This window comes from Lontra canadensis, unplaced genomic scaffold (assembly GCF_010015895.1).
Source record: "Lontra canadensis isolate GAN:19392208 unplaced genomic scaffold, GSC_riverotter_1.0 scaffold9, whole genome shotgun sequence".
Classification (NCBI taxonomy): domain Eukaryota; kingdom Metazoa; phylum Chordata; class Mammalia; order Carnivora; family Mustelidae; genus Lontra; species Lontra canadensis.
Window position 1 is genome coordinate 30680532 of NW_022631003.1, and position 72089 is coordinate 30752620.

Genomic DNA, 72089 nt, shown 5'->3' on the forward strand with positions numbered 1-72089 from the left:
TTTCTTTTTTCTTTCTTTCTTTCTTTCTTTCTTTCTTTCTTTCTTTCTCTCTCTCTCTCTCTCCTTCCTTCCTTCCTTCCTTCAGAGAGAGAGAGAGAAAGAGAGTGAGAGTGAGCAGGGATGGAGGGGCAGAGGGAGAGGGAGGGAGAATCTCAAGCTGACTCGCCACTGACCATGGACCAAGATGTGGGGCTCAATCTCAAGACCCTGAGATCATGACCTGAGACAAAATCAAGAGTCTTGTGCTTAACTGACTGAACCTCTTGGCACCATCAGTGACTTTCATTTCTAGAAATAGTGTATCAAGAAGTATATTCAAATTCACTTTTTCTCGATTAGGTCAGATCAAAAGCTCTTTTTTTTTTTTTAGATTTTATTTATTTGACAGAGAAAGGGCGAGAGCAAGAGAGAACAATTAGGGAGAACTGTAGAGGGAAAGGGAGAAACAGGCTCTGCACCAAGCAGGGAGCTCAATGTCAGGACCCTGAGAGCATGACCTGAGCCAAAGGCAGAGGCTCAACCAACTGGACCACCCAGGTGCCCCAGATTCAAAGTTCTTAATTAGGTAATCTCACATGTTTAAATATTGTCCATGGTAGTAATAATAATAATAATACCCTACAACCTATTAAGTGTTGAGTCCTTTAATCCAACTATCTCATGAGGCATGTATTATTTTCCACTATTTATACATGTGTGAACAAAGACAGGATTAATAACTGACAGCTTCCCTAATTTTTGTCCCTGTTTCCAACTTAGGATCAACCCCTAACCATTATGAAGGATGCCCCCCTTCTAGTTAGCCCATCTACATCTCCCTCATGCCAATAGCCTTCAATCAAGATATACCTGAAGCCTTCCTCTTTTTTCACTGTTAAGCTTTCCCACTCCTCTGCCTTTCTTGAGTCTCTGTTAAGACACAAGTCATGGTGGCTGACTTGTTGCTATAGCAGGTTTGGAATAACTAGTCTTTACGTGTTCTCATTTGGTTAGTCTTCATTTGTATCTCCCTGGGAGAAACTCCCTGGGAAAGGACTTTGAAGTTGAGACTCAAGTGTAGGTTTACTGGGGAAGAGTCTCTAGATCTTCCCTGTGAAGGGGATGATGGGGACAAGACGGGGCAGAGAGAGAAGCTGCACTGTGACATAGTTGCACTAGAGCTTTAATTACTCTCCTGGGGAGCTGAGTCAGGTTGGCCCTTCAGAAATGAATGTATCCTGGCCTGGATCACTTGTTGGATGCAGAGTACCCTTGGGAAAGGAGAGGAACCTTAGGCAGAGGAGATCTCTTTGACCACAGACAAGTTCAAGGGGAGATCCTAGCTGTGAACTCTCAGCAGCCAACACTCTGGGGAGCTGTGGAACAAGTGCTGGGATGGACTTCGGGACAGAGGGAGGGTGGAGATTAGAAGACCCTACCAGACACACAGTTGGCAGCAGATCATGACTCTAACGTAAGCTTTGGATCCAAGTTTAAATCTCCCTTCACTACAGTATAGCTGTCTTCACTCAAAGAAACATGACCAATGGAGACTTTGTGACCATTTATTTTCTGTCCTCCTCATCCAAAACCAAGACCACTTGTAAAATGACTCTGACATTTTTTAGTAAGTGATTGTGTACATAGCGGTTGACTCAATTGAATATGGCATTTAAAAGATCTGAAATAAAACCCAACCAACCAAAGCAGTTAACTGAATTACCGCATAAAGGCATTTAGATCATCTTAATATTATGGTACTTTACTAAATGTTTCCCTCTCTCAATAGAGTAGAACATTGTGACATCCAGCTTTCCAGCTTGAGATGTTGGCAAATTGAAAATAAACTGATGAGAAAATAATACATTTCCCACTTTAAGGCTATACATGCCCTAGTGAAAATTATTCCATCTTAGTTTAGATATTAATAAAGCCTATATAAGTAGTTAGTAAAATATTAATTTTATCCTTAAAATAATCTAGTTCCCTACCTTATTTTCATCACTAGTGTTATATGATTATTGCAGGACTTTTAACTTTAATTGAGTTAATTAAACTCAATACTTCCTTTTTGGTTTTGTAAACAAAGCAGCTGATCCTGTATCTAGTAACTGGAAGTTTCCTGAAGATTATCAAAAACATATACCAAGTTCTGTCTACCAGTTGGTCTGAATAGTCCCTTTTATATTTGTAAATAAATCTGAGACTTCAAAAAGAAAATCTGTCTGTTAGCATGTTCTCTCACAGTCACACGACCTTTTGAATATATTACTCATCGTTCCCAGAGCTTTTGGCTTTTTCCCTTTTCTGTTTGTCCTGGAAATTCCCTCATCCATACTCACTTCCTTCTCCCTTCCTGCAAAAGGAATCATCTCTTGATTAACCTTGTATGGGATCTCAGTCAAATTATAATTCCAGGTAGTTTTGCCTGTAGCATAGCATAGCATAGCATAGCATAGTGGTTCTTAAACCTGTAGTCCTAAGTCTTGTTAAGGGAATCTATTAAAACAGAAGATATTAGAGATTCATCCAAGTTCTAAAGATTCAGAATTTCTAGAGGTGAACCTCAGGCAAATGTATAACCGAATTTCTCTTTGTGGAATTCTGTTAGGTATCATAGCCCGAGAGCCACTCACAAGAAAATGTTGCATTTCTAGCAACTGATACAGTTTTCTGGCTTTAGAATGTCGTGATGAAAGTGGTATTTGGGATATATTCTTTTCTAACATTGTGTGTATCATAGCCTCTGGAGGAGGAAACGATAGGCTAGCTTTTCCCAGCAGTAATCCATTTGTATCATAAGGCCTAGCAGAATGGAAACTTTATAAATGTAAGGAACGGGGGCTGTTTGAGAAAAATTGCTATAGAAGAATTAGAAGGACCTGGTGATTTCTAGAATGCTAAAGCCAAAAGATAGTAAAGGAGTTGAGGGTACTATTGAGAAAATGGCTATGATGGAAATTATTATTTTTTATGATGGAATTATTGAGCAAATATTAAGTGTAGCACAAGATGAGGTGATAGGGAGACCACAAAGATAAGAGCACATAATTTAATTTGCTTCAATAGGTATTTATTGAGTATCTGCTATGTGCACAGCATTATCCTAAAGCGTGCCAAGGCATGATTCCCAAATCTAGATTTGTATTATGTTTGGCTGGGGAGATTTTCTTTAAAAGATTTATTTATATTTATTTTAGAGAGAAAGAGAGCACACATGTGAGGCGGGGAGGGGCAGCGGGAGAAAGAGAATCTCGGGCAGACTCCCTGCTGAGTGCAGAGCCTAAAGCAGGGTTGGATTCCACAACCCTGAGATCATGACCTGAGCTGAAATCAAGAATCGGAGGCTTGCCTGACTGAGCCCCATCCCCCCACAGTTGTCCTCAGCTAGGGAGATTTTTGAGAATAAAGTTCCTGAACTTCACATTAGCTCTACTGAATCTAAGTATCTGGAGGTGAGATTGAAAACCTTTAGTGTATAAGGTTCCCCAAGTGATTCCAATGCACACCATCCATGGACCAGTTATTTGGCAATCAGAGACCACAAAAATGAGTGAGGCAGAGTCTTTTGAAAAGAATGCATAAGCTGTTATGTTGAGCAAAATGCCCTAGCAAGTTTCCTGACTCTGCCTTGTATTCATGGCTTCTAAGTTTTACCCAGATGTTTCTCTGAAATCCCCTTTTCCTCATCTCTGCCATGAAAATATTCTCCACCCTTCAAGATCCATTCAAATGTGAGAAGAGCTGGGACTACATTCCCTGTCACCACCCTTCCAATCCCAAATCCATTACATAACCCAATATTGTAGAATCTACCCTTATAGTAACCACTGAACCCCTCATCTCCTTTCTAGCCTCATCTCCCCTCATTAGCTCACCTGAACCACTGACTGGCCTTGTAGCTCATCCCTCACATTCCATCTGCCCTCCTCYAATGTATGTATGTATKTATTTATTTATTTGACAGACAGAGATCACAAGTAGGMAGAGAGGCAGGCAGAGAGAGAGGAGGAAGCAGGCTCTCCGCTGAGCAGAGAGCCCGATGCGGGGCTTGATCCCCGGGCCCTGAGATCATGACCTGAGCCGAAAGCAGTAAAACTGATAATGATGGAAAGAAGTTCGTTCTGTGCTTTTCTTTTTGAGGAAAATGGGGGAAGAAACAAGGAAGCTAATACTGGGTAGTCTCAGCGTTCTCAGCGTTGGAGGAAAAGATCCTAGTGCTTTGAAGTAAATGTGTAAACAATGTGTGGAATGATTCAAGATGTAATTGTGAGTCATAAGGGTAAAGATAAACTGTTTTCATTTTTTTCTTTCTGTGGACAAGCCGTTTCCATATAACTACTATGTCTTTTGCGAAAAACCCAATAGTACTTTTTTGAAAAATATGTTAACCAACATAATGCAAGAACAGCCAGAATTTTATTAAGGAGAAAGTCAGTAGGGTAACAGTAACTTCTAAATCTCTAGGAAGGTAACAAGTCTTCCACTTCCAAGTTCAAGAAAGGCGCAATGATCTCCCGGAGTTCCCACATTCTGCGGCGTCCAAGCATTGTGGGGAGCAAGCTTTCAAAGATAAACGTAGCATCAAAAAATAGGATGTAACATGAAAGTCCAGTGAAGGTGAGGACATAAAACATGATGAAAATCCTCAGTGCACGTTTCCTACAAGGAAAGAGAACATCTGCATTACGAACGTTCTGAAGAAAACCACACTGATGAGACTCCTGGTTCCACCCCCCAGGTAGCTCTATAACTTCAAGGAAGTAATTAAACTTCTCTTGACCTCTGTTAACATCCTCAAAAGAAGGAGCTTCGAATAGTTGAGCCTGTAAGTCCCTCCTAGGGCTGGCATTAGAATTTTAAGGTTCTAAAGCCATGAAACAATGAAACCTTGGAAATTATGAGACCTTTGAAATGCTCATCTCACATTCTAGCAGATTATTGACATCTTGACCTCACTTGCAAGGTATAGTGACACTGATTTGGAGGGAAATAAAGGACCAGGCCCTTAGATATTCCTGGAGATATAAAATGCAATGTGACAAATGGAGTCTAGCTCTATCACTAGTTTTGTTCCTGCACCAGACTTACCCTTTTAAGATAAAACAAACCTTCTCAAGTCTTTCAGGACTCCTCCTTCTAGGCTGTACCTATGATGTATTTTATTTATTTGATTTTAAATCCTTGCATTATTATTTTCTAACTATAAACACAATACAGGATTAGGGTAGAAGATCTGGAAGATCCAGAAAAACACAAAGAAGGAAGGAAGTGTCGCAGACAATCCAGCCACCTGGAGATAATGGTCATCGATAATATATTTCAGAAGAGAAAATTTAGAACACAGTTAAAGCTAGCTATGGATCTCTTTTGTGATCCAAATCAGTGGATTCTGTAAACCTGAGCCAAGTTGCTTGGCATTATTGCCACTGGCTGTCTCTTGCTAGTGACACAAATAGTTGCTTCTATTTCACACATTTTTTACAATTAGAGATTTATTTATTTATTTATTTATTTCAGAGAGAGGGAGAGAGAGAACATGAGCAGGAGGTGCAGAGGGAGAGGGAATCTCAAGCAGACTCTGTGCTGAGTGTGGACCACCATGCAGGGCTCAATCCTATGACCCCAAGATCATAACCTGAGCTGAAACCAGGAATCAGTTGCCTAACTGCCTATGCTACCCACGCGTCCCATCACACATTTTATTAGAGAGCCAATGCATTGATAAATACTCTAGTCAGAAGAAGCTTTGAGGGTTGCCCTGCCCTCGAGAAGGGCTAAATCTAGATTTGTTTTTTCTTATGAAAGGAAAAACAATTCACTACTAAAACATAGCTAGTAAATAAACACTGTTCTTCCTAAATTTCAAAGCCAGTCATCTTTGGAAATACCGAACTGGAACATTTTCAAAGAAACACATTTTAACATTATTTTTAAAGAGAAAAATAGTTTTTTAATTTATGGATAATTTGGAAAACAGAGAAATGAAAAAGTTATAATCTCACCACCCTAATATCATCAGCTAAGTTTTGTTTCTTTTTTCTTCTTTTCATTCATTCATTCTTTCTATTTTGTATGAATTTTTTGTCTTATTTTGTTTGTTTTTCTTTTGGTATAGAGTGTGTTCTTCTAGTTTTTTCTTTCCTTAAGTGAACACTCTGGGTATGGTTAGGTTCAGATTTATATTTATCTATCTATCTATCATCTATCTATCTATCTTTCAGATTTGTTTTTTGACACGACTGAATCATTTGAGTTTGATTTATAAGTCAATATAACTTAAAGTATGTTTAGATTTTCTATTATAAAAAAAGAACATGTGTAATATTTATTTTTTAAAGTGCAGACTTTTTTTTTTGGAAAACGTCATAGCTACTAATTCAAAATACTTTCTTTCACATCACCTGTGTAGAACCAAATATTTGTGTCATTAAATATTTTAGTAAAAAAATTTTATTCATTTTGAATTTACCTTCTTTCTTTTTATTTTTTTAAAAAGATTTTATTTATTTATTTGATAGAGAGAGAGATCACAAGTAGGTAGAGCATCAGGCAGAGAGAGAGGGGGAAGCAGGCTCCCCGCTGAGCAGAAAGCCAGATGCAGGGCTCAATCCCAGGACCCTGAGATCACGACCTGAGCTGAAGGCAGAGGCTCAACCCACTGAGCCACCCATGTGCCCCTTGAATTTATCTTCTTTCAAGAATAAAAATATTCTTTTAACTTTTTAAATGCTGTTTATCTATTTACATGTTTATTTTTCAAGGTCTGCCATGCATAAAACCTTTAATCTTTTCCAAAAGGTTCAGATGATTTGTGGAAAGTCTACAAGGGAACTGAAGAATTGGAGATTATACCAGGAAGAGGTATCTTCTGAGCCTAAAAACAACAACAACAACACCTGCAAGATAAACCTCCTCAAAAAGATAATGTATAAGTGTGCTTCAGTGGAACCAGTACATTCCCAAGAAATGTAGTTAGACAAGAAGTTGGTCAAAGTCTTCAGTGGTCTTAACTAGAGAGTATAATAATGTGATGAAAGATGGTCCACTCAACTGGATTGTAATCTGTCCATTTATATTTGATAATCATTTGATTATCAAGTGATAATCAAAAGGCATTTACTTGTTTGATTTTTGAGATATAATTTGCATACCATAGAATTTGCCCTTTAAAGTGTATAATTCAGTGGCTTTTAGTTTATTCACAGGGTTGTACTGCCATCACCATTATCTAATTCCAGGAAATTGTCATCACCCCCAAAAGAAAGCCTGTACCCATGAACAGTCACTCCCTATTTACCACTACCCTAAGTCTACTCATTTACTTACTGTCCACATGGATTTTCCTATTTTGGACATTTCACAGGAATGGAATCATATAATGTGTGGGCTTTTGTGTCTGACTTCTGTCATTTGGCATACTGTTTTCAAGGGTATCCAAGTTGCGGCATGCATTAGTACTTTGTTCTTTTTCGTGGATGAACAATACTCCATTGTTTGGATACACCACATTTTGTTTACCTATTCATTAGCTGATGGATATTTGTATTGTTTTTATTTTTATGAATAATGCTGCTATGACTATTCATGTACAAGTTTTGTGTGGACGTATACTTTCAGTTCTTCTGGGTGCATACTTAGGAGTGGGTCAGTTGGTAGCTGCCCTATATTTAACTATTCCAGGAACTGTCAAATTGTTTTCCAAAATGGCTGCACCATTTTACAACCCCTCTAGCAATGTCTGAGGGTTCTCATTTCTCCACATCCTCTCCAATGCTTGTTATTATCTGTCCTTTCAATTGTAGTTGGCTTAGAGATGTAGAGGGGTACCTCGTGATTTTGATTTGCATTTCCTTAATGACCAGTGGAGTGACTATCTTTTCATGTGGTTGTTGGCCATCTGTGTATCTTCTTTGAAGAAATGTCTATTCAAATCCTTTGCTCATGTTAGAAGTTGGGCTGTTTCCCTTTCTGTTGTTGAGTTCTAAGACTTCTTTATCTATTCTGGATATTAAATCCTTAATTTTCAGAGTTCTGAAAAAGTTGATTCAATTTTTTTCAAGCTCTCTCATTGATTTTTATGGGGGAGGAAATTTCCTGGGGGGTTTTACTCCCCTATTTTCATTGGCATCACTCCTCACTTACTTATTAATTTACTATCAGTTCATCATGGTGAAGATGTTTTATATTTCATGTCCCCAAATGACAAAGATGCCTGTCTTTTGGTAGCGCATGGATTATTAGGAGGAGACAGATTTGAAATAATTTAATGGAAATTATATGTTGTAGGTTCTAGATCAGAATTATGTGTAAGGCAGAGTGCACCCACGAGACGTTGCTAAACATTCTACTTGGATTGATTCTACTTCTGATTCTAAAGAATCAGAAAAGTTTTCTTAGAGGAGGGTACTACTCCAGGTATATATGATGGTCTGGCATCTTCAGAAAAGGATCTGAAGAGTCAGAATTTGCTAGGATGTATGTCTTTAATACCATACAAGGGAGAGGCATCCTGCCTGATGAACAAAGGTGTTCAAATCCACTTAGCAGGTACGTTCCTTTGATGGAGGGCTGCATCTTAGCTTGCAGACGCCATCTTTTAAGATTTATGTATACATAGTTACCTAAAGCAGTAATAAAAAAATCTGTATCTATTTATCTAATGCAATAGATCTATAGCTAAAAATAATATGAAAAACACTATGACTCCAAAAAAACAGACTTTTAAAGAACAAGAAGAGATAATGTACAAAGGAAGATAAATTTTTAGTCGTTCCTTGAAGAAATCCATCATAGTATGGTTCATACATTTTGGGGGCCTTTGTCCAGCCCCAGGGGCTCCATTCTCTGACTTACCACACTGTAAGGCTGGCAGGACTGTTCTGCACTGAAGGGGGTGGTGGAACCTGAGAAGGCAGGGGCTCACTTTCTTCCATGACCATTTCTTCAGGACTCTGAGAGTCTGTTTTCCCTTCTTGCATTTGGTACATTCCCAGTTTTGTACTCATCAGAGTCATGTCTTTGTAAAAGTTCTGAAAAAAAAATAGCAATCAACTATCATTTAAAAAATGATTTTAGAGGTCTGCTAGTCTTATTGTAGAGGATGCAGAGTGCTTTTCCTCCAGAACACCTCAGGAGCCCACATTGCCAATCACATATGAGTCACATGAGGAGGTCATGGGCAAGTGCAAACTCACCTAATAGAAAGAGACTTACACATTCACAAAATAAGGTAGCAGCATGGTAGACACACATGCTAATCTTTAACTACTGACTTATTCATGTAGGAAGATAACTATCCTTATACTGAATTCATCTGTTCAATTTGTTCATCTATGCAAAACATATTGACTCCCACCAGGCACTATTCTAGGATACTGTGGTTAACAAAATAGATAAGGAATGTGCATTCTATTACATGTGCCTTTTTAAACCAAATGGCTAAGGAATTACATGCACATTTATAGGGGCTGGGGGAGAAGCAACACACACAGACACACACACACACACCTATATATACACACACACAGACACACATATACACATACATTACATATGATAGACTAGGATACATGCTAAAGAGAAAATATTAAGGCACAAAAACAGACACATAGATCAATGGAACAGAATAGAGAGCCCAGAAATAGACCCTCAAGTCTATGGTCAACTAATCTTTGACAAAGCAGGAAAGAATGTCCAATGGAAAAAAGACAGCCTCCTCAATAAATGGTGTTGGGAAAATTGGACAGCCACATGCAGAAAAATGAAATTGGACCATTTCCTTACACCACACACGAAAATAGACTCAAAATGGATGAAGGACCTCAATGTGAGAAAGGAATCCATCAAAATCCTTGAAGAGAACACAGGCAGCAACCTCTTCGACCTCAGCCGCAGCAACATCTTCCTAGGAACATCGCCAAAGGCAAGGGAAGCAAGGGCAAAAATGAACTATTGGGATTTCATCAAGATCAAATGCTTTTGCACAGCAAAGGAAACAGTTAACAAAACCAAAAGACAACTGACAGAATGGGAGAAGATATTTGCAAACGACATATCAGATAAAGGGCTAGTGTCCAAAATCTATAAAGAACTTAGCAAACTCAAAACCCAAAGAACAAATAATCCAATCAAGAAATGGGCAGAAGACATGAACAGACATTTCTGCAAAGAAGACATCCAGATGGCCAATAGACACATGAAAAAGTGCTCCACATCACTCGGCATCAGGGAAATACAAATCAAAACCACAATGAGATATCACCTCACACCAGTCAGAATGGCTAAAATTAACAAGTCAGGAAAGGACAGATGCTGGTGAGGATGCAGAGAAAGGGGAACCCTCCTACACTGTTGGTGGGAATTCAAGCTGGTGCAACCACTCTGGAAAACAGCGTGGAGGTTCCTCAAAAAGTTGAAAATAGAACTACCCTATGACCCAGCAATTGCACTACTGGGTATTTACCCTAAAGATACAAACATAGTGATCCGAAGGGTCACGTGCACCTGAATGTTTATAGCAGCAATGTCCACAATAGCCAAACTATGGAAAGAACCTAGATGTCCATCAACAGATAAATGGATAAAGAAGATGTGGTATATATAAAAAATGGAATACTATGCAGCCATCAAAAGAAATGAAATCTTGCCATTTGCGAAGACATGGATGGAACTAGAGGGTATCATGCTTAGCGAAATAAGTCAATCAGAGAAAGACAACTATCATATGATCTCCCTGATATGAGGAAGTGGAGATGCAAGATAGAGGGGTTAAGGGGGTAGGAGAAGAATAAATGAAACAAGATGGGATTGGGAGGGAGACAAACCATAAGTGACTCTTAATCTCACAAAACAAACTGAGGGTTGCTGGGGGGAGGGGGGTTGGGAGAGGGGGGTGGGGTTATGGACATTGGGGAGGGTATGTGCTATGGCGAGTGCTGTGAAGTGTGTAAACCTGGCGATTCACAGACCTGTACCCCTGGGGCTAATAATACATTATATGTTTATAAAAAATAAAAATAAAAAAAATTAAAATTAAAAAAAAAAGGAAAAAAAAGAGAAAATAGTAAGATGATGAGTTAGAATAGCTGAGGTTTGTTGGTGGGACACTTACTCCAGATAGGGGGGTGATTAGGCACCTCTGAACAAGTGACAGTTTGACTCATTCATTTCTTCTTTCATCCATTCACATTTACATCAAGATATTGTGGGAGGAGTTCAGATATGGGGCCATTTTTCTGGCTAGGGGAGATTATGGGAGGTCTGGAAGAGGTGACGACTTTTGGGCTGAGCCTTGAAGAACACATAACATGTCGACATAGAGGCTGAGCTCTAAGTGGAGGAGATGTAGAAGCAGCACAAAGCTGTGAGACCTGGGGAGTCCGCAGACTGCAAGCTGCTCCACCCAAAGCAGAGGGCCAGGAAGTGGAGAAAAAAGTGATAAGGAAAGAGAAAGAGAACAGTAGGTGGCACACTCTTAACTTCTAGAGAAAGAATGATCCCTATATTTGGATTTTATCATTATTTGAACTTGAGTAACTGTGAAATCTTACCTTCATTCTTGCAATGAGTTTTTCCTTTAATTCATGAGCTTCATTACAAGCATCTTCCTGAAAAGATACCCACAACTTTGGGTAAAACAGAAATTATATTTTTCTGGTTTATACCATAAAACGTCACTCATGTTGACACCACTTAGTTGTAAAGTGACTTCTTTGAAACTAACTTTTACTTAGTAAAATCCTTCCTCTCAGCAAATTCATAATATAATCATGGTAAATTGCAGGAGGAATCACCAAAAGATTAGTATAATTATTTTTAACATTTTAGGAGTATAAATTTATACAATAGCAGCTTATGATAAATCATCTTTTTCTCTATTCCTTATTCTTTCCTTGTGCCTTAATAAACTTCCAAGACACTAGGTGCTCCTGGGTCACCTGGTTACTCCTGGCTCAGTTGGTTAAGCGTATGACTCTTGATTTTGGCTCAGGTCATGATCTCAGAGGTATAAAATTGAGCCCCATATTGGGCTCCATGCTGGATGCTGAGCCTGCTTTAAGATTCTCTTTCTCCCTCCCCTTCTCCCTATTCCTTTCCCCACACCTGTGTACATGTGTGTGCTCTCTCGCTCTCTCTAAAAAGAAAACTAACAAACTTCTAGGACACTAGTTGGAGAAACATTATGTGTCAAAGAAAAAATATTTGTATTTCTTTTAAATATTTTAAAATTTATAATATATGAATATATGTTCTCATTATATTAGTTTGAGTATTTGGACTTTATAGTTTAACAAAAGTGCTACCCACAAAAGTGTCTGGTCCCTCTGGTTGGTTTCTTTCAGCAAGTTTAAGAGATAGGCTGAAAGCAAACTTTCTAAGACATGGATGCCAATTATACATATGTCAGGAGTAAATAACTCTTTTAAGGTTTTTAACTAATCATTTTATAATAGACTTGCAGGATACTTTGAAAGGCAGAGCAATAGCAGGAAGAACAGTGTTCTGGGATTCAAGAACATGGGTGCTAGTGGTGCCATTTCTAGAAATTTTTCTTAAACAAGTACTTGCAAAAGCAAGCAAGGATATGAATTTGGTGAGGCAAAATTTGTGATAAATTTATTTATCACAAATTTATTATAAAGCCCCAAATGCCCAATGAAATAAATTTAATAAGTCCAAAAATCAAATCCTACATTATATAAACAGTGAAAAGGTAAAATGACATCTAGTGGCATAGAAGGTTGCTGAAGAAAAATGCTAAGGGAAAACAGCAAGTTGCAAAAAATATATATAATATAATCCCATTTAAATTGTAAAGACAACATGTAAGCACAATGTATAGGAAAATTTAGAATATAAATGTACTAAAATATTCACTGTGTTCATCCTTGAGGGAGTGAAGTTATTTTTCTTTTTTTTTTTAAATAGGAAATAGTTCTATGTTTTAATTATTAAAATAAGCATGCATTACTTTTGTTAGAAGAAAAGATACACATACTTTAATTTTAAAATGGGAGAGCAAGAATGAGACTGGTCTTTTCACCTGGAAATATGGGCAAACCACATCACATTTTTGAGTTATGCTTTTCTCCTCTGAAAATGAGGGTGTAGGCTACAAGATATTTCCCTGCTAGGCTAAAATACTGAGCCTATCTTTCATCCAGTTTTGAATTCCATTCACTAAAATTCTATAAATCTGAGATTCCCTTGAAGAACTGGTTTTCTTCCTTAATTATAATGTCATCATTACCTGGACATATTTGTTATCCATTTCTTCTATTTGCTTTTTAATTTCCATGATCTTCTCCTTTAAAACAAAAGGGCATAAGTCAAAAGTTGTAGTGATGTGTGGAATTGAAACCAAGAGAAGATTTTTAGAAGAAAGCTCATTTATGATCAAAAAGTTTGAGACTTGATAGTAACTGTTTTTTGTTTTGTTTTGTTTTGTTTTGTTTGATACTGCTCTGGGTACTGATCTCCACAATCAACATTAAGTTGAATCAACAAGATACAGTTGTCTACATCCTACGTTAAGTGACCCTTGAGCTAGGCATTGTGCTAGTTGGAAACACGTAATAAACACTTACCCTCAAACAGCTTCCAGAGAGGGGCATCTGGGTGACTCAGATGGCTAAGCATCTACCTTGCAGCTCAGGTCAAGATCTCTGGGTCCTGGGATCGAGCCCCATGTTGGGCTTCCTACTCAGGGGGAATTCTGCTTTTCCCTGTCCTTCTGCCTCTCCCCCTGGTTCATGCTCTCTCTCTCTCTGTACCTCTTTCTCTCAAATGAATAAATAAAGTTTTTTAAAAAACCCAGCTTCCAGAGAATGTATAGTTACACCCTTCTTTTACCAAGTTCAACCATCACCAACCCTTGAATTGTGTGACTTAATTATTTAGAAAGGAGTTGTGATCTTCTAATCACTTTTACTTGGTACCCTGGTTTACTTATAGAGTAAATATCTTAATACAGTACTTATCTAAGATAGTTGTACCAAAGATAATGGATATGAGTCAGTTGCAGAATGAAAGTTGAGATGTTAATATGGAGATCTCAGAAAGCTTCGTGGATTTGGGGGTTAAATATCAGGCAATAGCCAAAGGCCACCTCAAAGTCCTTTCCTCACCTTAAAGGTCTTTTAAATTTGTTTCTGCTATGTGTGTGTTTTTTAAGTGATTTTACCAATTTTTCTCTGCTTTCCCTTTCAGAATTGTTCCTTTCTTCACAAGATATAAATGAGCCAATACATGTGGTTTTATTCTAACTTTATTAACTTATTTTTCCTTTAATTTGCCCACACCACACTTCGGTTATTGGTTCCATATCTAACAATCTTCCTTTCCCATTACCAGAGTGAAACTATAGCCATTCCTACTGACTTTGCTTCTGTAATACTTATATTCAAAATTTCTTATTTAGGGACACCTGGGTGGCTCAGTCAGTTAAGCATCTCTCCTTGGCTCAGGTCATGATCCCAGGCTCTTGGGATTGAATCCTGCATTGGTCTCCTTGCTCAGCTGGGAGCCTGCTTCTCCCTCCCTGCTGCTCCCTCCCTCCCTGCTATGCCCCCACTTGTGCATTTGCTCTCTGTCCTTGACAAATAAATAAATAAAATCTTTAAAAATTTTAAAAATAATTAAAATTTCTTATTATATTACTGCATTTGCTTTTATATGACCTTTCCCATCAACTTTTAGACTTATTGAGGACAGACCTTGTGCCTATTTTTTAAAGTTATGTGTATTGAGGTATAATTTACATACAGTAAAACACTGTTTTAAAAAATGTACTGTCCTATGAATTTTGACATAATCAACAGCACAAGATATGTAATATTTCCATCATACCCCAAATTTCCTTGTGCCTCTTTGTCAACCCCCCATTCCCTTTCTCCATGTAACTCCAGCAACCACTAATCTCTTTTCTCTTTCTATCGTTTTGCCATTTTCAGAATGTTATGTAAATGCAGTCATGAAGAATGCAATCTTCTGGATCTGGCTTGTTTAATGCGGTATAAAGCACTTGAGAATTATTTATGTTGTGGAATGAGTAAGAAGTCTATTCCTTCGTATTGCAGAGTATTATTCCATCATATAACATGTACCACAGTTTATCCACATACCAGCTGGTGGATATTTGGGGTGTTTATAGTTTTTAAGTCATGCTGTTTTTTTTTTTTAAGTGCATACAAAATTATGCATCTCCAGGACAGAGACTCTCCATAGGTATTGTCCTGACTTCCCTTTTCATACTATCCCAAACCTTTGTTGGTTTCTTTTTTAAATCTCACTCTCATTTATCTTTGTGTTCTTCCATCTTTCTCCTCATTCCTTTGATACCCATCCCCCCCCCCAACCCTAACTTCTATTGAAATCCACATCCTTGTAACACAGCTGACTCTTGGAGGAAATTTTCCAAGGCAGAATATTTGTTGGCCTTGTCTTCTTCCATTTTCTCATAATTTGCAATTTTTAAAGCCCAAAGATAGTGAAAAGAACTCTTGACTTTTCAATTAGCTCAAAATGAGGTTGCTACTTCAAAATTTTGGACTAAATTGTGGCTAAAAGTATCCACACCCCCAACCCCTTGTGTTAAATCTGTGCTGATCTATAGCTGGCTTTAATATGTAAGGGTTCTAAATAAACATTGTCTTCCTGCAATAAAGGAGGCATTTCTTCTTTATTTCCTCCAAAATTCATTTAATTTAAGCTTTGGCTTGAGCTAAAGTAGAGGAGGTAGCAAGACACAGGTTTCTCCTTTCTTAGAGAATTGTTTTTCAAAGCTGTGACATTTAGAAATACTGTCAACCAGAGCTCTGAAGTCTGTTTCTCATCCAAAGTTGGTTACTGCCTTTCTAACTTCCTATGACTCTTTTAAAAAAAGTGGGGGATGCCTGGGTGGCTCAGTCAGTTAAGCAGCTGCCTTTGGCTCAGGTCATGATCCCAGAGTCCTGGGATCGAGTCCCACATCAGACCCACAGCTCAGCAGGGAGCCTGCTTCTCCCTCTCCCTCTGTTGTTCCCCCTGCTTGTGCTCACTCACTCTTTCTCTGTCTCTGACAAATAAATAAATAAATAAAATCTTTAAAAAGTGTGGGGGGAGGATTCAACTTTTCTCAGAAAAGAGTCTCTTGTCAGTGCCAGGAGAGAAAACAACAGGAAAATTGGATTGTGAAAACCAACAAAAGAACGCTTCACGAAGGCAGCAGAGATGAACACAAATATATCTCTTACATTTTAAGATTGCTGTTATTCACAAATACTTAATTCCTGGATGTCTTCTTGAACTGTTAGGTGCTGGGATGCAAAGATCAAGAAGAGAATTCTTTTGTTAAGGTACTAATCATTGTCTTAAGATGGCATTAAGAGAGAAGCCTACTGAATTGAGTTTCTAATAGAATTAAAAAGTCTAGACTTTCTGTGTTGTCAGAGAATAGAAGTGGTGGTACCCACATGAAAGGTGTTCCGAACTGACCACCAGCGAGCTCTCCTCATGGCAAAAGATGGGTTTTAATTCTTACTACGATCTCTTAAATAATAGAAGGGTGGGAAATGGTGGCAGAGTCCCTACAACCTCCCAGATTATCTTTTCCAAGCCTCCAGCTTACCTCAATGTTTGCTCCCTGATCAGGGTCAAGGTCCTGGTGTGACTCTAGCTTTTCAATTTGACCCTCCAGAGATATCACCTCATTTAATAAGCTGCAAATAGACCAAGAGATGGACTAAGTCCTATGGATTAAGAAAAGTCACCCAATAGACAATCTTTTTTTGATCTTTCAAGAATGAAATCCTATTCTTACATAGGAAGACTCTTCAGTTGTGGTTGTGTTGGAATGGGATGTCACAAATGCAATGCAAGAAAGTAAAAAACACAAAATAATCTAAATAGTAGTAAAGAAATGTGAGGCCCAATTGGATACAGGAGCAGAAAATTTAAAAGATTAAAATAGAAGCTTAGCTAAATTTCTGGGAAAAAAACCTACAGAAAATCTTTGGGACTTATGACTAGGCAAAGATTTCTTACACTTAACACCGATAATACTACGTATAAAACAGATAAACTAGAACTTATCAAAATTTAAAGCTTTTGTTTGGCCAAAGACCCTGTTAAATGGATTCACTTGTCAATATCTGACAAAGGTCTTATATCTAGAATATATGAAAATGTCTTAAAACTCAACATTAAAAAACCAAACTATCCAATTAAGAAATGAACAAACCACATGCACAAACATTTCACAAAGGAGATACATAAATGGCAAATAGATACATGAAAGGATGCCCAGCACCATTAGCCATTAGAGAAATTCAAATTAAGAGTATAATGATATATTACTACAGATTTATCAGAATGACTAGGATACAAAATAGTGATAATGACAACTGCTAGTGATATGGATTAATTGGGTCACTCAGACATTGGTGGTGGGAACGTAAAATGGACAGCTGCTCCAGAAAATAGCTTAGTGCTTCCTGTCACAACTAAAAACAGACTTACCATGTGACCCAGCAATTTCATTCTTGGGCAGTTATCCCAGAGAAGTGAAGACTTCTTTTCACACAGGAATTTGTATGTGAACGTCCAAAGTAGCTTTATTCATAATAGCTGAAAACCAGCAATAACACACTTGTCCTTGGATGGGTGAATGGTTAACCAAACTCTCTCTCTCTCTCTCTCTCTCTCTCTTTATATATGTATATATATATATCTCACCATACTATGGAACACTACTTAGCAACGAAAAGAAAAGAATTATTGATATACAGACAACAACTTGGATGAACCTCAGGAAAATTATGCTGAGTGAAAAAATAAATCTCAGAAGGTTACATAATGCGTGATCTGATGTATCTAACATTTATGAAATAACATAATTACAGACATGTGGAAGTGATTTCTCATTGCCAGAGATCAGGGAGGAAATAGGTGTGGCTACAAAGGGCTAACACAAAGGAATCTTGTGCAATGGTAAAACTGAGAATCTTGATGTGGTTGTGGTTATGTAAGTCTGCCCATATAATAAAATTGCACAGAACTATACACACACTCACACACACACAAAAGGGAGAATACACATAACTGGTAAAATCTGAATAAGTTCTATTTATAGTACCAAGGTCACTTTCTTGGTTTTGATGATATACTAGAGTTGGACAAGATATTACCATTTGGAAAAACTGAGGGAAGATGAAATGGGCAAATTCCTCAAAAGATACAATCTACCGGGCACCTGGGTGGCTCAGTTGGTTAAGCAACTGCCTTCAGCTCAGGTCATGATCCTGGAGTCTGGAATGGAGTCCATCATGGGGATCCCTGCACAACAGGTAGTCTGCTTCTCCCTCTGACCCTCTTCTCTCTCATACTCTCTCTCTCTCTCAAATAAATAAATAAAATCTTAAAAAAAAAAGATATACTCTACCACTAATATATACCCAATGGTTCAGTAGCTTGAATGGCCCTATATATCATTAAAGAAATTAAATCTGTAGTTAAATTTTTACTGTAATGAAATATCCAGACAATATGGCTTTGCTGGTGAATTCAGTCAAACATTTTAGGAAGAAATTATGCAGTTCTACACAAATTCATCCAGAAAATAGAACGGGTGGGAAAATAGCCCAATTTTTTCTATAAGACAAGTTTTCTGAGACTAACACACTACAAGAAAGGAAAAGGCCAATATCTCTCATTAACATACACCCAAAATTTCCCTTTAGGTAAATAGTGTCCTACAATATATGAAAAGAATAATATGCTATGACCAATTTGAGTTTATTCTGGGAATTCAAGGCTGGTTCAGCATTCGAAAATCAGTCATTATAATTTGCCATATCAGGAGACTATGAGCAAACAAACAACATGATCATTCATAGATGCAGCAAAAGCTATTGAAAAAAAATTTAATCTCATTCCTGATTTTAAAAACATCTCAGTAAACTAAGAATAGAAAACACTTTCTCAATCTCAAAAAAAAAAAACAAAACTAGCAAAACACTTTACATCACACTTAATGCTTTTTCTGTAGGACTAAAAACAAGGGAAATATCTAGCGTCTGCTGTAATTCCTCCTATTCAACATCATACTAGAAGTTCTAACCAATATGATAAGGTAACAAAAAGAAGTAAAACATATGCAGATAGAAAAGAAGATATAAAACTCTATTTGCAGATGACGTAATTATCTATGTGGAAAATCTCAAATAACTTACAAAACTACTGGAGCTAATAAATGAGGTTAGCAAGGTCACAAGACACAAGACCAATATATAAAAACCAATTGCATTTCTATATCCTTGCAAATAATTCGAAATTTAAAAGTTTTAAGTATAATGGCACCAAAAGGATGAAATACTTAGGCATAAATCTAACAAAATGTGGTATGTCTGTACCCTGAATTTATACACCACCAGTGAAAGGATTTCCTTTTACCCCAAAGCCTTCTTTTTATACCAGTAACTAGATAAATAATAATTACTCTTATCTTTTCTCTTTCATCTTAAAACTTTCCATTTAAACTCAGACATGCATTAACAACTATACTTTTAAATAATTTTTTCACGTCATGCTGGTTGGATACCTTTGGACAATACTGGCTACAGTCAAGGGTTATTGGGGACTTGAAGTCCTTCCTCTGATGACCATTAATACAGCTTCAAAAAAAAAAAAAAGCCTACAAAAGAAGGCTTGTTCCTTCTTCCTTGAGAGAAGAGAGAGCAAAGATGCAGATACCTTTGATACAGGCTTTGAGACATTGACATCAAATGTAAGACCTGATACTTTTTTACTCCGAAGACATTCCTAAGAGACTTTACCACCTTAAAACCAGAGTTTCTGGAGCTATGAAAATTTTCAATATATTCTGGCCAAACCCAACACCCTAAAATTACCTCTTCATTGTTTCTTCTGTTAGGTTTATTTTTCGGATAATATTGTTGATTTTCTCCATCCAGCCTATGTGATCGGCTCCAAGTTCTTTCACTTGTAGACCCATCTGTGTATTCCAGTAGTTCAGCTGAAAGAACGCGTTTTCCTGAGTCCTGCAGAAATATTATTATGATCAGTTTTAAGGTAAGAAATGGGAAACATCTTCAAATGGCCCCAAACCTTCTTTCTTTGAATGGCAAGTTGGTGTGCTGATTCATTTCCTGTCACCAGAATGGGTCAGGCAAGCATTTAGGCCTCAAGAAAAAATTTGAGCATTTATTTTATATCCATTTTAGCAGATCTTCATAAGGCTGGAGAAAATAAATGTATTTTACATTTTACATTAAATAAAAATAAATGTTTTAACTTCTGCATAGAATGAATGTTAAGAATTACACTATCCCAATGAATGTTAGGATAGTGATTCCATGTTGTTGGATTCAGAGAGGTGTGTAACAGGGAAATGGTCTACAAGGGCTTAACAATACATTTCTTTCTTTCCTTTTTTTAAAGATTTTACTTATTTATTTATTTATAAGATTTTATTTATTTATTTATTTGTCAGAGAGAGAGAGCACGCGCACAAGCAGGCACAGTGGCAGGCAGAGGCAGAGAGAGAAGCAGGCCCCTTGCCGAGCAAGGAACCCAATGCAGGACTCGATCCCAGGACCCTGGGATCATGACCTGAGCCAAAGGCAGCAGCTTAACTGACTGAGCCACCCAGGCGCCTCTCATTTCTATTGATAATTATGATTCTTTTCTTTTTTAAAAGATTTTATTTATTTGAGAGAGAGAGTGAGTGAGAAAGAGCACAAGTGGAGAGAGGGAGAGGGAGAAGCAGACTCCTCACTGAGCAGGGAGCCAGACACAGGGCTCCATCCCAGCCAGGGCCCCAGGATCATGACCCAAACTGAAAGCAGACACTTAACCCAATGAGCCACACAGAAGCCCCTATAATTCTTTTCTTATCTAGAAAGTTATCTGAAAGTGACAAGATACGCATTCATTCCAGTTTCAAGTATACAATAACATGCTCAAGGGTTCTATACAGTACTCAGTGCTCATCACAGTAAGTGTACCCTTAACCCCCTTTATCTATTTTACTCATCCCCTCACTCACCTCTCCTCTGGCACCGACCAGTTTGTTCTCTGTGCTTGAGAGTCTGTTTTTTTGTTTGTCTCCTTTTTGTTTGTTTGTTCATTTGTTTTGTTTCTTAAATTTTACATATAAGTGAAATCCTATGGTATTTGTCTTTCTCTGACATATTTCACATAGCATGTACCCACCACAAAATATTATTAAATGATTCCTCTTGCATGTGTCAAGGCTTACAGTTCAGGGATGTTCTCCTTGGAAAACTGCAAAGACGTGGACATGTCAGGATCCTCGTGTTGAACCTGATTTGTTTCTTCCTCCTCCCATTCATTCTGTAGGTCCCGGTGATGCTCAGCCTCCAGCTCCACCATATTCTGATAAAGGTTATGAAAGAAGCAAAGCAAGAAAAAAAGGGTTATACGAAGAGGTGATGGTCTCTTTAGCCTACTCACAGCCCTCACTCTGGGGGCAAGCCCATAGCCCTGTCTGAGACTGGAGATTTCTACTGCGTTTATAAAATAAGTAGACATGCCCGACTGCTCCTTGGCTGGGGCAGGGATGCATGGAACATGCAGCGTCCTCATGCAGAGCTCTTTCCAGTGCTGATGAATAACAGAATTCCACCTGCCCATGGACTCTAGTACTCCACTCAAGATCACTGTTTTCCCAAAAAGTCAATCTCAAGGAAAAATAAAAGGGGATGGAACTGTTCTTTGTTAAAAGAGTCTAAAGAGATATGCATGTTGTTTGGGTGTTGGTTTTATTTTATTTATTTATTTTTAAATATTTTATTTATTTATTTGACACAGAGAGAGAGAGAGCACGAGAGAGGGAACACAAGCATAGGGAGTGGGAGAGGGAGAATGAGGGTTTCTGCAGAGCAGGGAGCCTGATGTGGGGCTTGATCCCAGGACCCTGGGATCATGACCTGAGCCTAAGGCAGACGCCTAGTGACTGAGACCCCCAGGTGCCCTGGATGCTGATTTTAAAAGTACAAGCATTTCCTGGGTTTTGGCACCAAAAAAAATTTATAAATAAATGAATGAATGGATGAATGAATGAATGAATGTATGGGCATTTGAGGGACAACCGAAAAAATTTAGAATGCTCAGAGAATTGAGGATATTAGATTATATCATGGAATTATTGCCAATTGTCCCGATGTGATGATGGAATCTTGGTTATGTAGAAGAAAGCCTTTATTTTTAGAAATGCTTCTGAAAATAAACAGGGATAAAGTCTCATGCTGTCTTTGACCTACTTTTAAATTTAAAAAATTCCATCTATTTACATATGTAAAGATAGAGCAAATGTGATAAATGGTAATGATTTTAAAATCTAAGTGTGAGAATAAGATTGATCTTCATTTAATTCTCTTAAGTTTTCTTTTTATTTAAAATTTCTCATAATAAGAAGAAATAAGTGGAGGAAAGCCAACTCTATCAGTTTGACCTATGAAATTCATTTCTTTGTTTCTTTATTCTTTGCTTTGTTCTAGAAAAATATTCAAGGCATTTTCTGGTATTTCACTTCTATGCATACACACAATTGACAATAATTTATCTTTGAACTTTTCTCTTCCTTAGTAACTACATTGTGAAATATTTCTCTGTCCTTGAAGAAGTTTGGTCTGAAATCCTTGCGTTTCAGCAAAACTATTTTTAAACTCGAAGGAGAAAAAGTTGGACTGCAGATCAGTGTGTTACTGAAATGTCTGGACAAATTACTGGTCACATCAACGGGAATAACTAACATTCATGTAACTCTTGACAAACTTTTTTCATGGGCCTTCTTTCCTTTAATTCCCATGATAGACTTGAGGTGGATAAAGCCAGGTGTTGAAACCCCCTAGGGCATTCATATTAATAAATAGTCCAAGGTCATAAGGTGTAGTGGGATAAGGGGTCACTCCAAAAAAGGTATGTTCATGTCCTAATGCTAAGACCCTGAGAATGTAACTCTGTTTGTAAAAGAGTCTTTGCAGATGTAATTGAGTTAAGGGTCTAAGATGAGATTCTCTTGAATTACCTGGTCCTAATGAGAGACAGAAAGCACCTACACAGAGAGGGAGGTCATGTGAAGACAGAGGCAGCCATGTGCCAAGGAATCCCACCCAATCTTTTGCCAAGGTATTCACAGGCCGCAGGAACCCTGTGATATAGAGGAAAAACCCTTCCTTGAGTTCCAAGCCTTATTCTATTCTTGTACATCATGAGCCACCTGACCACTCTGAAGCTCAGTTTCCTGTTCTGTAGGAAGAAAATGGAACCAGATCATCTCCAGAGTTCTGTCTACATCCAAAAAATCTACAATGACATTTTCTTGTTTTCATCAATCCATTTACTATAATGGTTGCTACAACACAAAAGAGTCAAAAGCCAGGAAGTAGAAATAAAATATATATATTTTTTAAAGCTGCAGGATTGAACAAATAAAGAGGTGTGTGTGTGTGTGTGTGTGTGTGTGTATGTGTTTTAATAGCAAACCTAAAGTGTGCTTGCATGAAATACAAAGCCATTTTTGTGCAGTCTCTTTGAAAAGCTCCTATGTCTCTGAGTATTCCACAGGCACCTCAAACTCAGCAAAGCAAGAACTGAACACACCATATTTCCCGTCTACCTCGTCCAGGTTCCCGTCCTTATATATGTTTCCCTGATTCATGCAGATGCTTCTGTAGGAAACTGGAAAAGTCCTGGAGTTTTCATGGCAGATATTCTTTTCCCTCTTCATTACTCATGTCACATCTACTTGGGGTCCAAGCCTAGTAACACCTGTCTTTAAAACCTGTATCCTCTTCTCGCCATCTCCATGGATGTCAGTCAGTGCCTGGCTGTGTCCTCAGCACTTCCCGCCTGCTGGTGGCATCCTGGGCTATCTCCACCTCCGTAGGGTCCTTGCTGCTTGGCTGTTCATCACGCCTTTTCTTTCACCTTTCCTCCCTCAGAACACAAGTTCCCTTGGGCCCCTTTGTCTTTGCACATACTGTCCCTTCTTTCTGAAATGCTTTTCTTCCATCCAGTGTATCCTTCAAAACCCAGTTTTCATATTCCTGGTTATCTGCCCACCATGTACGTTTTAGCACATCTGCTACTTCTAGCAGCATAGACATTTTCTTGTCTGAGTCCCTACGAGTGTGTGAGCTCACTGAGGCAAAAGGGTTTTAGATAGAAATATTGATATCCTCAACGCTTTGCCGCGCCGAGAACACAGAGGATGCTCAGTACGTGGTATTAGAATAAACAGACTTCTTATGCTCACCGCAGAACTATTTACAATCGCCAAAATATGGAAGCATACATCAACAGATGAATGGATAAAGAAGATGTGGTGTATATACGTGCAATGGAATACTATTAACCATTAAAAAAGATGAGATCTCACTGATATGAGGAAGTTGAGAGACAAGACAGAGGATCATAGGGGAAGGGAGGAAAAAGTGGGACAGGACGAGGCCAGAAACAGAGACAAACCACAGGAGACTCAATCTCAGGAAACAAACTGAGGGTTGCTGGAGTGGAGCGGGGGTGGGACAGACGGGGTGGCTGGGTGGTGGACATTGGGGAGGGTATGTGCTATGGTGAGTGCTGTGAACTGTGTAAGACTGATGACTCACAGAACTGCACCCCCGAAACAAATACTACATTATCTGTTAAAAAAGAATTGAGACCTTGCCAATTATGACAACATGGGTGGACCTAGAGGGTATTATGCTAGGTGAGATAAGCCAGACAGAGAAAGACGAATCCTATAGGATTTCATTGGTATGTGGAATCTAAAAAACAAAACAAACAAATAAACAGAACAAAACAGTAACAGATTTACAAATACAGAGAAAAAACTAGTGCTTGCTGGAGGGAAGGAGAGAAGTAGGGGAAGGGTATGAAGAGATACAAACTTCCAGTTATGAAAAAAATAATACTCAAAAGACTACAGAAGTAAGCAGATACATTCTGCTTGTGAGATTACAGACAAAAGCAGGAAATAGGAAAGAATGCTCACTCACCTGTCACCCCGAATCAACACCGTACATACATACAGTGCCTGCCATCGGAAAATGTGAAACTAGAGCGAAGCTCATTTCTAAACATTTTGGGGGCTTTTTATGATTAGCTATGGTCATTCTGGCAGCCTGGCTAAAGTCTATTTTGCTAATTAAACCAACTGATTTTTTAAAAATTTCGGTTAGCTCTGTCCTTTTTCTGAACCTTTAAATTGTATGGTCTTATTAAAAAAACAAATGTAAGATTATACAAATTAAAGACCTTTTGTTTTGCTTCCAGAGAAGGAGAAAAGGGATCTCTCTCAAGAAGTCATGTATTTGTCCTTTTGTTGGCAAAGAGCCTCGTTTGTTAATACTTCTGTTAATTATGTAACTACCTGTGATTTGTTTTGTGTAATTGTAGAATTTGCCATATAAATAAACTGATATAAAGAAATACAGCCAAAATTTAAAAAAAAAAAACCTTTTGGTAAACTTATACCCTGACTTGAAGTTTGTAAGAAATAGTCTTTTTGCCTCGTACTCTGAGGATGTGGACTGTTTGGCAAAAATAATTCACTCTTACCGAGCAAATAATTTTATTCTCTAATTAGACTTATTCTGAGTCAACAAGTGATGTTCACTGACGGACAGGGTTCAGCAGGGCACAGTAAACTGTGGGGGCGGGAAAAGTTTCCTTGCAAACTGGGTCTAATGATAGCAGCCCTTGCCTGAAGACCGGGGACAAGCCTCCCCGCCACCAAAATCAGACGACATTGTTTATGGAGAAATACCTTCAATTCATGTGTTCCCTAAGATCATAACACCTCATACCTCAATTGCCCTTTTTCCTTTTCTCATCTTCAGCCTTCCTAAAAACCCATCCCAAGTCTCCCCTTCTAATTCAGTTTCTATTATTTTTTCCCATATATGCCCTGCCGAAGCGAGCACTATTATTTTTTTCACTTAAAAGGTGTCTGTCTGTCTGTCTCTTTCAGTTCTTGTCTGTCTCATTGCGTCTATTCTCCACACCTCGAACTCCATCCCCTCATGCCTTCTATCCCCTTCTACTTCTTTGTTTACTTACTGAAGAGTCCTTAAAGATAAGGTCTAGCTTAGGATACTCTTCTCTGGATTTACAAAATTAACCATCCCTGAATCCAAATATAGTTAAAGGAGAAGCAGACAATAAGATCAATCCTGAACTTCCTTTTGGGGCTGCATAAGCCTGGGAGTGGACAGTCCCACTCCATCTTCCCTTTATATTTTTCTGACTGGTTGAAACGAATGGTCAATGGCCTTGGGAGTCTATGGAGAGATTTGCTCAATGATAATAAACTGGGTCTGTCTCAGCCATGACTTTGCTTTGATCTAAATGGTGGTGAAAACATAAACGCTTCCCAGGACAATCTCAGGCGTTTGTTGAAATTTCCTCCATTCCATGTCAGCTGGGTGACTGAATTTCAAAGACCGAGTGATGTTCAGAGTGAATGAAGAGTAACTAGATCTCTCTCCTGCTTCCTGTTGGAAGACGATCTGTGAGTGGGGGGCAATTTGACACATGGCAATTTACTCTGAGGTAAAAAATGTCACCATTTTTTCACAAATCCCAAGGACCGAAGTAATATATAATGCACAAGTCATCGGGTGGGAGGGTTAGTAAGTCCCTCATGTGATAACAGCAGCCCTCAGAGGAGACACGATCTCCCTTCTGGTTTCAAGCTCCAATCACCCTGCAACTACTATGAGGAAACGCTCAGATCTTTCCTTACCACGTTGAGATATGAGGAGACATCAAGTTCCTCTCTCCACCCACTGCGACATTTAAGTCTTCCCTTACCCATTTAGTCGTCTCTGTCTCGTGAAGGAAGGCAGTTTGAGGCTTTTCGGAGAAAGTGTTGTCCTTATCATCTGATCTGTCCAAGATGTGGTCCGTTTTGGTAAATCCCCTCAGCAAACTGCAAGCCACACACAATCAAAACACACGCTGTTATTGTGCCTTAGGTGCACAGTTTAGGCCTGTCCTAAACACTTCCAGAGGGAGAGCACAGGACTCTTTCCCAGCCCCCAGGAGCCCCCGCTGCCCCGTGTGCCGCTCTGACTCTGTGGGAATGGTGCCAGCATAGTGCGCTGCACGGATCAGGAACAGAGAGGCTGGCTAAGTATTTGCTGACTGAACCCATAAGTGATTTAACAGTCTAATCTCAAATTCCAAAGCCATCGTAGCTTTGTAGCTGTGTGTGTGCAAATACGTGTGTAAAATAAGCAAACAATAAATACTCTTTAAGAAAGAGTAGAGTTAAAACGTGTCATGTGGTTCAAAGATCATGCAGAACGGAGTAAGTCAGATCCCGTCTGGATCTCTAGCCCTCAGATGTCCTCCCCACCACATTTATTAGTTTCTTCTTTCTTCTTCCACAGAGATTCCATGCCTAAATAAGCAGCTATGTTTATGTAAATATATATGCTTTTCAAATATGCATGAGAGAATATTAGATGCACTATTTCGTACCCTATATTTCTTTTTTTAAAAGCCTTTGGTGTCCGTTTCAGATCAGTACATACAGAGCTGTCTCATTTTGTTTTATTTTATTGAGATTTATTTATTTATTTGAGAGAGAGAGATCACAAGTGGGGGAAGGGGGAGGAAGAGAGAATGTCCAGCAGTCTCACCACTCAGCGTGGAACCAGGATGTGGGGCTTGATCTCACAACCCTGAGATCATGATCCTGACATCATGACCTGAGCCAAAATTGGGAGTAGGATGCTTAACTGACTGAGCCATCCAGGTGCTCCTGCCTCATTTTAAAAATGGTTATATGGGGGGGTGTCTGGTTGGCTCAGGGGGGTTATGCCTCTGCCTTTGGCTCAGGTCGTGATCCCAGCCAGGGTCCTGGGATCAAGCCCCGCACCGGGCTCTCTGCAGCCTGCTTCCTCCTCTCTCTCTGCCTGCCTCTGCCTACTTGTGATCTCTGTCTGTCAAATAAAATTTTAAAAAATCTTTAAAAAAAAATGGTTATATGGTATCCATTGTGGGGCCATACACTAATTTGTGAATGAATTCTTTATTAATGCATATGTAGGTGCATTAATTCATCTTCATCTTCATTAATGAATGAAGTTAATTAATGAAGTTAATATGACATTAATTAATTTCCAATTAATTGCTACTGCAAACAATGTTGTAATTACCATCCTTACACATCTATGTGTCACTGTATATGTGTACAAGTGTATCTATTGAGTAACCCTAAAAATAGAATTGCTGGGTCAATAGATACATATATTTTAAATTTTGATAAATGCTACCAGGTTATCCCTTAAAGAGCTTGAACCCATGCACATACACTTCCAGCAAAAATGATGAGCGTGCCCATTTTCCCCTCCTTTTCTATAATCATATAAGACTAAAGTTTTTAATCTTTGTCAATCCCATATGCTTAAACTGGTATCTCATTTTAGTTTTAATCGTTTTTTTATTAGTGAGGTTAAGCTTCTTTGCCTGCGTGTATTAAACTCATTTATATTTCCTTTTCTATGGTAAGGGTGTTAATATCCTTTGCCCATTTCCTATTGGACTACTGTTTTTTTCTGGCACGCGTTCTCACGCACATGCGCGCGCACACACACACACACATACACACACACACAGGCTCACACACTCACGTATACTTCTGAGTGAATCCTAGTCAGTTTGTAATGGAGGTCAATGGCAGGGGTTTCCAGTCTGTGGATTTTGAACCCTGAGGTGGGGGGGGGTACACTTTGCAGCTACCCTGCATATAAAGGGGTTTTGGAATCTATAAATATTTCTATAGACTGAATAAATATTGCTTACATAAATAAATACTGCTCAAAGTTTCCATATGTATATACAACTGTTATTGGTAAATTACAAATACATTTAAAAACATCTTCGATGTCATACTAGCTTTTTTTGGACATACTAAGATTCTGGAAAACCTTTTACTTTAATAAATTTCTTCCTATTTAAAAAGGTTGTTAACTATTGGTTTATATGACAACACGTTTTTATCATGTACTAACAAATGTATATGTATATTTACATGAACATTTTGTGTTTTGTCTACTCTACAAAGTATTGTAAATGGTTTATATATTGTGCAGATGAAGATAATAAAGGCACAAAACAATCAAAGTATTTTTATAAATTGAGTTTGCCATTAATATTCAGCTGAGGTCCATCTGGTTGATGACCGTAGGCCCCTTTAGTGTCTCACAAAAAATACTCATGAGGTCAAAATTAGAAGAATCATAGAAAAGACTGTCAACCCTACCCCTGAACTTGGTGATCTTGTTACTTGCATACTGCTGTCCCAAGCAAGTGTCTGGACAGGACCACAGTAACTGCCCCCAGGAGCCCAGGTTTCACTTACTTCTGCATCGCACCTTGAGCCGCATCCATATTTTGGAGAAAGCCACTGTTTTTCACAGTCAAATGTTGTCCCTTCCCAACTGTCATCATCTGCAGAGATGTCCTGTCACTTAGCTTCATGAGCGCCATTTCTTGAGCACTGCAGGGACGGTGATGGCAACAAGAGGGCTTTTACCACAGGATTGGCAACTACATTCCCTACACTGACACACTGAGAGCAGGTGTATTTCAGGGATCTTGGCCTTAACCCCTCTCCTTCCCAAACTGACCATCAATTGTAAGGGACCCCAAAGCAACTCTTATAGGTTTCTCTGTTCAAATATATACAGGAAATTCTTCTTAAGTGGCTGTTCCTTAGGACTTCTCTGATGAACATGAAGGTTGTCTGAGCCTACGAATGTGTATTTTGAATCTTTGAATGGAAATATTAGAGAGCAATATAAAAGAGCTAGGCTAGGGAGATGGGAAAGTTTCACTTTTATAATCTCTTTCTGATCATGTGTATATATATGTACATTGTAAAAAATAGAAAAGGAGAAAGAAGGAAATAGAAATCATTGGTGCTCTGGAGATAACCAGAGATAGCACAGAGATATCCAGACAAAAACCACTGTTAATATTATGTTGTATTTGTTTCCATTTCTAAATTTGATGTTTGTCTTATTCTTTTCCTATCATTGACAATTAGGTTATTTCTAAGTTTTTACTAATATAAATAATATAGTAATGAATATCCTGGCTTAGTAATTTTCAGTGCATCTCTATTATTTCCTTAGGATAGTTCTTTAGAAGTAAAACCACTGGCTGAAAGTGTATATGCATTGTTTTTAGAGGGGGAGAGAGCATGGGGTAGGGGGAGGGGGAGAGAGAGAAAGAGAATCCCAAGCAGTCTCCACAACCAACATGGAGCCCAGTTTAGGGCTTGATCTCACAACTCTGAGATCATGACCTGAACTGAAACCAGAGTCAGCCACTTATCTGACTAAGCCAACCAGGCATCCCAAAGTTTATATGCTTTTCTAATTTAATTAATTAATTTAGAGAGAGAAGATGGGGAGGGACAGGAGGAAAGGGAGAGAGAGACTCTCCAGCAGACTCCACTGAGCATGGAGTCTACACAAGACTCAATCTCATAACCCTGAGATCATGACCTAAGCTGAAGTCAAGAGTTGGATGCCCAACAGACCGAGCCATCCAGATGCCCCTATGTATACATTTTTAAAGATTTAGAAAAATATTCCCAAATTAATTTCCTAAAGGTTAAATCACTATACACCACTAGCAGCTGTATGTGAGAAGAGGAACTTTCATTCCAGCTGGATAGGCAAGTATCAGTGGGTGGTGGGGGAGTGAATTGTTAGAGGGAGTACTGAAGTGGTGAGAGACATAAAGGTGAAAGGAAATAGAAAGGGGATGGAGAGTTGCAAGACAGGTTCTAGAAAGTTCATATGAAAAGCTGTAAGAAAGGATCCATATGAAACAGAACTCCTAGTTATTAGCAGGAATCACAAGGATTGTACCCATCACCAAACAGGAGGAAACCTTCTCCTCTGGAGCGTGGCCTGACCCTGAGGACCTTAAGAGACAGAATCCCTGAGGGACTGAGGGGACTGTAGACTGATGGAAGGGAAGGGATAACAGGGATTTCCCTGGAAGGGTGAATTATGGCTTAGATGAGGAATGGTAGGAGGAAAGAGGCTTGGGGAACCAGAGACTTTTGGAACCATCTGGGCAGCCAATGGCCTGGTCCATCACTCTGTGGAAAAATTGTGCTTCGTATTTGGCCATTGTGGGAATCCACAGTGGATGTGGTACAAAGGGGGCTCCTATGAAGGAGGAGCAAAGGCAAAGACTGGAACCTTTGATGTGAGATAGCTCCATCCTTCTTAACTTTGAATGTGACAAAAATGAATAAAAATTTGATCTCTTTCGGGAGAGACACTGCGCCCTGCCCAATTTTATCACTGCTCCTATCTGGACAGTTTCATCTGTTTCCTGAAGATGTTAAGCATTACTAAGGCAAATCCAAGCTCTGAAAGATGAATGGCCATAAAATCTGCCTGGTTTCATGTCTCTTTCCTGTCCAAAAATGAGAATACTGTGCAAATAATATTTCCTTTTTTTGATAATTCTTTGACATCCTGATAGTTTTCCATTGGGTGATTTAAAAGAAAATTTGCTTCTCTCATTTCAAGTGCCTACACGAATTCTACATCCATATATTTTCTCTTATTTCAATAACAGAATCCTAATGTTGGCTTACGTTTGTGCAGTTCCTAGTAGATTACAGTGCTTTTCACTTATGATTTAGTTCTCATGACAACATGGTGAGGAAGGTAGTATTCCTGCTTTATGTGTCTGAAGGTCCGGGAGATGGTGTGATTGACTTAGAGTCATACAGCTGGTTAACTAGCAAATTTCCATGTCCTCACAGCTACCTGTAAGGGATTTCTCCTCCACCGCAAAAGATGATCTAGATGAGGACTCCCCATTAAAACTTTCTGTGGTGTTGGAAATCTTCTCCATACTGTTCAGTATGGTAGACACCAGGCCCCTGTGGTTATTGAGCACTTGAGATGTAGCTAATGCAACTGAAGAATTGAAATTAAATTAACCTAAATAAATTTAAACTCAAATAGCCATATGTGGCTGGTGGCTACATATTGAACAACTCAGAATTTTCTAGACCAGAAATCAGCAAACTATAGCCTGCAGGCCAAAGCTACCCTGTCACTTGTTTTTTTTTTTTTTTTTTAAGATTTTATTTATTTATTTGACAGACAGAGATCACAAGTAGGCAGAGAGGCAGGCAGAGAGAGAGAGGGAAGCAGACTCCCTGCTGAGCAGATGAAGGTATGGTTCTAGACCATTACCTTCCTCTGTGATGATGGGTGTTTGCTACAGTGAATCAACTGGAGGCAGTGAGTAAGAGTTTGAGTTTTGGAGAGGCAGGCTGAGCTCATATCACAATCAACCCTTAGCAGCTAGGCGTAATCTTAATGTTCTAGGTCTGACTTTTCTCATTACTATCACCATTGTTACGAGAGTGGTGCGGGGCAAATCAAGTCATTCTTATTGTGCTTCACACAGTATCAGATGGATGCAGACACTTGGCAATGTTACCTATTTATCAAAGTAAAAACAGTAGAGATGGGAGCTATTAGGTTTCATTAGCTTCAAATATAATAAATAATGATGATGATGATGATGATGCTTACGCATGTGCAGCACCTTTAGTTTATCAAGAACTTTCACTGAGTGTTTCCATTGGTTCTCACACCCACCCTCAGTGGTCAGGCAACCCAGGCAGATCTTATTACCTCTATTTTTAAAAATGCAGAAAGTGAGACTCAGAGATAGACCATGATTTGCCCAAATTTTTATTGCTAGAAAATTATAGAATCAAGGTTTTAAACCTGCAAGTTTTGGCTACAAATATGACAATTATCCTACTATTATACATACATTTGATGCCCAATATGTTTTAATAGGTTCCTTATTAGCCGTCTCACCTCAAAAACAAGTTAACTTTTTTTTAAAAGATTTTATTTATTTATTTGACAGAGAGAGATCTCAAGTAGGCAGAGAGGCAAGCAGAGGGGAAGGGGGAAGCAGGCTCCCCGCTGAGCAAAGAGCCCGATGCAGGGATAGATCCCAGGACTCTGAGGTCATGACCTGAGCTGAAGGCAGAGACTAACCCACTGAGCCACCCAGGCGCCCCTAAAAACAAGCTAACTTCTGAGGATTTTTTTTTTTTTAAGTAATCTCTACACCCAGTGTGGGGCTTGAACTCAAGACCTTGAGATCAAGAGTCACTTGCGCTACAGGCCGAGTCATCAGGTGCCGCTGAAGCTACATCTTGACTAGTTATGTAGTTTTGGTCCTTGCTACTCCAAGTATGGTCTGCTGACCAGCAGCATCAGCACCATCTGGGAGCTTACTATAAACACCCAGAATCTCAGGTCCTACCCTAGACTGAACCAGCATCTGCATTTTCACAAGATCCCAGGTGATTCATATATGTATTGAAATCTGGAAGTATTCACACTCTAGACCTTTGAAACTCAAATCTGTCTTCTCCTCCCTAGAGGAGCCTATCTCTTCATTCCTGTATGTTTAAACCATTGGCCTCTAGGACTGTTTGGTACAACTGGAATGAATCCCTCCTCTTTTCCCTAACCTCGTCAAAACCTCTACAATTACAAATTTGGTGGGGCGCCTGGGTGGCTCAGTTGGTTAAGCATCCGATTCTTGGTTTCTGCTCAGGTCATGATCTCAGGGTCCTGAGATCAAGCCCCATGTTGGGTTCTGTACTCTGTTGGGAGTCTACTTGGGGATTCTCTCTTTCCACCTCCCTCTGCCCCTCTGCCTCTCCCTTGACCCCATGCTCATTCTCTTCTCTCTCTCTAAAATAAATAAAGAAAGAAATCTTTAAAAAAATAAAATTACAGGGGCGCCTGGGTGGCTCAGTGGATTAAAGCCTCTGCCTTCAGTTCCGGTCATGATACCAGGGTCCTGGGATTGAGCCCCGCATGGGGCTCTCTGATCAGCAGGGAGCCCACTTCCCCCTTTCTCTGTGCCCACCTCTCTGCCTACTTGTGATTTCTGTCTGTCAAATAAATAAATAAAATATTTTAAAAAATAAAATAAAATTACAAATATGAACAAGCATTATTCAAAAAGAACAGATCAACTATTTTAAAAAACAGCTGATGAAATCTGTAACTTACCTTTTGTGGGAGATTTTTTCCAGGCCTGACCACTCAGATCCACACTCTTCAGTACCTGCTAGCTAGACAATTTGGGCTCCCAGAAATTTTAAAGCCTGGTTCCAATAATCGAGGATTTGATGTCACCATAGGCTCCTGGCCAGTTTATGATGAGATGGTAACAGCTGTGAAATATGTGTATGCCTGGTGATATCCTTGTTTTTCCTGATTTGGCAATCACAAATAACCTCTCAATTCAGTGGGGGTAAACTAGCAACAGTTAAGTTTCCCTGGAAAGTTCTGGTGATGCCAGATCCTCCTTTCCCCAGCACCAAAGGAAGAGATGAGGCCATTTATGAGTGGTACACACCTAGGCAGGTGAGTTTGCAGTTGGACTTGCCCTCCCTGACATTCCACATGGAATGCGGCACATGCGACCCTTCAACCCCCTCTGACAAGGTTCCAGGGGGGTCATCGCTCTCCTGCATTCTTCTAACTTACATCTCCAGCTTATCTCCCAGTTTCCTTGCTTCTCCTGCCAACACTTTAGAAACTAAATCCAGCCCTCTGTCCCTCTGTCTGCTGACACAGTGTTCTGGGATGCCCTTCTAACTTCAGCTGCTTCTGCCGTGCCCACTCCTTTCATCTCCTTGTCTGAACAAGGCATCCCAGACCTTCTGCAATAGAGGACATGACTTCTCCCTTCCCCCATACCCCTTAGCAGGAATGAGGAAGCAGTTGGTCTGGCAAACCAGAGCTACTCCTACTTTATGGCTCTGTCCATACTTCCTCTTACATTCTCTACCACCCACTTTCACTTCTTCCAAGACTTCATTGCCAAGTTCACATTTTCCTTGGTACCTCTTCTTCTCCCTCATTCTTGGGGAACCCATGAGAGGGGTCTAACATTCTGACGTCAGGGGTCTTAAGCTACCAACTCTTAAAGATTTCCTATGCAAGTACCAACATTATTTGGCAGCATGGTGAGGAAATCAGAACAACTTTTCTAAACATGAACTTTAGAATGAGGTCAGTGTTTCAAACCTGGCTTTGCCATTTATTAGCTATTTGGCTTGTGGTAAAATATAATTTCTTTGTTTGAAAAATGTGTTTGAGAATATCTGCCAACTTGGTTTGTCAAGAAGATTAAGGCAAGGGCACCTGGGTGGCTCAGTGGGTTAGGCCACTGCCTAGGTCATGATCTCAGGGTCCTGGGATCAAGCCCCACATCAGGCTCTCTGCTCAGCGGGGAGCCTGCTTCCCCCTGCCTCTCTGCCTACTTATGATTCTCTCTCTCTCTCTCTGTCAAATAAATAAATAAAATCTTTAAAAAAAAATTAAAAAAAAAAGAATATTAAGGCAATAATTCAAGGAAGGAGTTTAGGGTACTGCCAGATGATTGCTAGTGCTCTGGCTAGAAAGAAGGCTCTAGGAAGACACCAATGGCTGTATGCTTTGTTGACTGTTGTACACCAGCAATAAGCAAGTGGCTGGTATTAGGCACACAAAAAAATTTTGTCGAAGAATAAAATGAATACATATATGGTAGCCATGTTTTCTATGTCAATATTTTAGGTCTTGTCATCACCCTGAGTATTTCCTTAGCTAAAAGCTCAATGTCAGATATCTCATCATTCTTCTTCTAGGCTTTCTATGCTCCAGACTCCTTCACCTTGTGGCCTCCTATAGTACCTGCTGGGCCAATCTTCAGTCTTGGGTTCCTGCCTCATATCAAGATGATGCTCATAACTTTGGTTGTCCTAAGTAACTCTGTGTTTCTTTAAGAAAAATCCTGGATGTCTTGGTGGTTCAGTTGTCTAAGCATCTGCCTTCAGCTCAGGTGATGATCCCAGGGTCCTGGGGCTCGAGCCCTGCATCAGGCTCTCTTCCCTGGGGAATTCTGCTCTTCCCTCTGCTCCCTGCCCCCCTCCCCACAACTTGTGCTTTCACTCTAAAATAAATAAATAAAATCTTTTTCTTTCTTTCTTTTTTTTTTTTAAAGGAGACAAAAAGAAAAGGAAAAAATCACAAGATTCTTATGAGGGGCTCCATCAAAATTTAACAACAACAATAATAACCAACGCTGAGTACTTACCTATATGCAAGGCACTCTTCTAAGTCTTTTACATATATTACCTAATCCAATTCTTACCATCTTTCAAAAAGGGAGGGATGTGGGATTCAAACCCAAACCTATATTGGCTCCTGGGACCACGCCCTCAAGCACCACCGAATATGACTACTCTTCACATTGGGTTCTCACTGTTACTCAGAAAACTTTACACATCTCTTGTTGCCTCCCAGACATATGGGGCCAATAGCTGTTTTCTGTCTTCCTTGGTTCTTTTCCCTCTCTGCCCTACTCCCAAAATGCAGCCAGCTCCCTCTATGAGCAGTGACCCAGCCTCTCTCATTACCCGCATTACATCATGGCCACCTGATGGAAGGGCTCTCCACCGCCAGTCAGCTCCTCTGTGTAACCTCTTCTCTACTCAGAACATCCGTATGCTTTCCTCATCCTCTCCCATACCCTCGGACCTCAGAGAAAGTACTTTTCCACTTTCCTTCCTCCCTTGAATCAGACCCTTTTTCCTTTTTGGGGATTATCTTCCATTAATTATCCATTCTCTTGTAATTTCAGAAACTCTTTTTGGCATTCCCCTAAGAAGCTTGCAATTTCTTTGAGGAAATGGACACGTAACTTCAAGCTCTGTCTCTGCATTATTGTTTGCTCTGTGTGAAAACCTTGTTAAGCTTCCCTTCTTGTAGAAAAACATTCCTTCATTCTGTGTATTTGAACTACCATCTTAGCTTTCTCCTTTTAACAAAAACTTCTTAAAATATTGACAACTAGAGTTACCCCTTTCTATTGTTCATTACAAATTCTTAAAATGTTTTCAATATGGCTTCTTAACTACAAAATATTTTGCCCCTTTTTTTTTGTATTTTTGGAGCCTTTAATAATGTAATTTCTTTGGTGGAGTGAATTTTTTTTTTTTTTTAAGATTTTATTTATTTATTTGAGAAAGAGAGTAAGAAGGAACAGAGAGAGGGCCAGAGGGAGAGGGACAAGCAGACTCCCCACTGAGTAAGGAACCTGATGTGGGACTTGATCCCAAGACCCTGGGATCATGACCTGAATTAAAGGCAGACACTTAATGGACTGAGCTAACCAGACAACCTGGTTGCTTATTTTTTCCATTTACTTTAATCATCCAATTTCTTTGGTGAAGTGGAAATAGTGCAGTTTGTTTCTCATGCTTATTTGATCCCAGAGGTTTTTTCATGCTCAAAGCACTGTGTTTCTTGGACCACACTTCAGGAAATCCTTTTTAAAGATTATAGGTGATGTAAGTGAAGTTCCAGGCACACAGGAAGGTTTTCTAAGCAGTAGCAACCACAGTCACAGGGCATTTCCCTCCCCACCCCCCCCCCAACATTGTTGTTGCATCTTGGATATCATGACTAGGCAGCTTTCTTGAACTAATCTCTAAATGCTCAAAATACCTTCCCCCAAGGCCTGAAGCTAGGTTTAACTACCCAACATCAGTTCCACCCCAGCAAGAGGTTCTGTTCTGATCCCTTTTGAACCTCCTTGCCCATCACCAGGCCACCTGTAGCCCAGTGAGTCTTGAGATGTGGCACTTACTCAAGAAAGACATTAGAGGGGTACTTGAGTGTCTCAGTCGGTTAAGTGTCTGACTTCAGCTTAGGTCATGATCTCAGGGGCCTGGAATCAAGCCCTAAGATGAGCCCTATGTCGGGCTCCACGCTCAGCGTGGAGTCTGCATGTCCTTCTCCTTTTTCTTCTGTCCATCTCCCTGCTGGTGCGCTCTCTCTATATCTGTCTCTCTCTCAAGTAAATAGAATCTTTAAAAAAAGGTGGGAAGCGTTAGATCCCCATGAAAACCCTACACTGTGAATGTATTGGCAAAAGGCCTCATTGAGAACCCAGAGATTTCAGGAATTAAACCTACAAAGGAGTAAATATGTGTTTATTAATCAGAACCTTTTAATGAGTACCTTTCCGTGGAGGGTTTTGTAATAGTTTAATTCACTTTCTAACATTGTTACGAAGCCAGTAGTTAGATCAAACAATCTGCCTTGAATGTGCCTCTTTTTAAACTTTGCCAGGACAGAGAGATATCTGCAAGTTACTTAATATCTCTGAGCTTCCTTTTTCTCATGAACAAAATAGAGGAATGTCTACCTCGCAGACTTATTGTGAATAGGAAGTGGGGTAATTGTGTATAAAGCATTTGGTTCGGGCCCTGGAACGCAGCAGGCACTGAAAAAGAGAAGTGACAGCGTGGAGGAATAAAATATGTGAAACCTCAGGTGGTGAAGGTCTTGACCTCCAGGATAAGAAGAGCATTATTCATCCTACATCTGGGAAGCCCCTGGCTTCCAGCCCTTTAATAAAATGATTCTCACTGTTGTAAAGAAAGACAAAGTTGAAAGAAAGAGAGAAAGAAAGGAAAACTACTGTGTCCTGATATTCAGGAAAGGTCTTCAAGACCAAAACTCTCATATTAGACCCTAAACAAGAGTGATGTCAGAGGGTGCCTGCGTGGCTCCGTGGGTTAAGCCTCTGCTTTTGGCTCAGGTCATGATCTCGGGGTCCTGGGATCGAGCCCCATATTGGGATCGCAGCTCAGCGGGGAGCCTGCTTCCCCCTCCCTCTCTCTGCCTGTCTCTCTGCCTACTTGTGATCTCTGACTGTCAAACAAATAAATAAACTCTTAAAAAAAAAAAGAATGATATCAGATTTGGAGCTATAGAAAATGGTAGAGGACACATAGAATCAGAAAGATTGGGTGAAGTAGTGCCTACTTTACCTACTCCAGATATTTGGGAATAAAACATCAGTGTGAAGTCCTCTTATATGGCGGTAACAGCATCCTCATCTCTACTATCAAATATTTATCAGCTGCTTATTGAATCTAGGACACTGTGCTAAGTAAGGGGGGGTGGGGGAAGAAAGCATGTCCAAGGCTGTTTTTACCTTCAGCTTAGCAAAAGATAAAAACAGTAACATTTAATATAGGTTGAATGGCAAGAGTTGGGACATTTATTGCATTGCTGTGAAATTGCAGAGCAGGGATGCCTGGCTGGCTCAGTCGGTTAAGTGTCTGCCTTCAGCTCAGGTTATGATCCCAGGGTCCCGGCATGGCATCCAGTGCCGAATCGAGCCCCGAATCAGGCTCCCTGCTCAGCAGGAAGCCTGCTTCTCCTTCTCTCACTTCCCCTGCTTGTGGGCACGCATGCTCTCTCTGTCAAAAAATAAATAAAATCTTTAAAAAAGAAAAAAAGAATTGCAGAACAGAGGGATTATTGGAAGGATGCCTGCATAGGGATAGGGTGGCTTTTCTAATACTTTTAAAGAGTTTCCTGTCAGAAATGTGACTGAATCAAAGGTTGTTCAGATAAATGATGAAGAGGGAAGAAGGTTTTCTAGGGAATGGGTCCTGTCTTAAATATGTTGGCATGCAAGTGCAAGGAGTTCGAGATTAAACAGAATTTGATGAGGAGATAGTTTTCCAGACAAATTTCATTGTGTTTTATTCAGCTGTAATTTAATTGATGTTTTAATCGATTAAACAGAAAAGAAGACAATGATGAAATAGACATTTATGTCAATACGGATTTATAGCCATATTGATATTTTTTCTTTTCATAGGGAAATAACTTTCAGGATGTTCATCCGGAGGTTAAAAGTGTCTATTTTGGAGTAGTGGGAATTTTTGTGATTTTCTATCCAGAGCAAAGTTCAGAGAAGAGGAAAGAAAGGAAGGAAGGCAGACAAGCCTGCCGGCGATGGGGAATTAACAAAGATTCCTGTGAAAGGACCTGCCACGACCTAAGTCACGCTATAGGAACACAGCAATTTCAGGCAGTGTTTTAGAAAGGAATACCTGGTTTCTAAGTAAGTGGTTAGGAAATGAAGCAGTTGTTTCTGGGCATGGGTGTGGGTTTTCCGAGACAAGCCCTCTGAGACGCATTTCATTCCCTTTTGCATGACAGATGCAATTCATCTTTTCTGCACACAAGATCGTCTCTCAAGCATTTAACACTTCAGTTGACACAGAATGAGAAAAATGGAATCATTTTGGAAGCCCAAGAAAGTAAGCCATAAGAAGGAAATATAGTTTTTCTGCTAATGGAAAAAAGGATCTACCGTAGAATGCAGATTTTCTCTTAGTCATCCTCTACCTGAAACATGAGCCATCGTACCCTCCTCCAAGAGGAGATAACAAGAAAGTGTTACCTTTTAAGTTTAACCAAGAGTTCTAGTTAGAGTTTTCATTTAATATATCATGAGCAGATTTTGGCTTTACCTGTAATCTTAGGGAATTTCTGCAGAAATCAGGAAGACATTTGGAAAGAAAGGCTGTGCAACCCTAGTGATATGGATGTGTCTAGCTCTGGCATGCCTTTGACTACAAGGATGAGAGCCTGTATATTGCCTGAAATTCTTAGTCATTTCAAGCTACAATTTTGGGGGTGCCCGGGTGGCTCAGTGGGTTAAGCATCTGCCTTCGGCTCAGGTGATGATCCCAGAGTCTTGGGATGGAGCCCCACATTGGCCTCCCTGCTAAGCGGGGAGTCTACTTGTCCCTCTCCCTCTGCCTGCCGCTCCCCCATCTCCTGCTCATGTGCTTTCTCTCTCTCTGTCAAATAAATAAATAAAATCTTAAAAAAAAAAAAAAAAAGCTATGATTTTGGAACACCTGGATGGCTCAGTTGTTTTTGCATCCCACTCTTGATTTCAGTTCAGGTCATGATCTCAGGGTCATAAGACCGAGCCCCAGGGCAGGCTCTGTGCGTGTGGAGTCTGCTTGAAATTCTCCCTTTCTCTCTGTCCCTCATTCCACTCTCTCTCTATCTCAAGTAAATAAATAAATACATACATAAAATCTTAAAAAAAAACTATAAAAATAAGTTAATAAAATAGTAAAATTATTTATTTATTTATTTATTTATTTATTTGACAGACAGAGATCACAAGCAGGCAGAGAGGCAGGTAGAGGAGGGGAAGCAGGCTCCCTGCTGAGCAGAGAGCCCGATACGGGGCTCGATCCCAGGACCCTGAGATCATGACCTGAGCTGAAGACAGAGGCTTAAACAACTGAGCCACCCAGGCGTCCCCAATAGTAAAATTTTTAAAAATAAAATAAATAAGTAATTTAAAATAAAATAAAAATAAAATAAAAAATTAAAACTATAAAAATACATAAACTAAAAAATGAGACTTGTCTTATAATCATTCTTCTCCTCAGAGACATCAATATTTTGATGCATAATCTTCCCAGATACTCATGTACTCATATATACATTGCCTTACTTATTCAAATGCTTTTTTTTTTAAGTACGATTCCTGCCCAGTGCAGAACCCAACATGGGGTTTGAACTCATGATTCTAAAATCAAGAGTCAGATACTTATCTGACCCAGCCACCCAGGTGCCCCCATATTCAAATGCTTTTTATATAATCTTACTGTGCTCACACTGTGTATTATGTCCCACATATGCTTTCCTTTTTCAATATGTCTCAGAACCTTCTAGGTCAGTCTTGTACATTTTCCTCATTTCCTTTTAATTATTTCTACATTTCCTTTTAATTATTGTGTAATATTTCATACGATCAACATCCATATTCTAACCATCCATTCTTCCCATTCTTGAATATTTAATTTGTTTTCAAGAGAACATTAAGAAAAATTATATGCCAACAAATTGGACAGCCTAGGAGAAATGGATAAATTTCTAGAAGCACATAACCTTCCAAAACTGAATCAGGAAAAAATGGAACATTTGAACAGACCTATTATTAACAATGAAATTAAACCTGTAATCAGAAAGTTCTCAACAAACAAAAGTCCAGGACCAGATGGCTTCATAGGTGAATTCTACCAAATAGTTAATGAAGAGTTAATATTGATTCTTCTCAAAGTATTCCAAAAGATAGAAGAGGGAAGAAAGCTTCCAAATTCATTCTATGAGGCCAGCATTACCTGGAAAAAAAAACCAGATAAAGACACTACAAATTAGAGAAGTACAGGCCAATTTCTTTCATGAACATAGATGCAAAAATTGTCAACAAAATATTAGTGAACAGAGTTCAACAGTATGTTTTAAGGAATCACTCACCACAATCAAATGGGATTTATTCCCAGAATTCAAAGGTGGTTCAATATTTGCAAATCAATCAATGTGTTACATCACATCAACAAGAGAAAGAATAAAAACTACAAGATCATTTCAATACATAGTTTATTTTTTAAAAAATGATTGTCTGAAAATATGTAATATCATGGAAAATATGTAGATTATATAGCCAAGTGGGCGAAAAAGGCAGCATACAGACATTATATCCAATACAATCCCATTGGAAACATATTTATTCATACTGATTCACAAAGAAAGGGTAAGAGAAAACAACAAGAGTGTCAACAATGATTATATTTGCGTGATGGGATCATACTTGATTTTTGTCATTTGCTTCATTGCTTGTCTGCATTTTTCAACATTTTTTTGCAATAAGCCTGACAACTTTTATAATTATAAAAAAAAATCAACAGTGTGACTTGGAAAGTAAACCAAAAAGACAGTTACTTAGCTAGGAAAAGGCAATCTCTCTTCTTCATTCACGCAACATTTGCCTTCCTCACTTGAATACAGTTTCCCTGGGGAGCGAGCCAAAGAATAAGCCAAGAAGGCTTGATAGAAGCCCAGTGAAAACATCTGTAGTGAAGGAGGTGGGGGGTGGGGCGGAAGGAAGGAGAGACCAAGAAATCAGTCAGCATCCAGTCTCCTCTCATGCTCTCTACCTCCTTTTGTTCAAACAGTTCATTCCGGTGAGGCCACAGGCATTTCCGAAATTCTCCAAGGTGGGGAGCTGCCAGGGGCAAACGTGGCCATTCTTTCATGTGGGAATATGTGTGACTGCTGTTCAGGGAGGACCTGCAAGGGAATGTTTTGCGCTCTCGCTGGGCTTGACTCCAAAGTATAGATTTACAGAGCTGTGTACAGTGCCACTGAAAGAGCACTTACATTTCCCAGCATGGGTTGGGGCAGTGGCTTTTATCTTGGCAGGCTCTGGGTAGAGTCATCTTTTTGAAACGATAAGACTTTAAACAATGGTGGCAGCCCCAAACCATGCTAATGAATCTTGACCACATTTGCAAGCCTGTCCGGGACAAAGTTTCCTGTCCAGCCAGCTCCTGGAAGGGAGATTTTCGAGGCCAGGCATCTCCTGTGGCATAATAGATGCTCAGCCCCAGCCTGGTTGAAAACTTGGGGCCAATACCCTGTACACTGGGATGGAAGCTTGAAATACTCAGAGGGACTTCAGGAAGAGTAGGCGGTGGATTCTCATGTTCTGAGACTGTTGACATCAAACAAGTCCAGAATCACGGGCTTTCCCAGGACATGTGTTACAACCATGCGCCTAGGAGGGAAACTTAAGTTCCCAGAGCAGGTGCTCCCTTAGGATAGGATACCAGAAATGTGCCTTCCTTACCTTCATTTCCTCTATTTTCTACCGACCGCTCTGAAATCCTAGTAAAGTTCCATTCCATATGATTATGGAACAAACAGATTTTGCAAAATTATCGTTATCTCTGGAAGAGGTAGCATATCAGCCATGACCTCTTAAATGTGACTGAATTTTAGTCTAACTCCTGCTAGCTGACAAGTGTTCCCTGCAGAGAGTGATGGTTATTAGATGATGAACTGGGGTGAAGGAAAAGATCCCCTTAAGGACTTTGCTTCAGGAAAGCAGACCCAGTAGGGTTCTAGAAGCCCAAGTCATTTAAATCCATCAGGTAATCCACCGAGTAGCCCAAGAATGAAGATACTTAAGGGAGAGGAGGGTCTGGGGACCAAGAATATACAGTCAGTCTTCATTATTGACAATTTCCATATTTGTGAACTGACCTACTCACCAAAGTTTATTTGTAAACCTCCAAATCAACCTCTTGGTGTTTTGTGATCCTTTGTGGGTTTTCACAGAGCCCTGAAAACTTTGAGTCACCTAACATGTTCCAAGCTGAGGAGGGACAAGGTGGTACTCTGCCTTCTTGTTTCAGCTCTCATATTATAAAGTGTCTTTTTTGCAGACTATAATGGTGTCAATTCTTACAGCAGTGATTTTTTTTTCTTTTTCTTTTTTCTTTTTTTTTTTGGTTGGTGATTTCATGGTTTAAAACGGTGGGCTTCAAGTGTAGTGTTAAAATGCTGTCTAGTGTTCCTTTACACAAGGAGGCTGTGATATGCTTTATAGAGAAAAAACATGCGTCAAAGAAGCTTCATTCATGCATGAGTTATAGTGCTGTTGGCTGCTGGTTCAATGTTAATGAATCAATAATATTCATTAAATATGGTATCTTTAAACAGAAGCACATGAAAAACAAAGTTGTGTGTTGATCAGTTGATGAAAATGTGACCAGAAGCTCACACGACACTAACCCTGGATTTTCCCTAGGAAAACTATCCAGTATTTGCTAATTTGCAGCATTCTCAGAGACTTTATACACCAATAATGAGAATCAACTGGGATCTTAGACTTTAGAAGAAGAAGAAGAAGAAGAAGAAGAAGAAAGAGCAACTGGTAAGTAGCTATCTTTAGTAATAAAATAAATGACGTGTATTGGTATCTTCCTATTATTCATGTGAGAAAAGATTGAGAGCCTCAGTGTGGCTGTTCATAAAGCATATCAAAATCTGGAATTCCTTGGACTATATCAATGCTTCATAAAGGTTCTAAAATTTCCCCAAGGAATCATTCAGGGCAGTGATTCTTTCCCTATAAGGATAATCTCCTTCGCGGACATCCCGTCGGGGGTACTTAGCCTTATGAAGCCAGTAATACAAAAATACCAAGAAACTTCTACCTAGAAAGATGTAGCCCATTTTACCTTACCATTTGGCTATAATTTCATTATTATTTATGTGGCAGTCTAATTTGCCTGAAGTGCCGTTTTTAAATAACTACAGGAGTACTCCTTCACTAATAAACATTATTTTAATAACTCCTCCATAATTAAGGAAGTCTCTGTTCCAGACTTAGTGCTGTTTCTTTCTGTGAGGGCTCTGGATTACAGTCTTGAGTGTGCTAATTTACAAGACCTAAAGTATGGATTCTCTGGGGTGTGTTTGGGATTGGGGCTATTTATACTGGAACAATAGTCTTAAACTTGGTAGTGTTAGAATCTAACAGACTTATCTAGACAAGAAGACTCAGCTAACTGATAACATCCATTTATAATGAGAACACAAGTGCTTCAGTGAAAACCAGGCATCAGAAGAAACAGAGGTCAGGTCATGTGGTGCCCATCAGACAAGCCAGCGAGGTCTGCAAAGGTGGAGCTGTGGGATGGAGTGGGGTTGGCCAACACTGAAGAAACAGGGTACTTGTCTCATACTCAAGGAAGCCATAAGGCCTAAATCAGGACCAGAGAGAGGCTCAATGGCCTCGAGTGGCCCTTGGGACAGCACTGGCTGAGGCTGCCTGGGGCAGTGACTTCCACAGATTTCTCTCCTAAAATAAACGGAGCTGAGCCCGGGATGAACACTGTGTCCCTGCATGAGGTCCACATAATTCATTCCTTGCTGCATTTGATAAGATTGCCTGAAGAGGCTATTATGGTTTGAGAAGGGGCTGGGAGCCAAAACTGGCAGATAAAGAGAAAGACAAAGGTGAGAGAGAGGCAAGAGGCAGCAATGGAGCCAGCTACTCTGGCCAGAAAAATTCTGTCTAGAGATGTGAGACCCAGGTAGTCAGTCAGGCATTTAAGCCAACTGGGCCATTGTCTTCTTGGAGTTCAGGGGAAAGACTGATTTTTTAAGAGCCTGTGGTTCTGCTGTGGGAGGAATAGAAGTTCCTATCCAGGGAAATGGAATTACAAAGTGCACAGAGGACAGTGGGACATATTTGTATTACTGGTAGATTACTTGGTGGATTTATATCAGGGGTTTTAACATTTCCCCCCTTCAGGGAACCAGTTGAGAACTAAGTCTGCATAAATCCTCTCGAGTTATACTTAACTCAATCAAGGCACAATAGATTTTAAATCAAATTTCTTCTATGCAGGAAGTTTCCAGGAAGGCAAAGCAGGGAGAGGAGCCTCATTATTGTCAGTCTTTCAATACAACCTCAATAAGCAGTTTCCTGTCTTATAAGCCAGAGTTCTTCAGAGAAAACAGAAACAATAGGATATATATGTTTTGTCCTATTGGTGTACCAAATCATGCCACCGGCTTTCCTGGGTCTTCAGCTTGTAGATGGTAGACTTGGGTCTTCTCATCCTCCATAATCACATGTGCCAATTACTCATAATAAATCTTGGGATGAGAATACCTAAGATCTGCCATGTGCAAGCTGGAGACCCAGGAAACCCGGTCGTGTGATTCAGTCTAAGTCCAAAAACCTGAAAACCAGGGGAGCCAATGGAGTAAATCCAAGTCCAAAGGTAGGAGAAGATGAGATGCCATGCCCAGCTTATTGAGGCAGAAAAAAGAGGCTAATTCCTCCTTTCACCTTTGTTCTATTCAGGTCCTCAATGGATTAGGTGATGCCCACACACAAAGGAGGGGGCAATCTATTGAGTCCACCAATCCAAATATGAATGTCATCCAGAAACACTTCATAGACATCCTTGGAAATGTTTAGAGGCACCTGGGTGGCTCAGTCAGTTGAACATCTGCCTTCAGCTCAGGTTATGATCCCAGGGTCCTGGGATTGAGCCTAGCATCATGCTCCCTGGTCAGTGGGGAGTCTCCTTTTCCCCTCTGCCCCCACCATTTGTCTTATCTCCCTCAAATCAATCAATCTTAAAAAATGTTTAATCTGGGCATCTCATAGTCAGTCAAGACGACACCTAAAATTGACCATTACACTGTATTATTTACAATTAATCTCAGTAACTTATTTTTTATAGAGATGCTTTTGTAGCTGTGAAAGCTTGTGAAGTTGTTTCTACCCATTAATTTTTCAAAAGTATGCAACAGATGATGGCTTGCTTTTTCCCTCACACAGATAAAGATAACTAAAGCATAAAATGTTTGTGTATCCAAATGATGTTTACGCAGAGATCCTAGCAAAGTATTTGGTTTGTATATATCCATTGAAAGAAACATCGTTCAGACATTGACGTTCATCTAGTCACTCTAGCTTTATATTCTGCTCTTGTGGAAGTGTGGGTGGCATGATCTATAAAAAAAAATCTTCAGCTTAGCCAGTCTAGCACAATACTTCAGGAAAATGTGAATTTGGCTCAGGTAATACAGTTTTCTGACCTGTGCAAAACCCATAGCCCAGATTAGGGGCGGTCTTATGGCCAACATATCGTCAAGTCTGCTGTAGATGAAAAGTACCCCTCCTTGCCTTCTCTGCCTCCTCTTTCAATCCGCTCTGCCCTTTTAATCCTTTGGTTCTAGTATTGATAATTTCACCCTTCTGTCCTTATTAGCTCACTTATTAGAAAAAGCTTGGGAGCCAGAGACTGAGGGGATTAGAATCTTGTGGTTGGAGAATAAGGGTGGAGGATGTAGGAGCAGCCTTGAGGTGAATTATCAAAAAGATGGCAACTTTTCTCAGGGGGAAATTTAACCTCCAGCTAGTACACCTAAAGCAGAAGATTCCGCTTATAGGTTATTTGTTTGCTGCCCCACCTTGAATCACATTATAAAAAGTTTCTTTATTTACTCTTCTTTAGTACACTGTTGGACAGAAATGAAGAAAGAGGGTTAAAGAACTAAACCCAGGGGTCCCAGAACCTGGATGGGATCCCTTGTGTAGATCCTTAAAGCCCAGCATGTCTGATGGCCTAAGTTTGGGTTTTGTCTTTCTGACACAAAGCAGAGAAGAACATTGATTCCAGGTCGGTTCTCACTTTTATTGACTTGTTTTTGCTTTTATGCAGTGGGAAAAAGAGCAAGAAGAAAAATGGCAGTTCGCTCAAGTACAGCCTGTCTTTCTATGTCAATGAGTAGTATTCCAGTAAAGTCAGTCAAGTCTGACCACTTGGGAAAACTAAGGGAGAAGACCACTCCCACTTCCTGTGCAATTCTGATGTGGCAGGCATTGTGTTCTGACTTTATATGTATTATAGCGTTAATCCTGACAACATCTTTATAGAATAGTTGATGTTATTCTCATTTTACCAGTGGCTAGCAAGTTCTAAAAAGTGAGTCACTTGTCCAAGATTCTACACCTAGTAAGTGGCAAAGAAGGAATTAAAGTCCCAATCTCTTTAAACTGGAAAGCTGATGCTTTCTCTACTTATTTCCAAAAGCTTTTATTTAGGGGTGCCTGGGTGGTTCAGTTGGTTGAGTGTCTGACTCTTGGTTTTGGCCCAGGTCCTGATCTCAGGGTCGTGAGATCGAGACCTGCATCAGGCTCCCCCACCTCAGCAAGGAATCTGCTCAAGATTCTCTCTCTCCCTCTTCCATCCCCCACCCTCTCTGTCTTTCTCTCAAATAAATAAATAAATAAATACATGTTTTTAAAAAGCTCTTATTTAATCAACAACTATTTTTGAGCATCTGTTATGGGCTAGGTCTTGTGCTATTGTAAAGAATACAAGGATAAATAAACATACAGTCTTGTCCGCAGAGAGCTCACAGGCCAGTGGGGGATGGGGCACACAGGTGCAGTGTGTTAGCTGCTAGTGAAGATTACCAGGCAGACACAGAGGAGAGGCACCTGCCTGAGTCTTGGGGGATCAAAAACATCAATCCAGAGAAAATACCTCTACAGGAGCTTTAAAAAAAAAAAAGTGTTTCTCAAATTTTGATGTAAATATGAATCATTCTGGGATTTTTTTTTTTCGCTCTGGGATCTTATTAAAATATAGGTTCTGATTCAGTAGGTTTGGAGCGAGGCCTGTGCATTTCTAACAGGAGAGGCTGATGCTGCTGGCCCACGGCTCACACTTCTTAGCTGTAAAGCTCTAAAGGGACAGGAAAGGTTAGCCAGGTGGAGAGGTGTGTTGGGGAGAACTTTCCCAGGAAAGACAAGGAATGAACAAAGACTCAGTGAGAAAAAGAGCAAGATCAACTTCAGGGAACTGCCATTGATCCAGCAAGCCTGGGTTATAGGTCATGACAAGGTGAGCCAGCCTGACACTGGACTAGAGGCAACAACAAACAAGTGAGCTGGAAGCACATTATGCAGGCTCTGTAAGACTTGGTAAGAAGCTACATCTGATGCTGAGGGCAACTCAGATGCCATTCAGTGTTTTCAACTGATGAGTTCCTGTCTCAGATTTAGGCTTTCCAAAAAGCATACAGGCTATCGCATGGAAAATGCATCAGGACAATGTTCTCAACCCTGTTAGAATCACCTGAGAGCTTTAAAAAAAGTACCAATGCTCAGTCCCCGCATCAGACAAAAGTGATCTCTAAAGCAGAGCTCGAAGTGTGGTCTTCGGACCCGCAGCATCAGTATCAGTTGGGACCTTATTTGAAATGCAAATTCCCTAACTCCAGCCTGCATTTACTGAATCAGGAACTACGCGGATGGGACCAGCAGTCTGGGTTGTAACAAACTCTCTCAGGTGACTCTAATGGAGCTAACATTTGAGATTCATTAGTTTAGATGGAAAACAGTAGGGAGAGGAAAGAGAGGGCTACTGTACAATTTATAAACTAGGTAAGCTTCTGTCTTATGTACTGAATTGTGCCCCCTAAATTCCTATGTTGGAGCCCTGAGCTTCCATGGGATGGTATTTGGAGGTAGGGCCTTTGGGAAGTAATTACATTCAGATGACGTCATGAGGGCGGGGCTTTATGATTGAATTATCGCCCTTACAAGACCAGGCGCCAGAGGGCCCATAAGGTCTCTTTTCTCACCACACGTGAGGGTTTAGGGGTAGGATAGATGTCTGCAAGCCAGAAGAGAGCGGTCACCAGAAACGGACAGTGCCGAAGCCTCTGTCTTGGATTTCTGAGCCTCTAGAATGGCGAGTAAGTAAATAAATTTCTGTTCTTAAGTCACCTCGTCGATGGTGTTTTGTTATGGCAGCCCGCCTATACTAAGACGCTTCTGGAACAGTGGGCAATCTTGCTGTGACACATGGGTCCCTGTGGAGTTACTGTTAAAATACGTATCTTGGAGCTTGTGCACATGAACTAGTTTTAATTCTAACAAACTGAGCCTTGATAGCTTGTGTTGTAATATCAGTTTTGCAGTTGTGGCTTTTTTTTGTTTTGTTTTTGTTTTTATGTTTGTATCCTAAAGTTGGTATGAGTAATTGGAATTGTAAACCTGTAATAGCATTGCCATAAAATATAGGATGTCCAGTTAAATTTGAATTTCATATGAGCAAGAAATAACTTTTTAGTAAAAAGTATGTCCCAAATAGTGTATGGGTTCAAACTCCTCTAAAAAATTATTCATCATTTGTCTGAAATTAAAATTTTACTGACTGTCCTGTGTTTTTGTTTACTCAATTGGAAATGCTAACCTATAACAAATTAATACAGATCAAGAAATATTTATCAAATGGGTGATGGGGTTGATTAGACATATAGAGTAAGGGGATGAGTCAGTGATGCCTTAAAGGTTTCTGGTTTGGAAACTGGGTAAATCTTGATACCCTATAGGAAAATAGGGGACACTAAAGGCAGAGCTGATTGGGGAGGAAGGACAAAAGATGAATTACATTTTGGAAATGTGGATATGAAGGTCCTTCTTGAATATATAAGCAGATTTAATTAGTAGGCTTTTGGAGATATAGTTCTGGACATAAGGAGAAACATCAGGAGGGAATCACAGGTTTAAACATCATAAGCAATTAGGTGGTAGGAAATTTTAGGAATGGATGAGATCCCAGAAACCAGGTAGAAAAGAAGGAGTTGTTGAAAATAGGATGTAGACGGAAGTATCTGAGGAGTTGGGAAACCAGATGTAAGCCGAGACGTACTCTTGGGTCAACTTCAGGGAACAGGAACCCCAATCTTCCACCCTTTCACAGGAGGAAGGGTGGAAGGGAGGGCTGTGCATGCAGGTGAGCTTGGTGGAAGGAAATGGACTTGCGTCAGGAGCTCTGCATAGATTCTTTTGCCAAAAGAGCTCTTTTTCCCGTGTGACATGTTCATTCTGGTTGTGCTCATTGTATCAAATAACGTAAAATGATGGAATGAGTTTCAAAGGTTTTTTTTATGAAAGCTAAGCTAAACTTTGGAAAAATCTTAAAATGGCAAACTGCACTTTTTTGTTGTTAAAGTAGGGGTGGGTTAACAGAGCTGTAAACATTTGGATCTGGAAAAGAAAAAAAAAAAAAAGTAAACGCCTAGTAGGATTTTGCACTTACATTGCTTTACCTACAGAAATTCAAACTGGGCACACAAATGAGAAATCATTGGTATGATTTCTGCAGAAGTCCCATTAACAGATCCCCTCCAAAATGCCATGGGCCTACCTCAGAAAACTAACAAACGGACGTATACTTTTTAGGGTAAAATAAAATGTAAATTACACCTGTTCCCATTTCTTAAGTGATTCACTGTTTGGTTTTGGTTTTTAGTATATTTCCAACAGTTCTTTCTAGTTTAATTACTCTATGATTGATAAAAACTTCATATATTTAACGTGTGTATATTTTGGTATATGTATGCATTGTGTTATGATTACCATAACCAAGCTAATTAAAGTATCAGTCACCTGACATAATTACCATTTTTTGTGTGTGTGATGAGAACTTGAGATCTAGTCTTGACAAATTTAAATATACAGTACATTATGAGCTATAGTCACCATACTTATGTGTTAGGTCTCCAGAACTTACTTGTCTTATAACTGATAGTTTACACTTTTAAAAAAATTTGTGTATAAATTCAATTTAAGTAACATATACTATATTATTTGTTCTGAAGCAGAATTTAGTGATTCATCAGTTACATCAATACCCAGTACTCATTACAAGTGCCCTCCTTAATGTTTATTACCCAGTTATCCCATCCCCCCACCTACCTCCTCTCCAGCAGCCCACACTTTCTTAGAGTTGAGAGTCTTATGGTTTGCCTCCCTCTCTGTTTTCATCTTATTTTATTTTTCCTTCCCTTCCCTTACATTTATGTTTTTTTTAATTCTACATATGAGTGAAATCATATGGTATTTGTCTTTCTGACTGACTTATTTTCCTTAGCATAATATGCTCTAGCTCCAACCACATCATTACAAATGGCAAGATTTCATTCTTTTTGATGGCTGAGTAATATTCCATCATAGATTTCATCATATATATATCATCATATATATATACACACACATCAATATATATATATCTATCTCACATCCTCTTTGTCCATTCATCTGTCCAAGGACATCTGGTCTCTTTCCATAGTTTGGTTATTGTGGACATTGCTGCTATAAACATTGACATGCATAAGCCCCTTTAAATCACTATGTTTGTATCCTTTGGATAAATACCTAGCAGTGCAATTGCAGGGTTTTAGGGTAGCTCTATTTTAAAGGACTATTTTAAAGCTCTATTTTAAAGGACTTCCATACTGTTTTCCAGAGTGGCTTCATCAGCTTGCATACCCACCAACAATGTAAGAGGGTTCCCCTTTATCCACATCCTTGCCATCATCTGTTGTTCCCCAAGTTGCTAATTTTAGCCATTCTGACCGGTGTCAGGTGGTAATCTCATTGTGGTTGTATTTGTATTTTATTTGTATTTGCTGTATGGTATTGAGTGTTTTTTTTTCATGTGTCTGTTGGCCATTTGTATGTCTTCTTTGGAGAAATGTCTGCTCCTGTCTTCTGCCCATTTCTTGACTGGATTTTTTAGTCTTTTGATGTTGAATTTTGTAAGTTCTCTATAGATTCTGGATACTAACCCTTTATCTGATGCAAATATCTACTCCCATTCTATAGGTTGACTTTTAGTTTTCTTGACTGTTTCTGTTGCTGTGCAGAAGCTTTTTATCTTGATGAAGTCCCAATAATTCATTTTTGCTTTTCTTTCCCTTGCCTTTGGAGATGTGTCTAGCAAGAAGTTGCTGCAGCCAAGGTCAAAAGAGGTTGTTGCCTCTGTTCTTCTCTAGGATTTTGATGGATTCCTGTTTCACACTTAGGTCTTTCATCTGTTTTTGAGTCTATTTTTGTGTATGGTGTTAGAAAGCGGTCAAAGTTCATTCTTCTGCATGTGGCTGTCCAGTTTTCCCAATACCATTTCTGGAAGAGACTGTCTTTTTCCATTGGATAATCTTTCCTGCTTTGCCGAAGATTAGACAACCATAGAGTTGAGGGTCCATTTCTGGGTTCTCAGTTTGGTACCATTGATCTGTGTGTCTGTTTTTTGTGTCAGTACCATACTGTTTTGCTGATGACAGCTTTGTAATAGAGCTTGAAGTCCAGAATTGTGATGCCTCCAGATTCGGTTTTCTTTTTCAGAATTACTTGGGTATTCAGGGTCTTTTCTGGTTCAATACAAATTTTAGTTTTGTTTCAGCTCTGTGAAAAATGTTGATGGTGTTTTGATAGGGATTATGTGGGATGTGTAGATTGCTTTGCGTAGCATAGACATTTTAACAATATTTGTTCTTCCAGTCCATGAGCATGGAATGTTTTTCCATTTCTTTGTGTCTTCCTCAATTTCTTTCATAAATGTTCTGTAGTTTTCAGAGTACAGATCCTTTTACTTCTTTGGTTAGGTTTATTTCTAGGTATCTTTTGGTTTTTGGTGTAATTGTAAATGGGGTCGACCCTTTAATTTCTCTTTCTTCTGTCTCATTGTTACTGTATAGAAATGCAACTGATTTATGTGCATTGATTTTATATCCTGCCACGTTGCTGAATTCCTGCACGAGTGCTAGCAATTTTGGCTTGGAGTCTTTTGGGTTTTCTACATAGTGTATCATGTCATCTGCAAAGAATGGAGTTTGACTTCCTTGCTGATTGAGATGCCTTTTATTTCTTTTTGGTGTCTGATTGCTGAGGCTAGGACTACTATGTTGAAGATAGTGGTGAGAGTGGACATCCCTGCCGTGTTCCTGACCTTAGGGGAAAAGCTCTCAGTGTTTCCTCATTGAGGATGATATTTGCTGTGGGTTTTTCATAGATGGCTTTTTTATTTTTTTAAAGATTTTATTTATTTATTTTACAGAGATCACAAGCAGGCAGAGAGGTAGGCAGAAAAAGAGAGAGGAGGAAACAGGTTCCCTGCCGAGCAGAGAGCCCAATGTGGGGCTCAATCCCAGGACCCCGGAATCATGACCCGAGCCGAAGGCAGAGGCTTTAACCCACTGAGCCATCCAGGTGGCCATTTAGATGGCTTTTATGATATTGAAGTATATTCCCCCTATCCCTGCACTGTAGACTTTTTATCAAAAGAGGATGTTGTATTTTGTCAAATGCTTTTTCTGTATCTGTGGAGAGGATCATATGGTTCTTGTCCTTTCTTTTATTAATGTGGTATATGACATTGATTTGTGGATGTTGAACCACCTTTGCAGCCCAGGAATAAATTATCACTTGCTTGTGGTAAATAATCCCTTTAATGTACTGTTGGATCCTATTAGCTAGGCTCTTGGTAAGAATTTTGGCATCCATGTTAATCAGGGATATTGGTCTGTAATTCTTCTTGTGGGAGGGGTCTTTGTTTGGTTTTGGGATCAAAGTAATGCTAGCCTCCTAAAATTTTCTTTCCATTTCTGTTTTTTGAAACAGCTTCAGAAGAATAGGTATTAATTCTTCTTTAAATGTTTGGTACAATTCTGCTGGGAAGCCATCTGGCCTGGACTCTTGTTTGTTGGGAGATTTTTGATTACTGCTCCAATTTCTTTGCTGCTTAAGGGTCTGTTCATGTTTTCTATCTTTTCCTGTTCCAGTTTTGGTAGTTTATACATCTCTAGGAATGCATCCATTTCTTCCAGATTGCCTAATTTGTTAGCATCTAATTGCTCATAATATTCTCATTATTGTTTGTATTTCTTCAGTGGTGGTTGTCCTCTCTCCTCTTCATTCATGATTCTATTTATTTGGGTCCTCTCTCTCTCTCTCTTTTTAAGATTTTATTTCTTTTGAAACAGAGTGTGCCCGAGAAAGCATGCACAGAAGTGGGAGTGGGGAGATGCAAAGGAAGGGAGAAGCAGAATTCCCACTCAGCAGGGAGCCCAGTGCAGGCCTCCATGCCAGGTCCCTGAGATCATGACAGAGCTGAAACCAAGAGTCAAATGCTTAATAGCCTGAGCCACTGAGGCTCCCCCTTTCTCTTTTCTTTTTGATAAGTCTGGCTAGGGGTGTATTGATCTTATCAATTCTTTCAAAGAAACAGCTCCTAGTTTCATTGATCTGTTCTACTGTTCTTTTTTTTTAAATTTTATATCCTTGATTTCTGCTCTAATTATTATTTCTCTTATTCTGCTGGATTTAGGCTTTATTTGCTGTACTTTATCCAGTTCCTTTAGGTGTAAGGTTAGTTTATATGTTTAAGACTGTTCTTGCTTCTTGAGGAAGGCCTGTATAGCTATGTACTTCCTTCTTAGGACCACCTTTGTTGCATCCCAAATGTTATGAACTGTCTGTTTTCATTTTCATTTGCTTCCATGTATTTAAAAAAAAATTCTTCTTTAATTTCCTGGTTGACCCATTCATTCTTTTGTAGGATGTTCTTTAACCTTCATGTATTTGTAGTCCTTCCAGACTTTTACTTGTAGCTGAGTTCAAGTTTTAAAGCATTATAGTCTGAAAATACGCAAAGAATGATCCCAAGCTTTTGGTACCTGTTGAGACTCAGTTTGTGTCCCAGTATGTGATCTATTCTAGAGAATGTTTCATGCACACTCGAAAATGTATATTCTGTTGCTTTCGGATGGAATGCTCTGAATATATCTGTGAAGTCCATCTGGTCCAGTGTGTCATTCAAAGCCGTGTTTCTTTGTTGACCTGCTTAGATGATCTGTCTATTGCAGTGAGTGGGGTGTTGAAGTCCCCTACTGTTATTATACCATTATCAATGTGTTTCTTTAATTTTGTAATTTTTTGTTTATAAAATTGGTTCTCCCAAGTTAGGGGCATAAACATTTAGAGTTGTTAGATCTTCTTGTTGGATAGACACTTTTATTATGATGTAATGTCCTTTTTCATCTCTTCTTACAGTCTTTTGTTTAAAATCTAGTTTGTCTGATATAAGGATGGCTATTCCAGCTTTCCTTTGATGTCATTGCATGATAAATGGTCCTCTAGCCCCTCATTTTCAATCTGGAGTGTCTTTGGGTCTAAAATGATTCTTTTGCAGATTGCATATCAATCGGTCATTAGTTTTTTTATGAATTTATTAATTTTTTATAAACATTTATTTTTATCCCCAGGGGTACAGGTCTGTGAATCAGGTTTACACATTTCACAGCACTCACCATAGCACATACCCTCCCCAATGTCCACAACCCCACCACCCTCTCCTGAACGCCCCTCCCTCCAGCAACCCTCAGCCTGTTTTGTGAGATTGAGTCTTTTATGGTTTGTCTCCCTCCTGATCCCATCTTCTTTCATTTTTTCTTTTCCTACCCCCAACCCGCATGTTGCATCTCCACTTCCTCATATCAGGGAGATCATATGATAGTTGTCTTTCTCCGATTGACTTATTTTGCTAAGCATAATACACTCTAGTTCCATCCACGTCGTCACAAATGGCAAGATTTCATTTCTTTTGATAGCTGCATAGTATTCCATTTTATATATATACCACATCTTCTTTATCCATTCATCTGTTGATGGACATCTAGGTTCTTTCCATAGTTTGGCTATTGTAGACATTGCTGCTATAAACATTTGGGTGCACGTGCCCCTTTGGAGCACCATGTTTGTATCTTTAGGGTATTTACCCAGTAGTGCAATTGCTGGGTCATAGGGTAGCTCTATTTTCAGCTTTTTGAGGAACCTCCACGCTGTTTTCCAGAGTGGTTGCACCAGCTTGCATTCCCACCAACAGTGTAGGAGGGTTCCCCTTTCTCCGCATCCTCACCAGCATCTGTCATTTCCTGACTTGTTAATTTTAGCCATTCTGACTGGTGTGAGGTGGTATCTCATTGTGGTTTTGATTTGTATTTCCCTGATGCCAAGTGATATGGAGCATTTTTTCATGTTTCTGTTGGCCATCTGGATGTCTTCTTTGCAGAAATGTTTGTTCATGTCTTCTGCCCATTTCTTGATTGGATTATTTGTTCTTTGGGTGTTGAGTTTGCCAAATTCTTTATAGATTTTGGATACTAGCCCTTTATCTGATATGTTGTTTGCAAATATCTTCTCCCATTGTGTCAGTTGTCTTTTGGTTTTGTTAACTGTTTCCTTTGCTGTGCAAAAGCATTTGATCTTGATGAAATCCCAATAGTTCATTTTTGCCCTTGCTTCCCTTGCCTTTGGTGATGAATGGGTCATTAGTTTTAATCCAGTCTGATACCCTGTGTCTTTTGAGTGGACCATTTAGTCCATTTACATTCAGAGTAATTAATGAAAGATAGGAATTTAGTTTCATTGTCTTATCTCCAAAGTCGCTGTTCCTGTAGATTGTCTGTGTTCCTCTCTGGTCTTTACTACTTCTGGGCTCTCTTTTCGCTGAAAAGATCCCCTTTAATAGTTCTTGCAGGGCTGATTTACTGTTCACAAATTCCTGTAGTTTGTTTGTCCTGGAAACTATCCAGAAAGGCTATCCTTCAGAATAGGAGAGATAAAGTATTCTTGGCTGAATATTTTTCCCATTAACTCATTGAGTATATCATGCCAGTCCTTTCTGGCAACTGGGTCTGTGTGGACAGGTCTGCTGCCAGCCTTAAGCTTCTACCCTTGTAGGTTAAAGACTTCTTGTCCTGAGTTCTTTCAGGATTTTCCCTTTTTCTCTGAAATTTACAAGCTTCACTATTGTATGTCCAGGTGTACTTTGGAGGGGGTTTTTCTGTGCCTCTTGGACTTGAGTGCCTATTTCCTTCCCCAGATTAGGGAAGTTCTCAGCTATAATTGGACTGTCTGTTTTCAGCCAGCTTTTCAGCTCTGATGCTTGAGTACTCTGCTGCACTCAGGCACCCCTCTTCTTGTGACACTGGGGATCCTGAAATCATGCAGTTTCACCTGGGATTCTGCCTGGCTTCTCTACCTGAGCACCTTTAAGCCAAGGATGTCCCCCAGTGTAGCAGACTTCTAAAAGTTCTGATTTTGCCCTCCACTGCTAATAATACTTTGGGGTAGGCTCCTTAAGCCAGCCCCCCTCCCCTCAGCCATATTCTCTGGTATTCTGCCACAGAGTCAAGTCTCCGCACATCCTACCTTCCAAAAAGTGGTTGCTTTTCTTTTTGTAGAATTGCAGCATTTCTTTTCTCATATCTGATTTTGCAAGTGTTCAGAATGATTTGAGAAGTGTGCAGCTGAATTCCAGGGACCAGATAAAATTAGGGATCCCTACTCCTCTACCATCTTAATTCATTCCCCTGACAGTTTATACTTTTTTGAAGAACATCTCCCTTTTTCTCCCCACCTCTCAACCCTTGGTAATCACCATTCTAATCTCTGTTATGATGAGTTCCATTTTTTAGATTCTCCCATTTGAGACCATGCAGCATTTGTTTTTCTGTGTCTGGCTTATTTCACTTAGCATAACGTCCTTCAGGTTAATTGATGTTGTCACAAGTAGCAGGATTTTCTTGTTTGAATAATATTATAGATACTATATTTTCTGTATCCATTCCGTCACTGACAGATACTTAGGTTCGTTCCACATTTGGCTGCCGTGAGTAAAACTGTAATGAACATGGGTATGCAGATATCTCTTTGAGATACTAATTTCATTAACTTTATTTTTTAAATTTCATTAACTTGTAAAATTAATTCTATTTTTAAGGAACTTTCATACTGTTTTTCATGGTGACTACACCAATTTACATTTCCACCAACAGCGTACAAGGATTCTTATTCCACAACCTCATGAACACTTTTATCTCTTGACTTTTTGAGAATAGCCCTTCTAACAGGTATGAGGAGACATCTCATTGTGGTTCTGATTTGCATTTCCCTGATGACTAGTGATGTTGAGAACTCTTTCATGTACCTGGGAGCCATTTCTTTGTTTTCTTTGGAAAAATGTCTATTCAGATCCTCTATTTTTTAGATTATTTGGTTTTTGTGGTGTTGAGTTGTAGGAGTTCGTTATATATTTGGATATTAACCCCTCATCAGATATATCATTTACAATAATGCTTCCCATTCAGTATTTTGTCTTTTCATTTCGTTAATGGTTTCCTTCATTGTGCAAAACTTTAAGTTTGACGTAGTCCCATAGTTTATTTTTGCTTTTGTATCCCTGGCCTGGGGAAACCGATCCAGAAAAATATTGAGAAGGCCAATGTCCAAAAGTTTATTGCCTATGTTTTTTCCTATAAGTATTATGGTTTCAGGTCTCATATTTAAGTCTTTAATCCATTTTAAGTTTATTTTTGTGTGGTGTAAGAAAGAGGTCCAATTTCATTCTACATGTAGCTGTCCAGTTTTCTCAGAACTCTTTATTAAAGAGAATATCTTTTCCCCATTGTATATTCTTGCCTCTTTTGTCATAGATTAATTGACTTTGTAAGTGTGGGTTCATTTCTGGGCTCTCTGGCCTGTTGCATTGATCTGTGTCTATTTTTGTGCCAGTACCACACTGTTTTAATTACTACAGTTTTGTAGGAAATCTTGAAATCTGAGATTGGAATATTTCTAGCTCTGTTTGTTTCTTCAGATATGTTAATATTTACTTTATATATTTAGGTACTTGTATATTGAGTGCAGAAATAGTTACCAGTATAACTTCTTGAAGATGATCTTCAATAGAACTGACCTCTTCATATAATGACCTTATATGTCTTTTATTATAGTTTTGGCCCAATGCTTGTTTTGTCTGATGTAAGTAGGGCTACCCTAGCCCACCTTCTGGTGTGTGTGTGTGTTTGTAAAAAAAAAAAAAAAAAAATATATATATATATATATATATATATATACACACACCCTTCTTTACCCTTTTATCTATTGATGTGTACTTAGGTTGTGCACTGAGAGCTATGAGATATTGATGAGAAAAATTTAAGATACAAATAATTGAAAGACATTTTCTGCTTATGGTAGATGGGTAGAATTAATATTGTTAAAATATCCCTATTACCCAACACAATCTGCAGGTTCAATGCAATCCGCATCAAAGTATAATCAAATTTTTTTTTAATTTTTTTTTTTTTTTGACAGATCACAAGTAGGCAGAGAGGCAGGCAGAGAGAGAGAGGAGGAGGAGGCAGGATCCCTGCTGAGCAGAGAGCCCGATGCGGGACTCGATCCCAGGACACTGGGATCATGACCTGAGCCGAAGGCAGAGGCTTTAACCACTGAGCCACCCAGGCGCCCAGTCAAATTTATTTTTAAACAGAACTAGAATACTAATTTGTGTGGTCTAATTGTAAGTGGGATTGTTCATTGCTACTGCTTCATTATTAGTGTATAGAGATGCAACAGATTTCTGTATATTGATTTTGTGTCCTGCAAATTTACTGAATTTATCAGTTCTAGAATTTTTTTTTAATTGGACTCTTTCATGTTTTCTATATATAGTATCATGTTATATATAGTATCATGTTATTGGTAAATAGTGGAAATTTAACTTCTTTCTTACCAATTTCAATGAGTTTTATTTCTTAGTCTTATTGCTGTGTCTAGGACTTCTAGTACTTTGTTGAATAAAATTGGTGAGAGTGGATATCTTTGTCTTGTTCCTGACCTTGGGGGAAAAGCTCTGTTTTTCCCCATTAAGGATGTTGTTAGTTGTGGGTTTTTCATATATGGGCTTTATTATGTTGAGGTATGTTCCGTCTAAATCGACTTTGTTGAGGGGTTTTTTGGTTTTGTTTTTGTTTTTAATCATGAATGGATGTTGTACTTTGTCAAATGCTTTTCCTCCATCTATGGGAATGAATCATATGGTTCTTACCTTTCTCTTTTGGATGTGTTTTGTGAGTATTGAACTGCTCTTGCAACCCAGGAATAAATTTCACTTACTTGTGGGGAACCTTTTTTGTTGTTGTTGTTTAATGTATTGTTGGATTTGGCTTGCTAGTATTTTGTTGAGAATTTTTTGCATCCATGTTCATAAGTGATACTGACCACGCTGTAGTTCTCTTTTAGTGGTTTCTTTATTGGGTTTTGGTATCAGGGTAATGCTTACTTCATAGAATTAACTTGGAAGTTATTCTTTTCTATTTTTTTGGAATAGTTTGAGAAGACTAAGTATTAACCCTTTTTTAAATGTTTGGTAAAATTCATATGTGAAGACATCTGGTCCTGGACTTCTGTTTCTTGGGAATTTTTCAATTATCGAATTACTGATTCAATTTCACTGCTAATAATAAGTCTGTTCAAATTCTCAATTTCTTTCTATTTCAGTTTTGGCAGGTTATGTGTTTCTAAGAATTTATCCATTTCTCATAGGTTGTCCAATTTGTTGGCATATAGTTTTCATAATACTATAATTGTTTCTGTTTGCGATTTCTCCTCTTTCATTTCTGGTTTTGAGTCCTTCCTCTTTTTTTTTTTTTTTTTTTTTTTTTTTTTTGGTTGGAGGTTAAGTCTGGTTGGAGGTTAAGTCTGGTTGGAGGTTATCAATTTTATTTCCTTTCCTTTTCTTTTTTTCAAATTTTTTTTTCTTCCTTCAAAGAACCAGCTCCTGGTTTCATTTATCTGTTTTACTGTTTTGTTTTGTTTTTAGTTTCTATGTCATTTACTTCTGTTCTGATCTTTATTATTTCCTCCCTTCTGTTAGTTTTAGGTTTTGTTTTTTCTTTTTCTAAGGTTAGATTGTTTGAGATTTTACTCGTTTCTTGAGGTAGGCCTGTATTGTTATAAGCTCCCCTCTTAGAATAGCTTTTGCTGCCTTCCAAAGATTTTAGGCCATTATGTTTTCATGTACTTTTTTCTTCTATTTCCTGGTTGATCCATTAATTGCTTACTAGCATGTTACTTAACCTTTATGTGTTTGAGATCTTTCCAGATTTTTTCTTGTGGTTAATTTCTAGTTTCATAGCATTTCAGGAAAGATGTGTGGTATGATTTTGATCTTTTTGAATTTGTTGAGGCTTGTTTTGTGACTTAATATGTGATCTCTTCCAGGGAATGTTCTGTGTGTACTTGAAAAGAATGTGTATTCTGCTGTTTTAGGATGAATATATCTGAATATATCTGTTAAGTCCATCTGTTCCATCATGTCATTCAAAGCCATTGTTTCTTTATTGATTTTCTGTTTAGAGGAATTGTCCATTTTGTAAGTGTGGTTTTAAAGTCCCCTACTATTATTATAGAGTAGTTCTTTGTTATCAACTGTTTTATGTATTTGGGTACATAAATATTTATAATTATTAGATCTTCTTTTAGGATTGTCCTCATTATTATATATTGTTCTTTGTCTCTTGTTGCAGTCTTTGTTTTAAATTCTATTTTGCCCAATTTAAGTATTGCTATTCAAGCATTTTTTGACATCCATTTGCCTGATAGATGTTTCTCTATCCCCTCACATTCAGTCTGCAGATGACCTCAGGTCTGAAATGACTCTCTTGTAGGCAACATAGAGACGTGTCTTCGTTTTTCTAATCCATTCTGTTACCCTGAGTCTTTTGATTGGAGAATTTTGTCTACTTACAGTCAACGTAATTATTGATAGATATGTATTTATTGCCATTTTATTACCTGTTCTTTGGTTGTTTCTGAAGATTTTTTCTGATCCTTTCTTGTCTTTCTCTCCTTCAAGGTTTGCTGATTTTTAGTGATATATTTGCACATCTTTCTCTTTATTCTTTGCCTATTTAGTAGTGGTATTTATATATGATTAACCATTTGGTTTGCATATAACCCGTTCTGCAAATAGCAGTCTATATTTAGTTTATGGTCATTTAAATTTGAACCCATTCTTTACTCCTCTCCTCCCTACATTTTAGGTATATAATGTCCTACATTGCACCCTCTTATTTTGTGAATCTCTTCACTGATTTTTTTAAATTTTATAGATCTACTTAGTTTTATTGCTTTTCTGTGTCCTACTCCTCTTCTGCTCATGGTCTTTCCTTTCTACTCAAAAAGTTCCCTTTAACATTTCTTGTAGAGCTGGTTTAGTAGTGATGAACTCTTTTAACTTCTGTTTGCTAGAAGAGAGTTTCTATCTCTTTTTATTCTGAATGATAGCCTTCCTGAACAGAATATTCTTGGCTTCAGGTTTTTTTCTTTCAGCACTTTGAATATATCATGGCACTCTCTTTTGGCCTTCAAAGTTTCTGCTGAAAACTCAGTTGATAGTCTTACGTGGTTTTCCTATGTCTTTTCTCTTGTTGCTTTTAACATTCTTTTTATCACTACCTTTTGCCATTTTAACAACTATTTGTCTTGGTGAGGAACCTCCTTGGGTTGGTTTTTGTTTGTGGTTCTCTGTGCCTCCTGGATCTGGATGTCTGTTTCTTTCCCCAGATTTGGGAAATTTTTTCAGCTATTAGTTCTTTAAATAAAGGGTCTGCCTCCCTTTCTCTCTTCTCCTTCTGGGATCCCTATAATGTGAATATTGTCACAGTTGATGGTGTCACTGAGTTTCCTCAGTCTATTTTCATGTTTTTTTAATTATTTTTTCTCTTTTGTTTCACTTCATTGTTTTTTATTATTCTATCCTCCAGGTCACTGATTCATTCTTCTGCTTTCTCTGGTCTATTTATTCCATCTAGTGGTGTGTGTGTGTGTGTGTTTAATTTCAGTTACTGAGTTTTCCATCCCAAATTGCTTTTTTGTTTTTTATATTTTTTTGAGGGTATCACTAAAATCCTCCATCTTTTTTTCCAGTCCAAAGAGTATTTTTATGAACATTACTTTAAATTCTCTATCAGGCACATTACTAATATCCATTTTGTTTCACTCTCTTGGTGTGATTTTTGTCCTGTTCTCTCATTTGAGACCTATTCTCCTGTCTCATTTTATCTAGCCCTGTGTCTGTTTCTGTGTGTTAAGAAAGCAGATCTATGCCTCCTGGTTTGGAAGCAGTGGTCTTATGAAGAAGAGGTCCTTTAGTGCCCTGCTGCATTATGTTATCAGTTAAGCAGAACCCGGCCCTTCAGGCATGTCTTCTATATGTGTTATGTGTGCCCTGCTATTGTGGCTGAGCCAAATTTGCTTTCTGCTCAGTTGCCTGCCGTGGCTCTCTTTGCCTGTTGTGGACAGAGTTTGTTCCTTGTGTTAGTAGGCTAGTCTGGGGCCACCTTGAGCCCGAGTTGAATCAGACCATGTGTTTGCCAGAGATGCAGTAGCACCAAACTGCAACAACAGGAACAACCCTGTGTTGTTCCTTTCACTGGTGGCCAGGGTCTGCTGTCACCTGATGTTTGCCCCTAGTCCACTGCTGGGATCGCAGTTAAATCAGTGTGTAAGATTATGTTCCCCTGGGCCTGGGGTTAGGAGTCACTTTGGGATGGTACTGTCCTCTTGTTGGGGCTGATTGCATGCTGTTAGACTTGTAGCACCAGTTTGGCTGGACTCCTGCCAAGTGTGTTGGGAGGGGGCAGATCTGCAGGAGAACCTAGGGGTAAGACACATAGTACCAGCGAGGTCCCTAATGGTCTGCTGCAGCAAAGGAACTCTGGCTGCCTGGGAGAACTCCTGTCCAAACTGAATGGATGGGATGAGTCTACAGAAGGGCACGGGGGCGGGGCATGCTGTAAGCAAGCTAGATGGAGAGGGTTTAGGATGTGCTGGTTCCTGCAGGTACCCATGTGTCTAGTCTGGGGAGTGTGGGAGAGAAATGGTGCCGACCAGCTCTTGGAGAAGTCTCCCAAATATCCTTGGCCCTCCAGCACACGTTTTGGGATTAGTAAACAAATCTTCCTTCCATATACCTTAGCAATTTTTTTTTTTTTTAAGATTTCACTTATTTATTTGACAGAGACATAGAGAGAGAGGGAACACAAGCAGGGGGGGAGCAGGAGAGGGAGAAGCAGGCTTCCCTTCAAGCATGGAGCTTGATGTGGGCCTTGATCCCAGGACCCTGGGATCATGACCTGAGCCAAAGGCAGCCACTTAACCACTGAGCCACCCAGGCACCCTACCTTAGCAATTTAAAAAAAAAATTGCTGCTTCTGTGCTGTATCTCAGCAGGGTTCTTTGTTATGCTGGCCATTTAAGGGTGGGAACTCCCCTTCCTATGGCCCTGCACCTCCTCCAGAGCTAATCCCACTGATTTGTCAAGTTTCCAGGTTGAGCCCCACTGATTATAAGAACTTGTGAAGTTAAGTTCTAAGCCAAAAGTTACGGCAGTTGTTCTTCCCAGTGTGGGTCCCCATGCCTAGGCGGCTGGTGTGGGGTCTGTCCTCTCCTTTCTTCTCCATGCTTTTCGGTGTTCCTCCCTCCTGGAGATAGTCTCAAGGGTCAGTTTGGTTCCATATGGTTTTCCTGCCTTGCCTTCTTTTCTTTTTCTTTCCTTCTTCTTCTTTTTTTTTTAATGTGGCCTCTTCTCTACTATTAGCTATTACTATTAGTCTGGTCCACCAGTATTTAGGTCATTTTCTGGGTTTTTTACACTAACGTGGATGCTGTCTGTGTGTATTCATGGGAGGAGGTTAACTTAGGATCATCGTACTCTGTCATCTTTTTTTTTTTTTTTAAGATTTTATTTATTTGACAGGCAGAGATTACAAGTAGGCAGAGAAGCAGTCAGAGAGAGGAGGAAGCAGGCTCCCCGCTGAGCAGAGAGCCCGATGTGGGGCTCGATTCCAGGACCCTGGGATCATGACCTGAGCCGAAGGCAGAGGCTTTAACCCACTGAGCCACCCAGGCGCCCCACTCTGTCATCTTCTGTGTTTGTTTTGAAGTGTACTTTGTCTGATACTACTGCTGCCCCACCTGTTTTTGTTTTGTTTTTGCTTCCATTGGTATCATCTATTCCAAGGCATTTCCATCCCTTCACTTTTGAGTCTGTATTTCTTTAAGTCTAGAGGGAATCTTCCAGACAGCAAATAGATGGGTTTTGTTATTTATCCGTTTAGCCAGCCTGTGTCTTTTGATTGGAGCATTTCATACATTTATTAAAGTGATTATTAATAGGTTACGACTTATTTCCATTTTGTTAATTGTCTTCTGATTATTTGTGTAGTTCCTCTCCATTCCTTTCTTCTTCTCCTTGTCTCTTCCCTGGTGGTTTGACAGCTTTCCTTAGTGTTATGTTTAGATTCATTTCTCTTAATTTTTTGTGTATCCTAGGTTTTTGATTTATAGTTACCATTAGGTTCATGTAGAACATTCTACGTGTATTCTCTAGCAGTCTATATTAAGTTGCTGGTCACTTAAGTTCAAACACATTCTAAAAGCATTACATTCCTACAACCCCGCCAGATTTTATGCATATAGTGTCATATTTTACATCTTCTTATTTTGTTTATCCTTGTGCTGATTTTTGTAAATATAATTGATATTACTGCTCTTAAGTTTTAACCTCCATACTGGTTTTATAAGTGGTTAATCTACCACACTGAAGATTATGTTTGCTTTTACCTGTGAAATGTTTTTCTTTCGTAATTTTCTTCTATTTAAGAACTTATTTCATTTAGAGGATTCCCTTTAAATAAATAAATAAATAAATAAATAAATAAATTCCCTTTATTTCTTGTAAGGCTGGTTTACTGGTGATGATCTCCTTTAACTTTTGTCCAGGAAACTTTTTTATCTCTCCTTCGATTCTGAATGATAGATAACCTTGCCAGATAATGCTCTGGCTTGTAGGTTTTCTTGCTTTAAACGCTTTGAATATGTCATGCCACTCCCTTCTATCCTGCAGAGCTTCATCTGAGGAATCAGCTGATAGAGTTATGGGGTTTCTCTTGTATATGACCTGTTTTCTTTTAACGTGTTGCTTTTAAGATGATCTCACCACTGCTTTCTGCCATTTTAATTATGTCTCATAGGGTGGTCCTCTGTGGGTTCGTCTTGTTTAGGGCTCTCTGATTCCGGGACCTGAATGTCTGTTTCCTTCCTCAGATAAGAGAAGTTTTCAGCTATTTCTTCAAATAAGTTTTCTCCTCTTTTTTTTATCCCCTCCTCTTTCTGGGATCCCTAAAATGCAACGCTGTTAGGTTTGATGTTGCAGCATTCCCTTAACTTATTCTCATATATTATTATTATTATTATTATTATTATTATTAATTGTTACTGTTGCTGTTCTGATTGGTTGCTTTGTATTAACTTGTCTTCCAGGTCACTGATCTATTCTTCTGCATCCTCTAATCTGCTGTTGATTTCCTCTAGTGTTTTATTCTTTTAGTTATTGAATACTTCCATTCTGCTTTTAAAAATATTTTCTCCTTGTTTTAGTTTCATTGAGTTCATTCACCCTCTCTCAAGTCCAGTGAGCATCTTCATAGCCGTTACCTTGAACTCTTAATCAGGCATATTGCCTATTTCCATTTCATTTAGCTCTTTTACTGTGGTTTTTGTCTTGTTCCCTCATTTGGGACATACTCCTGTCTCATCTTGTCTAACTCTTTATATTCATTTCTGTGTATTAGGTAGGTCAGCTACAGCTTCTGGTCTTGAAAGTAGTGGTCTTGTGCCTAAGAGGTGCTGTGGTGCCCTATAGAACAGTATCTCCTGCCCAGCAGAACCAAGTACACCAGGGGCATCCCTTATGTGGGATTTTGTGTGCCCTCCTATTGTGGCTGAATTGTGAATGCCTTTAGCTCAGCTGAGTGTAAGGACCAGATTTATCGGCTATGAGCACATGGGGCAGGGTTCTCCCTATTCTGTTGAGAGGTCTGCCTGTGGCTGCCATGGGCTCATTGGTGGACTGGGAGGGCTGTCAGCTTAACAGCCTGTGATTAGCCTCTCTGCCACAGCAGCAGACACATCACGGCCAGAGCTTGCCCCTGGAGCAGCCAGCCCTCTTAGCTTCTGGAGCAGGAGGCATGCTGGTATGTGCGGTTATCTCCTTCCCCTCCCAGCCCCTTATCCAGGACATGGCTGCCTTCCAGCTCTGGTGGGACAGGAGCCACTTTGAAGGGATGTTTGCAGAGGTGAACAGTTCTGCAGAGGAACATCTGGGTCTCGCGTGTGGAACTAGTATGGTACTAGCATGGTAGATGGAGAATGTTAGCACTGGCTCCCCAAAACATCCAGTCTCTAGCGTGGAGAAGGGGAAAGGGTGCCCTCCACCAATTTTCTTCTTGGAGAAGTCTACAGATCTCTGCCCCTCCAGCACACGTACTGAGATTAGTCAGTAAATCTGCTTCACATATACCCCAGGTGCTTTTCAAACTGCTATTTTGTGCTATCTCCCAGGCTGAGTTATTTAGTATGCTGACCCTTTAAGGACAGGGACTACATTTCCTATTGCCCTTTGGCTCTCCTGGAGTTAATCCCAGTGGTTTTTAAAGCTCTCAGAGTTAAGCACCAGTGATTTTTCAAAGCTAGGCATAATGGAGACTCATTATGCCTAGCTTCCTAGTGTGGGTCCCTGTACCAAGAGTGCCTGGTGTGGTTTTTGATCCTCTTCTCTGTGCTTGTGATGTCCGTTCTGTTTGTGGCTAGTTGCATTGGAGGTTTGGTTCCTAATGATGTCACCACCCCTCCTCTCCTTTTCCATCTGGCCCTCTCTCTGTAACTAGCTGTGGAAGATTGTTCTTTCAGGGTTCAGGTGCATTGTCAAAGTTAGTTGTATAAATGTAGTCGTTAACCTTAGTATGTCTGTGGGACAAGGTGAGCTCAGGATCCTCCTACTCTGACATCTTCCTGTCAGCTATTAGGTTTTAAGTTTTCTAGTAAAAAGTGAATTCACAAAATCCTAGGGAACTTATCCTTGACTTTTCCTTTTTTTTTTTCTTCTTCTTCTTGTCTATCCATCTCCTCTCCCAGTAAATCCATACTGAGTGTCCCCCTCATGGTCAGGGCTGGAGAAAGGGCTATTCCTAGCTCATTATGGCAGAATAAGGGTTGCTTCCTGTGGTTGGTCACGCCTTACAGTTAGTTCTCCATAAGATCATCTCCCTCCACTCACACATTTTCCGTTCTTTGAAATGAAGTTTTAATGAGGTAAACCCTAAATCAAATAAAAAACTTCCTTTAATATTGAACACCTTTTCAATGTGTATCAAGACCAACCCATTCAAGGTGGTGACAGAAAAGTTTGAAGTGTGTGAAGAGAAACAACAACCTTCTGGTGCCTCCCTGAGGCTCATTATTGGGAGATTGTGAGCTGATGCAGACCTACAGTTTTCTCAAGCAATATTTGGTAGGTTGGTGTAGGAGTAGGGTTATCAGAGAGCTGAATTCATCCAGAGCTGGGATTTTCTAGAGTTGAATGAGATCAAAAGGCAGAGGGGCCAGGAAGTGGAGAACATTGACAAAAAAAATCACTGAAATGATAGCCTTAGCCGACCAGTCTATGTATAGAAGGAAGTAAAGATTTTGTATACGGAGGGGGTTGTGGAGGGAAGCATGAGGAGAGGAGATAAGTAGGGAAAGAATGAAGGCTATCATAGGAGTGGTCATCTTAACGAAGATTAAAGAACAGAAGGGAGGAATTTTTTCCTACCCCCTTTAACAAAAAGAATATAACTCTCTGGGGATGTGGTTCTCAACTTGGGATGTGGAGAAGATAGTGATCCTCCCCTTCAGGACATTTGGCACCGTCTGGAGACATTTTTGTCAAACTAGGTTTGCTACTGGCATCTAGTGGGTACAGGCCAGGGATTCTGCTAAAGATCCTACAATATACGTGATAGACTCCCACATCGAAGAATTATCCAACCCAAGTAGAGAAACCCTGCTCTGAAGAGTGTCATTGTAATCCAAAAACTATGAAATGTCCCTCAAAATGGACACATCACCAGGGATTTTAAAGATCTGCCTGGCTAAGGAACCCATTTTTTTATTTTTTATTTTTTTAGCACCGTCATACTGCTAGGAAGGTGAATATGAAGGTGTTAAGAGGGCAGGCAGATTTCAGGAACCCCTTGGAACCTGGTGGTTGTGACTGGAGACTTCAAGCCACCAGATGCCTGGTACCAGATGCTGCTGCTGTAAAGCAGACAGCCTCCTCCAGAGGCTCAGCCACTGGGCTCTGCCCATGGTGTAGGATGTCCCTCCAATCCGCAGAGCAGAGATGCCCTTTTATTTAACTCGGAGGCAGCCCCACTACTTAAAATGTCCTCTTTCTATTTATGTAAGTTGTGATTGCTCTCTTCGCTGGGGAATGGCTCCATTATTTTCTCAAAGTGCTGCAGATATTAGTCAACTTCATAGTTATACTCTTATCCTGTTATTTTTTATTTGTTATTTATAGACCAATCATCTAAATCTAATGACAAAAGAGAATGAATCCTTTTTAGTTGTTTTCCTGAAAATGCTAACAAATTCTTTTTGTGTTCTAAAAATACATAGGCAACTTCTGTACTCTATTTTTGCTACAGAGGGAGGGTCACTTCTAATTGCTCATTAGATGTTACATTTGGAAAATGGTCCCGTATTCTCAAGTGTGGGGAAATTCCATTATTACCAACATCATACAGAATGAGGAGCCTCAGTGAATCTAACTAATAGCAGACAGGAACAAGGGCAACAGTTCTCAAACTTGTGTGTATTGGACTCACCAGGAGGATTTGTTAAAGCACACAGATTGCTAGGATCTGTTCAGAGTTTCTGAATCAGACCTAGGGTGAAATCCAAGAATTTGTATTTCTGACAAGCTCCCAGGTGATGCTGATGTTACTTATCTGGGCTCACATATGGAGAATCTCTGTGGATTTATATACTAATTTTCATGAATTCTTCTGTTTTAATGCTAGGTTATATTTAAGAAATCCCTTCGTGGTTCAGTACCATATAATACGTTACTATTTGAAAAAAGCTACATTGATTCTTTTTCTTTTCTTTTTTTAAGATTTCATTTATTTGTTTGACAGAGATGACAAGTAGGCAGAGAGGCAGTGGGGGGCTGGGGGGAGGAGGCTTCCCACTGAGAAGAGAGTCCCATGCAGGGCTCGATCCCAGGACCCTGGCTGGGATCATGACCTGAGCCAAAGGCAGAGGCTTTAACCCACCGAGCCACCCAGGTGCCCCAACATTGAATTCTTTTAACAGGTATTCCTGTGAACTCACACATCTGAATGAAAAACGTTAAGCCTTGAGATGTTTTGTAAACTTGCCTGTTCATAGCAACTGTTGCTATGATTTTTAATGACTTATTTCCTATAATGTCTTGAAAAAGACCAATTTCATAAATGCTCACCAAAACTCCATTTTTTAAAAAAGATTTTGAGAGCGATTCGAGATAGCATGTGAGGAACTGCAGAGGGAGAGAAAGAAGCAGGCTCCCCGCTGAGCAGGGAGCCGCCATGCAGGGTTTAAGCCCAGGACCCTGAGATCATGACCTGAGCCGAAGGCAGACACCCAACTGAGTGAGCCACCCAGGTGCCCTCTAAAGCCATATCTATGTAAACCCCTAAATATCCAGAGCTAAAATGGGAGCTAGACTCCAGGTAGTGGGCCTGAGTGACCTGTTCCTCCTTTGTATAAAATAAGAGGTGGATATCCTGTAAATAACAACATCCCTTTTGGGGCACCTGGGTGGCTCAGTTGGTTAAAGTCTGCCTTCAGCTCAGGTTATGATCCCAGGGTTTGGGGATGGAGCTTGCGTCAGGCTCTCTGCTCAGCCTGCTACTTAGCTGGGAGCCTGCTTCTCCCACTGCCTGCCACTCCCCCTGCTTGTGCTCTTTCTCTCTCAACCTCACGTCTGAGGAATTCTGCTTTACCTAATGTGTTTTTGTAAATGTGTTCAAGGACCACATGAAAAATTCATTTCCTCTAATGTGTTGCCTCAATCATCTATGAGTGGATGCTTGGAAAGCTCTGAGTTGGGAAGGGTTTGAAAGCCCAGCTGGGTTCCACAAAGAATGATTGATTTCTTTAGCTATGTCTGTCAGGAGTGAAAAGAAAATGGTGGTACAAATGCTATCCATGTATTAAATTTCTTC

The 72089-nt window shown here is 39.4% G+C and overlaps 1 protein-coding gene across 1 annotated transcript; it reads right to left on the minus strand.

Annotated features, from left to right (window-relative positions):
- Positions 1-4392: 4392 nt before the first annotated feature.
- On the minus strand, positions 4393-34480 carry SMCO2 (single-pass membrane protein with coiled-coil domains 2). The gene is made up of 10 exons (XM_032855433.1): positions 34107-34480; positions 29378-29515; positions 26821-26938; positions 21239-21375; positions 19869-20018; positions 16589-16679; positions 13232-13288; positions 11532-11588; positions 8836-9011; positions 4393-4641 (listed from the first exon to the last, which is right to left on the minus strand). The coding sequence occupies exons 2-10, from the start codon at positions 29503-29505 to the stop codon at positions 4443-4445; spliced, it is 1113 nt and encodes a 370-aa protein (XP_032711324.1). The 5' UTR covers positions 29506-29515; positions 34107-34480; the 3' UTR covers positions 4393-4442.
- Positions 34481-72089: the final 37609 nt, after the last annotated feature.

Bases quoted from the DNA above. Each gene is read 5' to 3' on its own strand.
- SMCO2 (XM_032855433.1), bottom strand. From the start codon at position 29,505: ATGGCGCTCATGAAGCTAAGTGACAGGACATCTCTGCAGATGATGACA. The intron at 20,019-21,238 runs GTAAGCCTTGAC...ATATTTCTGCAG, and splicing joins AAGGAGAACATCCCTGAACT to GACTCAGGAAAACGCGTTCT. The intron at 11,589-13,231 runs GTAATGATGACA...GTATCTTTTCAG, and splicing joins TGGATAACAAATATGTCCAG to GAAGATGCTTGTAATGAAGC.